The sequence below is a fragment of the Gymnoscopelus microlampas genome (genome assembly GCF_963454915.1).
Source record: "Gymnoscopelus microlampas genome assembly, chromosome: 2".
NCBI lineage: Eukaryota > Metazoa > Chordata > Actinopteri > Myctophiformes > Myctophidae > Gymnoscopelus > Gymnoscopelus microlampas.
In genome coordinates, this window is record NC_139939.1 from 7305437 (window position 1) to 7376817 (window position 71381).

General features: G+C 39.8%; 2 protein-coding genes across 8 annotated transcripts; both read right to left on the bottom strand.

Moving 5' to 3' along the window:
* Positions 1 to 18063: 18063 nt before the first annotated feature.
* LOC311063676 (chemerin-like receptor 1) lies at positions 18064 to 58264 on the bottom strand. 7 transcript variants are annotated; one of them, XM_084083212.1, is made up of 4 exons: positions 42752 to 42896; positions 41703 to 41757; positions 40586 to 41501; positions 18064 to 18181 (listed from the first exon to the last, which is right to left on the bottom strand). In XM_084083212.1, exons 3-4 carry the CDS (start codon positions 41496 to 41498, stop codon positions 18123 to 18125), a joined length of 972 nt encoding a protein of 323 aa, XP_083939338.1. In that variant the 5' UTR covers positions 41499 to 41501; positions 41703 to 41757; positions 42752 to 42896; the 3' UTR covers positions 18064 to 18122. The 7 variants fall into 7 exon arrangements, with proteins under 7 accessions (XP_083939338.1, XP_083939333.1, XP_083939332.1 ...); XM_084083207.1 differs by lacking the exons at positions 18064 to 18181; positions 42752 to 42896 and adding an exon at positions 49363 to 49448 and having other exon boundaries at positions 40167 to 41501; XM_084083206.1 differs by lacking the exon at positions 18064 to 18181 and having other exon boundaries at positions 40167 to 41501; positions 42752 to 42895.
* A 6230-nt stretch (positions 58265 to 64494) lies between these two features.
* Positions 64495 to 69135, bottom strand: LOC311053657 (chemerin-like receptor 1; the record flags this gene model as incomplete). Its single annotated transcript, XM_084069305.1, has 2 exons — positions 69119 to 69135; positions 64495 to 65454 (listed from the first exon to the last, which is right to left on the bottom strand). The coding sequence occupies exon 2, from the start codon at positions 65449 to 65451 to the stop codon at positions 64495 to 64497; it is 957 nt and encodes a 318-aa protein (XP_083925431.1). The 5' UTR covers positions 65452 to 65454; positions 69119 to 69135.
* Positions 69136 to 71381: the final 2246 nt, after the last annotated feature.

Genomic DNA, 71381 nt, shown 5'->3' on the forward strand with positions numbered 1-71381 from the left:
TTTTTTATGTTCACACCTGTTGGTAGAGCATTCCACATTCTGGCAGGAGTGGCAGCATAGCAGCAGAACGAATTTGACCTCATTTTTGTGCCGAAACTGGTTTCAATGAGATCAGTGGGGCTCCTTCTGGTGTTATGCCTGTGTGTCTGTTTTTTACGCTATTGAAGTAGTCTGAGGTACATGGGTATCCCAGTATTCTCGCCTATCTTGAAGACCAGGCCCATTGCAAGTTAAATCTGTCCTCTACCTTGAGCCATCCCACCCTAGCATAATGAGCAGGGGTTAGGTGAGTTCTGGGTGTAAGCCTTACACCCAGAACTCACCTAACCTAACTCACCAAAGCCTTTGAGGTGCTAACGTACCACGAGGTGCATGCATAGTCGAAATGACATTGGATGAGTGCTAGTGTCCTCAGTGTGTTCCTACTGACCACCGAGGAGAACCTCAATCTAAAACGTGTTCTTTGGTTGACTTTTCTGATTACTTTTGTTGCCATTTTTTTCACTTGAGACGTGATTACAACCCAGGTAGGTAATGTCATCTTTCCTTGTGATGACATTGTCGCCCTCTTTGACCGTGAAGTCTTTGGCCTTTCAGAGGTTTAATCTGGACCGAAAAAGAATGGATTCAGTTCTGCCTAGGTGTAGTGATAGTTTGTCATCAGTGAGCCAGGTGCAGATCCTCCCGAGTTCAGAGCTAAATAAGGGCTTCCTCAACCTGCAATCTGTCCTTGCCCGAGACCAGGAGTGCCGGTCATCCGCGAACAAGAACAGATTGCCATCAGTCACATGCTGATGGCATGTTGTTTACATTCACCACGAACAGTTATGTAAACTATGTAAACTTGGCATGTTTCCCAAACTGCGTCAGTAATGATGTTATTTGTGAATCGGTGGTTCTCAAAGTGGGGTCCTTGGTGGGGTTCCAGGGGGTCCCCAGCTAAATTTGTTAATACAGCATTACAATAATTATAACCACATTATGTTGCGAGAGAGAGAGAGAGAGAGAGCGGGAGAGAGAGAGAGAGAGAGAGAGAGAGAGAGAGAGAGAGAGAGAGAGAGAGAGAGAGAGAGAGAGAGATTCGGAAGCTGAACCAAAAAGACCCCACATACAGTGACAACTTATGGGACCCAATAACGGGCTCCAGAAGGCTAATTCAAGAGGCCAGAAGGTCTATGGGATTTTCTGTGCAGGGTCCCAACAGTTTCAAGAGGCTCACAAAAGGCCAAATATTTCGTTTTGCTGTCCTTTCTGGTTGCCCACAGCTCCTGCGTTGCACTAATACAGGGTTTACATATTATTATAAAATACTAACTCAAATAATACAAACCCAGCATAAGTCATCAGTTTAATATGAATAATAAAGGCAAGAGACATTATGGAAGAAAAAAAGTGTTATGCACATTACACAATAATGCAAAAGTGATTAGTGGGACTTTTTGTTTAAAATACTAATGACAGCACCTGATCAAGTTTCAAGGGGCACATGATTGAGATTTCAGTTCCTTTCTTAATTTTCTCAGTTCCCTGTCAGCTAGAAAAGTTTAGTCGAAAGTTTTGAGGTTTGTCTGAAAGAGTCTTTCCAAGTTCCCGTCACGAGCACTGTGCAGTTTTTGCTGATGAGCAAAATGCATACTTAATATAGTGATCTGCACAGTGGCTGCTCACTGCTGTTACATAGTTAGGGATCAAATGCATATGACACATTTCCCCAAATGGGAAGAGTGTGAAAAAAACTGACAGTGATTACAGCTTTTAATTGTGTTTCATGTACAGTACACTAATACATTGCTGAGATTTCAGTTCCTCATTTTTCTCGGCTGGAGAAGTCATGTCAAATGATTTGTCATAAAGTGTCTTTCCAAGTTCCCTTTCTTCACTATCGCTGCTTAGTTATTACTGACGAGACAAATAAATGTCCCATTACACACAGTACACAAAAATGTATATTATTTGTCCCATGCGTCTGTTCCTAAACTCATCTACTGATGATGCCTTGTCTCATTAACCTGACACCGTCAAATGGAAGAAGCTTGCAATACACTTTCGTTTCACAGCGTACTTCCATCTGAGACTCCGTAGGCAGAATCGATGACAGACGTTTTTTTTCAAGCTACTAGGCAGGTGATTGGATGATCCCGCCCCTAGCTGCCGGTGATTGGTTCGGAAACGCAGCGACCGGGGCAGCTCAACTCCCTGTGCAATCCCAGACGTAATCTGCCGAGGGCTAAAAGTGCGATGCGATTTTGCAAAGGCAGATTCGTCTGGAACCAGGCTATTGTCTCATTAGCTGTGGTTGAAAAGTAGTAGCAGCCTTGTTGTCCTAAACAGGTAACACACCTGGACCATTGATATGATATTTTATTTGATTGTTTCACCTGTAATAGGCTACCTTCTAAAAGCTTACATAGCTTCTCTGGAGGGGAGAGAGAGAGAGAGAGAGAGGGGGAAAGAGAGGGAAAGAGAGAGAGTGACTGACTGACCGACCAACTGACTGACTGACTGACCGACCGACCAACTGACGGACTGACTGATGCAACATGTTAGATCAGATCTAAATGGTTTTACTTTGGTACTATGTAAATATATATTTTATGACAATACTTTTATGATCAGTTCCTCATTTTTCTCGGCTGGAGAAGTCATGGCAAATGATTTGTCATAAAGTGTCTTTCCAAGTTCCCTTTCTTCACTATCGCTGCTTAGTTATTACTGACGAGACAAATAAATGTCCCATTACACACACAGTACACAAAAATGTATATTGTTTGTCCCATGGCGTCTGTTCCTAAACTCATCTACTGATGATGCCTTGTCTCATTAGCTGTGGTTGAAAAGTAGTAGCAGCCTTGTTGTCCTAAACAGGTAACACACCTGGACCATTGATATGATATTTTATTTTATTTGATTGTTTCACCTGTAATAGGCTACCTTCTAAAAGCTTACATAGCTTCTCTAGAGAGAGAGAGAGAGAGAGAGAAGAGAGAGAGAGAGAGAGAGAGAGAGAGAGAGAGAGAGAGAGAGAGAGAGAGAGAGAGAGAGAGAGAGAGAGAGAAAGAGAGAGAGAGACCGACTGATGCAACATGTTAGATCAGATATAAATGGTTTTACTTTGGTACTATGTAAATATATATTTTATGACAATACTTAGGCCTATGTCGGTCTACTTTTACTCATTGACATGGGTAAAGGTTTTGAAAGCAGGCATTTTACGTGTAAGTATTTATATATTATGGTATTGCTACTTTTACTTAGTAAAAACATCGGAGTACTTCCTCCACTCTGCATTAAACATACTTTCATTCAAACAGCAGGGTGGTGGACTTTATAGATTCCTTTAAAAGTATGTAAAACGAAAAACAAGTTACTTTTTTCACTGCGCACGCACAACCCTACTGTTTGTATTTACAGAAATGCATTTTGAAATTGTTTTGTATTGTTTTGTATTGTATATATATTTAAAAAATTAACTAACTTATAAGGATTAGCCACACACATTGTACATTAGCAGTTGTTATTCTTACCTTGGCTGTGTTTTCCAGCAGAATAAATGACAACTGTAAAGGTCCAGAGAGGAGAAATGCAGCTCATGTGCAGACACCCAGTCAGCTCATGCACTTCTGTGAAGACGCTGTATCTAAACAACACTTACAGGAAGAAGGGACTTGGATTTCCTCCAATTAGAGAGCGATTCAAGATAGTGGTTCTCAAACATTCTCATTATCACCTTTATTCAAACTTGGAGTACAGTTGAGGGGCAAGCCCTCATTTTCAATGTAGCTGAGGTTACAATTATAGACAGTCCAAATCCATTACAGATTGACAAGGAATGTGAATCAGAGTACAATTACAAAATAAAATAACTTAAACAGTACCTAAAACAAGTCAACTAAAACAAAATTAATGAATTAAAATATGTAGATAAGAGGTTTTTGCTAACAGCAAAAATGTGTGGTCAGACAATGAGGATTAAAGTCAATGTTAGGCTATGCGAGTGACCTCAGTGACAACTGATGCAGGAGGGCTGCTAGCTGTCGGAGTGAGATTTGGTGGTGTATGCTGCAAACCTGTGTATACACCCATTCAGAGACCAAACCACCACACACCATACATGTATTCTTATTTATTGTTTGTTTGAAAGTTGTATTTTATGTGTTATATTGGCCACTTACAGATTTTACAATCGGTACATTGAGTGGGCTGTAATCTTTACATTATTATATTATGTTAAAGTCATTTTGGAGGGTCAAAGAAAGTTATATTTTATATACTTTCTTTAACCCTCCAAAATTACATCAAGTCATTTTAAAGCAAAGAAATGCAGTCACCAGTTTGAAGCTTTAATAATACATTTTTGGCAGGTTTTAAACAGCATGTTATGGTTGTAGGCCTGCTGCCACTTTAAATATATTTAACTTGACTGGTTATAGTCTGTGGTAGAGCACAGGGCCGGACTGGGACAGTGATTCGGGTCAGGAGTCATAGTACAATATTTGCCTCTGAGATGTAGTGGAGTACAAGTATTGAAAAATGGAAATACTCTTAAGTAAAAGTACCTCAAAATTGTACTCAAGTACAGTACCTGAGTAAATATTTGTAGTTACTTTCCACCACTGGATTTTAATAGCGTATATTGTAGAAACTATTGTGTCATCTGGTTTTTAATATTGTATAAACTGAGTGAACGCAGGAGTTATTGACGATTTCCACTTGTATTTATTCATTTTGTCCACATGAGGGCAACAAAGACTGTTTAATAAAAACAGATCAACAGAGTCAGATCTTTGCAAGTGCTTTCACACTATTAGATTTATCACACTCACTGTATTAGTTCAATTCAATGGATTTAGATGAATGTTGTGTTTTTGCCCCTAGCAGTCAGTCAGTCAGTCAGTCAGTCAGTCAGTCAGTCAGTCAGTCAGTCACTCACTCACTCACTATGAGAATTATTCCGCCTAGATGGTAAATTTGGGGTCTTAGCTTACGGCTACATGAACTGGGGGTGGAACCTGCATGATAGCCTATTCGATTTGTCCCACTCAAAAAAATAATGAATTAGTGATTCTGCAAGCCATAGAGGTGCTTTGTATGAACTGTTGTGAAAAAAGCACCTGCTGCAAAGGTGATATTCATGTATGTAATGGTACAATAAAAGTTATCCTATGCATTACACACACACACACACACACACACACACACACACACACACACACACACACACACACACACACACACACACACACACACACACACACACACACACACACACACACAATTGTATTAGTTGAATTCCATAATACATTTCCTTAGAAGCTGTGTATGTAAACATGGTATTAATATTTAGGTTATTTACATACATATCACAATAACGTTGCTGTAAATAACCTAATCTTTAGGTTATTTACATAATATCACAAACACGTTGCTGTCTTACAAATATAAATTGTCAGAAAGACTACCCAACTATACCCCCAACCCCCACTGTGTGGAGGACCGTAGCAATTTAGGCAACAGTTAAGTTAAACAATATAGGCCCAGTCTAGTAAAAGTGTACATACTTCATATAGTAATTACAAATATGAATGATAATGATTCATAGATAAGCCCTAATAATTGTGAGAGTTTAACCTGTTAAAGGTTTCATGACGTTCAGTTTTACCACACATTAAAAGTCTTTGTCATGGTCCTTCAAACGTGTATAGAAAGTTTTAACAAAAAAATCCACTCCATTGATCCATGGCAGGTGTTTTTCTCTCACATTTCTAAAGCCTTTTCAACTGCAATGAAAAAATAAATCTTTGCCTGCGGGTGTCGCTGGTGAGGGATTTTGCCTGTCAATCATCGCCTCTGCTCCGCCGCCCCCCCCCGCCCCCCGCCCCCGCCCCCCCAAAGGAAAGGATAGGGGAGGGGAGGGGCGAGGAGGAGAGTGGGCGGGTCACTGTCGAAGGGCCAAGCTCAGATTACTTAAGCAGTTTCTTCTACTGTCTGTACTATACATGTGCCAAAGCTGCAGCTTGGTCCTGGTTTGGTTCTGTTTCTTGTGTCTCTTTTTGTTCTTGTCTTTTGTGCTGTTGTTTATTGTGTTGTCTTGTATGTGAGAGGAAGTACCAAGACAATTTCCTATCAAACTTGTTTTGAAATGGCAAATAAATACTTGAACTTGAACTTGAACTTTTCAGCCTAATTATTCAGGAAACCCCAGACCACAGAAAATCCACTGAATGTTCAAAGTTCAGATTTTTTGGGTGTAATTGAGGTCATAAAACCCCCCAAAAAACATAAAAAATAAAAAAAGTGAAAATGAATGTCATAGAACCTTTAAGAAAGCCTGTCAACAGAACCTACTGTAGCAAATTTACACTTTTGAGTGTTACTTGCATAATGTCCTATAATGTAAACCACACTTCACACCCATATGTCTGAGAAATGTTTATATTTCCTTCTTCTGCTGCGTATTTATAAAAGTGTGCTGACAACATAATTTGCTATTTCCGTGCCTTCACTATTTTCATGCCTTTCAAACATGGAAACTGCCATGCTCAACTAAAACGTTTTCAGACTTATCGGGATGAGAAAACAAAGTGACCTAACCTACAGACATTGTATTGAATGAGAGCAGGGTGGAGAGCAACTGTGGTTCAGCATGACCGATATTTAAATAAGAGAAGGGCAATTTCTCCTATGAAAGCAAACAGGCAGGTGCTCGAGCACTGGTTGGCTCCCATGTGTGCACCTGATGGAGGCACTGCATGCCACACAGGTCACAGGTTAAAGTGCATGCTACACAGGTAACAGGTTAAACTGCATGCTACTCAGGTTTACAGGTTAAACTGCATGCAACTCAGGGAGTCACTTGTTGCCAAAGACATTAGTGCTGACTTCTCTACGTCACCATTCGGAGGTTCGATGGGTTTCACACGGAACAGTGTTGTCACGTACGTTGAAGTTATGTGTAGTCAGGAGTTTTTACTTATCCAAAACTGCACAGAGCTGGCTGACAATTTCAATGACGATGTCTGGGTTGTGAGCTGAACAGAATTTAAAAGTTCTATGCAAGGCCACAATGCACGCACACGCCATTCACGTTTCTGTATGACAGAAAGGAAAGCGTTCTAAAACATAAGAATATACAGCATGGGGTCCCTGCTTCATCTGTCTTGTCAGCTAAGGGGTCCTTGGCCCGAAAAACGTAGTTGAAGACCCCTGATCTGCATAAAAGCGGAAATATGTCATCCAGGCACGCAAACCTATCCATATCATATCACCACTTTTTTAAGTTCTTGTTTCAAGTCAAAACAAAACACGGTAATGGCGGCAGCAGGAGAAGAACACACTGAGTCTGATCAGCAGCTTAAATAGCCTGATAAACCTCCAAGAACATCAGGGAAAGAGGGGAAGTCCACACACCGTTTAGCTCCCAGTAGATTTTTTTTTATTAAATAGTTAGGCAACATTTCGACCGTATTATGGTCTTCATCAGACCTGATTTTTTTTCTCTCTCTGATTTTTTTGTGTGAGGGCTGAAAGGTCAGAAGGCGGGTCCTACACTTAAAGATGTATGACACCTCTCCATAAGTCACTCAGAGTCTGAGTGACAGCTTGATAACTTCCTTAACCTCCCCCAGGCAACAATAACATCCTCCCACATTTCTCCCTTCGCAGAAGTTTGTGCTGCGAAACTCTGACAGAAAGTCAGTGCCTAAGTATTTTAACTTCCCTCGTTACAACTTTTTCCACAGGCCTATGTCGACCTTATTTAATTCAACAATCTATGATGTAGTAAGTTAAAAATATGTTATTTATTGTAGGCATAACCATCCAACGGGTATGCCTACAATACTTTGCCAGCCTGCAGCATGTCGTTGCATATTATGTAGCTACCAGGACAATATTGTGATGTGCTGCCATTATTTTAGCGTTGTGTGTTGCAACTATTATCATTGAGTCAATTAAAAGTTCTGCTTAGCGGACTATAGGCTCTCTCTCTCTCTCTCTAAGTCGTCCTCAGGCGAGCCCTCCATTGTCGGTTCCAGTCATCCCGGTTCTCCATACATCTGGCCAGTTCGTTGGTACTTTGTGCTCCTGCATCATTCTTAATGCAAAGGTGCCTAACTTTGATCAAAGGTGAGGAGGAGGTCTGATGGTGAGACTGTGGATCAAGGGTTTCCATGGATTATGATTGTGGAGTGTTATCAAGGTCATTATTGGTATTATTGAACACTTTGAAACGCTTTCTCTCAACTGACATAAATCAACTTTACTTTTTGACATTTTGTTGTCCTCATATATATGCAATCATGTCCCGTACATAATTGCATCGCAACATACATTACCGCAAATCTCCTGCAACAATTGTATTAGTTTTTTATTTTATTTTAGAGACAGTACAGTGTAACAGATGATACAAAAAAACACCACCAAATTAAAAACAAAACATTACAATAACATAAAGAAAGACGCCAAAAACACATTGCTAGGTTTTACGGAAGCTTCCTTTCTAACACCTTCTAGGGTCTTGTTCTCACATCAGTCCAGAGAATATGTAAGGAGTCCATATTTTATCATAAATGTCCAACTTTCCCTTACTTTTGTAATGCAAGTAATGCAGAGGTACATAACTTGATATTTCTGTCTGCCATTGGGACAGTGTTGGGCAGGAAGGGGCTTTCCAATTTATAGCAATATATTTGTTGGCAGCGTTGAATGCAAGGTTGAAAAAAAAGTACTCCCCCAGTGCCAGCAATTTTCTTGATCAGAATAGGGTCAGTTTTCTAGATACATGGATCACACAAAAAGATGACACACTTTACACTGATTTCTACACTATACCATACGGACCGTAATAGCCTGTCACAGCCAACACCATCTCCCTCTTAAGAATAGCCTGCCTTGCAGCCAGTTTTGCAGACTTAAATGCATCTGCAAAATTCCAAATGATTTCAACAAGCATCATCAGAGAACGGGCTTACACAGATCATCATCTCAATACTGCCGTCAAGAGAATTGGCAATAGAGCTGATCTTTTTAAAGCTAGTGCCAAATATAGCAAATCAATACCCCTGTTACCAAATATTCATGACCTCCCGAATTGATCAAGCCAGTCCTGCACAAATAGTGGCACATTTTGAAAACGGATCCCAGTTAAGCAACTTTTTTTAATGACACTCCTAGAGTTGTTTTTAAGAGAGGCAGAAATTTGAGAGGTGCTTTAGTTCAATCAGATATCCCCCTACTTGTCACTGCACCACAGCTCACGTTAACCCCTATTCCACAAGGGATTTACAAATGTGAAGCTCCAGTGCAACAGCCAATCAAATGTACATTCTTCAAACATCCTCACTTGGGTAAAAAAAAATCTCCATCAAGGGTATTGTCACGTGCACAACCTGAAATTCAGTTTTTTTATTCAATAACCTCTTTGGTTTTCCACCACAAGCAAAGGCACTCACAGTGTCACATCCTGTAAATGCGTGTAGCACAACCAGACTCTCACAGATATTTTCTCCCAAAGCAATGCCTAGCTTGTGTATGTCGGTCGGTCGGTCGGTCGAACAGACAGACAGACAGACAGACAGACAGACCCAGTACTAAAGGAAGTCCATATTCGTGTCTGATCTTGCGTCAGCTTCCCTTTTTCTCTTCAAGAGACAGATGAGTGGACAGATACAGCTGTTGAACACAGACAACACTGTGCAGACTGGCAAACCATACGAAAGGACATCGTTGCCTGTGACTTGAACAACCGAGAGCAACAATACAGGAGTCCAGCAAATGAAATGGCTGATGGTCACAGGCCATAAAACTGGAGTCTCTGGTCTACTGCTTTTGATGACGCGGCTTATACAAATAATAATGATGGGAAACAGTCCAAGTCCAAAAAGGATACGGGAAACCATCACAGCTTTCATCACAGCCAGTGGAGATGGGCTTGTCTGTTTGATGAAATCGTAATTCTCTATACAAACGGTTCCATTCGTCCCGTCGTTTTTCTGCAGCTCCCTGGACAGTAAGGAAGGCACGGCTAAAACAGCTCCCAGGAACCAGCTGAGAAGGACCGTACTGCCGGACACATCGGGGAGGCAGCACTTAGGGACACACCAGCGCACGTTCCAGAAGGTTATGATGAGCGTGGTGGAGAACATGTTGAAAAACGTGACGTAGGAGCCCAGCTTGCACATGGAGCTTCCGAACTCCCAGGAGAAGGAATTGAAAGCGCTGATCAGATACAGAGGAAGGAAGAGGCAGCGGACGAGATGGGTGATCGCTAAACCGAGGATCTGTGTCCATCGGGCCAGTTTCGGCTTGTATTTGAAAAGGGCCACGATCACAGCCAGGTTGAGCGGCAGCCCGAGTAGAGCGAAAGAGTACGCCGACACGTATAGGAGTCTGAGCGACTTGACCAGTTGATCATTTGATTTGATCGCTTGATTTGGATCGATGGTCTCCTCCACGCTCCAAGTGATCTCAGGGGGAAGGGTATAGTCATAATCTATAGTCGAGTACTTGTCCGCCATGTAATCCATGACCTTGAGAAAGGAAGAACATATACAGTATAAATGTTATATGGTGCTACGCATTTATGGACTCATACAAAGCCACAATTCACTGTCACATGTAAAATAATATATACTGGTCATACCGATGTTATTCATGACAGGAATATAGCTTATAAAGTTCATTCAGAAATGGAAACACACTGGCCACTGTGGCCAGGAGTTCAGAGGCACTATATCAGAAGAAAAACAAGTGGGTGTTGTAGATCTGCTATTCGTGAAATAGAATAACCTAAAACTAAATAAAATCAGTGGGTCTCCTTCTGGTGTAATGCCTGTGTGTGTCTTTTACGCTATTGAAGTAGTCTGACAGGTACTGTATATGGGTATCCCTGTATTGTCGCCTATCTTGAAGACCAGGCCCATTGCAAGTTAAATCTGTCCAATACCCTGAGCCATCCCATACTATAGCATAATGAGCATGGGTTATGTGAGTTCTGGGTGTAAGGCCTAGTAAGCTAGTAACCTGCCCAGTTTGTTTTGAGAGGTCTGCAGTTTTGTTTTTAAGGCCTTTGAGGTGCTAATGTACCACGACGTGCATGCATAGTCGAAATGACATTGGATGAGTGCTCCTGCTAATTTCCTCAGTGTGTTCCTACTGACCACCAAGGAGATCCTGAATAGAAAACGTGTTCTTTGGTTGACTTTTCTGACTACTTTTGTTGCCATTTTTTCACTTGAGACATTGGCCTCTAAGACACAACCCAGGTAATGTCATCTTTCCTTGTGATGACATTGTTGCCCACTTTGACCACTAAATGTGTTAATACAGCATTACAATAATTATAACCACATTATCCATTTTTACGTTGGCCATAAACAAATTGCAGATGTACAAGTGCGCAGTGTGTCACGAAGTGAAGAAAGCTTTGTAGATTAACCAATTAAGCCCTATTTTATACTTCGTCCATTTGATAAAAGCTGATCTGCATGCTCACAACGCATCACGGTGCAACATGTTAGAACAGATATAAATGTTTCTTGTTTATTTTTATTTTTATTTACTTTGGACTACAGTATGTAATATATTTTTATGTCAATACTTAAGCCTATGTAGGTCTACTTTTACTCATTGACATTGAATACAGGCATTTTACGTGTAAGTATTTATGTGTTATGGTATTGCTACTTTTACTTCAAAAAAACATCTGAGTAAGCTACGTCCTCCACTCTGCATGAAACAGACTTTAGTGCAAACAGCAGGGTGCTGGACATTATAGTTTTCTTTAAAACTATAATGTTTTGGCCACACACATTGTACATTCCGGTTGTTATTCTTACCTTGGCTGTTTTCTAGCAGAATAAATGACAACTGTAAAGGTCCAGAGAGGAAAAATGCAGCTCATGTGCAGACACTCAGTCAGCTCATACACTTCTGTGAAGACGCTGTATCTAAAAAACACTTACAGGAAGGAGGGACTTGGAATTCCTCCAATTAGAGAGTGATTCAAGACTGGTAATTCAAACATTCTCATCGTCACCTTTATTAAACTCGGAGTACAAGCCCTCATTTTCAATGTAGCCGAGGTTACAATTATAGACAGTCCAAATCCATTACAGATTGACAAGGAATGTGAATCAGAGTACAATTACAAAATAAAATAACTTAAACAGTACCTAAAACAAGTCAACTAAAACAAAATGAATGAATTTAAAATATGTAGATAAGAGGTTTGTGCCAACAGCAAAAACATGTGGTCAGACAATAAGAAATAAAGTCAATGGTAGGCGAGTATGCGAGTGACCTCAGTGACAACTGATGCAGGAGGGCTGCAAGCTGTCGGAGTGAGATTTAGTGGTGTATCCTGCAAACCTGTTTATACACCCATTCAGAGACTAAACCACCACACACCAAATAAATATATTCTTATTTATTGTTTATAAGTAAAAGACAAAATTATTATTTACATCCATTTCCCCAGTTTCTTAATTTTCGAATCCTTACCCCAACCAGGTATTACAACTGGTATGTTGGGTGGATTATAATTTTTCAAATATAACCCTGAAGAATGCAGTCATATTGGCCACTTACAGATATTTCAATCGGTACATTGAGTGGGCTGTAATCTTTACATTATTATAGATATGTTAAAGTCATTTTGGAGGGTTAAAGAAAGTTATATTTTATATACTTTCTTTAACCCTCCAAAACAAGTCATTTTAAAGCAAACATTGAAGTTTGAAGCTTTAATAATACATTTTTGGCAGGTTTTAAACAGCATGTTATGGTAGTAGGCCTTCTGCCACTTTAAATATATTTAACTTGACTGGTTATAGTCTGTGGCAGAGCACAGGGCTGGACTGGGACAGTGATTCGGGTCAGGAGTCATACACCCTCAACCTTCCAGGCCATCCTACCCACACACTGTCTATGCACAGCGGTGGAAAAAGTACTCACATGTTTTATACTTAAGTAAAAGTATCAATACCGCAATGTACACTCTGTTACATGTGAAAGTCTGTTATTCAAAATATACCTGAGTAAAATATACATATAAAGTACCAAAAGTAAATGTATCTAATTATATAAACGGCAAGTTACTTCCGCGCGCCGCTGACGCTATAGCCACAGCTCTGTAATCGAGTAAACACAACGGCCAGACACCACATCTCGCCAACACAGTAGCCACGGCAAACGCGCATATTTTCCGGGTGGCGTAGGGCACCTATCATTGCTCACTTCACAGTTTCCACGTCGCAACAGAATTTATTCCACTCACGACATTACGGACAAAACGGAAGGTGAATCACTTTCGTACCGTTTACCGTGCACACCACCGACACCGAACGGCGACGGCTTGAGCCGAAACAACACGAGCGGCCGCCATTGAACTCTGCCCATCTCCTCCACAACAACACACAAGCCGCTCCTTTGCTTCAACCCCCCCTTCTTACGTACCTCCTTTGTTCCACCCAGGCCGTTACTTTCACTTCACTCATGTCTCGATCACAATATATCCGTCCTTCACGTGCCATGCACATCCCAAACACAAAAACAAACGGCGACGGCCACAGCACAGCACGTTGCCCTGCTAAATCTGGTAAACAAACAAGCCTAGGTTCATGACACCAAAGGACTCGACAGTGATGTCATCATTATGCAACCCGGAAGTACAAATACAAAGGATACGTCAGTGATGTCAGTTGGGATGCCAGGTTTATGGCAGGTTTTCTAAAAACAAGCACCAGAAACAAGCAACCACCTTCATGAAAAAAAAAAAAACACCGAAGGGGTCCGTCATCTTCCACGGGGGTCCCCGCGCATCCCGACACTCCACAGGGGGTCCGTGGACCAGCAGGGGGTCCGCGGACCCCCTGAAACATCAAAAATATAATTTCTTCTAATTTTTTTTTTCTTTTTTTTTACTTTTCCCCAGTTTTACTCCGGCGATTTGGGTACCCCAATATACACGTGCCCACGCTGGGCCCCGTGCGCGGCTGGGGTTGAGGGGGGTTTAGCCCCCCGAAACTCTAGTAATGTATAAATGTCTAAAAGCTTTTGAAAATAGCTGATCTACAAGCTCAACACGCACCGCAATGCATTGTGAGCTTGTACATTGGCTATTTTCAAATAGCCAAAGTATAGGGCTGAAGAGGTTAATGTATGTTTTGTAATAATAATAAAATCAACAAAGTAACTTGTACATTGGCTATTTTCAAATAGCCGAAGTATAGGTATAAGGCTGAAGTAGTTAATGTATGTTTTGTAATGATAATAATAAAATCAACAAAGTAACTACTAACTCTGCTGCGTATTTAAAAAAGTGTGCTAACATAATTTGCTATTTCCGTGCCTTCACTATTTTCGTGCCTTTCAAACAAGCAGGCAAACCTATCCATATCACCACTTTTTTAAGAACTTGTTTCAAGTCAAAACAAAACAAAACAAAACATGGTAATGGCGGCAGCAGGAGAAGAACACACTGAGTCTTATCAGCAGCTTAACTTGAGTCAATTAAAAGTTCTACTTAGCGGACTAGGCTCTCAACTACGACACGTCTCTCTCTCTCTCTCTCTCTCTCTCTCTCTCTCTCTCTCTCTCTCTCTCTCTCTCTCTCTCTCTCTCTCTCTCTCTCAGTCGTCCTCAGGCGAGCCCTCCATTGTCGCTTCCAGTAATCCATACATCTGGCCAGTTCGTTGGTACTTTGTGCTCCTGCATCGTTCTTAATGCAAAGGTGCCTAACTTTGATCAGAGGTGAGGAGGAGGTCTGATGGTGAGGCTGTGGATGAAGGGTTGGATTATGATTGTGGAGTAAATGGTAAATGGTGCATTTATACAGTATAGCGCTTATAGAGCCAACTTTCCCTTAATTTTGTAATGCAAGTAATGCAGAGGTACATAACTTGATATTACGTCTGCCATTGGGACAGTGTTGGGCAAGAAGGGGCTTTCCAATTTACAGCAATACATTTGTTGGCAGCGACGAATGCAAGGTTGCTCAATTTTCTTTGATAACGGTCACCATGTTTGAAATTAGTGATCAGACAGAGACGAGGGGAGGGTATCAGCATAAGGTATCCTCCCAAAACGGGACAAGTCTATGGCAGGACCAACTAACATAGTAAGAAAGACCCTTTTCCCCCCTTACATCCCCAACACAAAAAGGACATTTCTGGGTGCATATAGCTTTCAATTTCACTGGAGTATAATATGCTCTGTGTAGGATCTTAAATTGCAAAGTTTATGTGTCCAATGATATGATTCAGAATGTATGCTTGACCATATCTTTACCCACTCCTCTCTCAAATCTGTCTCCCATTTTGCTTTTGTAGACAAAGTATTAGCTGGAAAAGCCTCCATCAGACCATGGTACAATTTAGACAATAATGTTGCTGTTTTTTCTGTTTGTCTCAGGATCCTCTCCATTGTAGAGGGTTCTGGTTTGTCAAGTGTATCCTGTGTGGACTGAATAAAACTTATTAGTTGTAAAAAATAAAAATAAAAAGTGAGTTAGATATATCAAATCTTTCTTGAATCTGTCTAAAAGAAAGCAAAATTCTGTTTTTATATACATTTATGGAAGTTGAAATACCTTTGTCCACCAATTGTTTAGATATACTACTATATGGAAATAAAAGGTAATGTGGGGTTTTTCCAAATGGGAGAGTAGGGTGATAGAGGTCTTCTCCAGTTCAGAAACTTATGAACAGAATCCCGTATTTTCACAGACTGGAGTATACACAGGTTATTTGTTAATTTCTTTAGATTCTTCATTCCACAGTACAAAGCATGATTTAAATCCAGCGGTGACATATCGTAATTTTCTACTCTGACCCATGCACATGGTTCACCAAACCATTGTTTTAATGAGTTTAGTTGTGCTGCCAAATAATACAATTTCATATTTGGAACCCCGAGCTAACCCAACTCCAAAGGGAGGTACAGTACATTTAAGCGAACTCTACAAACTTTACCACTCCAAATAAAAGACAAAATAAAGATTGGATTTTTTTAAAGGAGACACACCATGAATTTAAAAAAAAAGAAATTCATGGTGTATCTCCTTTAAACACATATTCTGGGACCATTATGGGAAGCATTTGAAATAAATATAATAGTCTATAAGACATTCATTTTTAGAGAATTTACACGGCCTAAAATAGATATTGGAAGCGTCAGTCATCGTTTCAGTTCTGCCTCTATGGATTCAAGTATTGGGACATCATTTATCTTGAACGATTCCTCCAAATTATCTATAAACCTAACCCCCAAATACTTTCCTGCAACATTTTTAAGATTCAATTGTGTATTTTAGAATACGTTGTTACATTATAATGAAAAAGTACAGGCGATATATATAGTTTTTTAAAGAAATATAAAAAAATAGGTAAGACCTGGTGTTATTACTTAATTTAAGACGTGACCAATATGCTATTATGGGCGCACTGCACCAAGGCACTATACGGTAAAACTGCCCTGAATTAGTCATGGGTGTGTTTGTCGCATTACTTTAATCAATCCAATCAGAGTACCCGCTGCCATTCCCTTTAAGATCAGCCTGGTGCTATTGTCCGTGTGTTAAGCGGTGAGAGCAAAAGAGAAAGACACCTTGCATTGAAAGACATGTCCAACTGAAGACATCTCTCCCTTCTATCTCAGCGCAACAAGTGGACACATCGGTATGTTTCACACATTTGCTCAATCCTGCTGCTGCTGCCCAAAATATCTGATCTCCAAGCAGTGGCATAATTTGCCTAGGGTTGCTGGGTTATGAGAACCCATACACGGGACTTCCACACAAGGGGGCCATCCGGGAGGGTTTCATTAATTAATTTAAGTTTATTAATTTACATTTTTAATAAATAAAAATAGGTTTGAGAGAGAAGGCTTTTGCAATCGCAAAAAGTAACTTTTATACATAAACGAGAAACAAATATTCAAATCATTTTTATTAACATAAGACATTTGAATTACGCACACATTTTAGTTTGTCTTAAGAATAGTACCACTTTAACTTTGGTATCCCAATTTTGGGCATGGAATAAAAATAAAAAAAAGTTTTGAAAATTGCTGATCTACAAGGTTTTTAATAATTTTGATTTGTTTGTGGTTAAATGGCTCAGTGTGGCTTTTTTGAAATAATCTAGATTTTTTTGTGATTAAATGGCTCTGTGGTTGTTACGACCCCCTGTCTAGGGTAGGGGAGGTGACATAATAATGGAGGACAAAGTCGCTTTCAAAAATGAATTGATTTTATTTTCCTTTTTTTGTGCAGAGATTTCAAGCTCTTTTTATCCTTTTTTCATACAGTAAGTGCCAGAAACTTCAGGGTGTCGGTTTACATTTGCAAAATGTCTACCTAATAAAGAAAATTACCCCCTAACCTAAACCTAACCAAAGAAAAATATACAATTACTAAACTTACTTTCCTAACTAATAAACAGAAACAAATAACAAAGTGGTTAAACCAAATAAAAAATACCAAACACCCCTAGAAGGCGAGTGGACAGATTAATACAATAATTAATGAAATAGGCAAATATATACAAACTAACTAACTCAATAATACGGGTCAGAAAGCAACAGGTTTAACTATAAGATAACTAAAGGTCAAACAAAGTAACTGAAGGACAAAGGAACAAACAAACAGGCTACATGGGTTCGGGGAGACAGAGGGATTGAATTTCTGCTTGCTCTTTCAAATGAGAGCGACCAGTCCCCATGGCTGTCAGGACAGAATGAGCTTTTGTAGGTGAGCTCCAGAAAACAGCCAACCCTGGCTTGGGCGAAGACAAAGGGGCGATGAATAAGAGCAGGGGAACAGGGCCAGAGACTGAACCTCGCTCTCATTCTGGACAACCTGAATGTAATCAGCCACTTCACACTCACACCAGCAATCAGCGCCACACCCAGTCGCACAGCATTCACACCAGTCTCCACCTTATAAGGATACAGTAAAGCAACAATATAACACAGGCCACAAATAATACCACAATATTCCAAAACATCATAATTATACCAAGATAAACCAGATAATACATTCAAATACGGCTGGCCGTAACAGTGGTTAATGCAGAAATACTTTTCTGCTTATTCAGGGTATTGTTGATCCGTAATTTTGCCGTTAATCATCTGAGCATGTTAAGTTCACTATGCACGTTGATCAGAATAGGGTCAGTTTTCTTTTCTAGATACATGGATCACAGAAAAAGATGACACACTTTACACTGATTTCTACACTATACCATACGGACCGTAATAGCCTGTCACAGCCAACCATCTCCCTCTTAAGAATAGCCTCTCTTGCAGCCAGTTTTGCAGACTTAAACGCATCTGCAAAATTCCAAATGATTTCAATAAGCATCATCAGAGAACGGGCTTACACAGATCATCAACTCAATACTGCCATCAAGAGAATTGGCAATAGAGCTGATCTTTTTAAAGCTAGTGCCAAACATAACAAATCAATACCCCTGTTACCAAATATTCATGAGCTCCCGAATTGATCAAGCCAGTCCTGCACAAATATTGGCACATTTTGAAAACAGATCCCAGTTAAGCAACTTTTTTAATGACTCTCCTATAGTTGTTTTTAAGCGAGGCAGAAATTTGAGAGGTGCCTTAGTTCAAGATATTCATATATCAGATATTCCCCTACTTGTCACTGCACCACAGCTCACGTTAACCCCTATTCCACAAGGGAATTACAAATATGAAGCTCCAGTGCAACAGCCAATCAAATGTACATTCTTCAAACATCCTCACTCGGGTAAAAAAAAATCTGTACTACTTGTGTAACCTTCATTCGTGTCTGAACTTGTGTCAGCTTCCTCCTTTCCCTTCCAGAGACAGATGAGTGGACAGATACAGCTGTTGCACACAGACAACACTGTGCAGACTGGAAAACCATATGGAGGGATATTGATGCCTGCGACTTGAGCAACGGAGAGCAACAATACAGGAGCCCAGCAAATGAAGTGCCAGAAGGTCACAGGCCATAAAACTAGTGACTCTCTCTCTGGAGTCTCTGGTCTACGTGGAGTCTCTGGTCTACGGTTGATGACGCGGCTTACAAAAATTATAAATATGGGTAACACAAGTCCAAAAAAGAAGCGGGAAACCATCATTGTTTTCATCACAACCAGTGAAGATAGGCTTTTCTGTGAGATGAAATCGTAATTCTCGATACAAAGGGTTCCATTCGTCCCGTCGTTTTTCTGCATCTCCATGGTAAATAAGGAAGGCACGGCTAAACCAGCTCCCAGGAACCAGCTGAGAAGGACCATACTGCCACCCCTCTTGGGGAGGACGCACGTAGGGACACACCAGCGCACGTTCCAGAGGATTATGATGAGCGTGGTGGAGAACATGTTGATAAACGTGACGTAGGAGCCCAGCTGGCACATGGCGTTTCCAAACTCCCAGGAGAAGGAATTGGAAGCTCTGATCAGAGACAGAGGAAGGAAGAGGCAGCGGATGAGATGTGTGATCGCCAAGCCGAGGATCTGTGTCCATCGGGCCAGTTTCGGCTTGTATTTGAAAAGGGCCACGATCACAGCCAGGTTGAGCGGCAGCCCGAGTAGAGCGAAAGAGTACGCCGACACGTACAGGAGTCTGAGCGACTTGACCAGTTGCTCATCAATCGGTTTGATCTCTTTATTTGTATGATCGAGGGTCCCCTCCAAGCTCCAATCAGGAGGATCGGTATAGTCATAATCTATAGTAGAGTAGTTGTCCGCCATGTAATCCATGACCTTGAGAAAGGAAGAACAAAAATATAAATACTGGTCAAACCGATGTTATTCGTGACAGGAATATAACTTCACAAGGAAAACAGTTAATTCAGAAATGCACACACACTGGCCACTAGGAGTTCAGAGGTACTATTATCAGAAGAAAAACAAGTGGGTGCTATTTGTGAAATAGAACAACCTAAAACTAAATAAAAGCTTTGAAAATGCCTATAATAACATGAATGTAAGGTTAAAGAGGTGGTGCCATGTTTTTGCACTTTTTCTGTTTTTCATGGGTCTATGAGGTTGATAGAACTTCATTAAGGCCCCCGCCAGGGCCGGACTGGGACCAAAATTCAGCCCTGGGCCAGCCCAGCCCTGCACATGAACTCTGCGGCCGCACTGAGGCGCCTGCTGGAAAGCATCCCAGCCCAAACATTAACGTAACTAATAATTGGGCCGCGCGACTCGGATATGACCGTAATAACCCTAAAACATTTTTTTAAATATATTAAAAAAAAAATAAAAAATAAAACATTTTTTTTTTTTTTTTTGCCCAGTGGCCCACTGGCCCAGCGGCCCACCGGGCACGCTAAATGGCCAGTCCGCCGCTGGCCCCCGCTGGTGGTTTTATGGTGTTTCATGTCTTCTCTGACTATTTGGAGTTTTTTCCTGGAGGCTGAAATCTTGAGGGTCAAACGTGCCAATAGAGAAACAGCCCTTTAGTGACATCACAGAGCCCCCAAAAAACATACCCTCCCCCTCATTATCATAACACAACAGGTGTGGGCATGAGGAGGAGGAGGGACTAGGACAGGTGGGTGGTGCTAAGGTGGTGGAGGAGGTGCTAAGGTGAGAACCAGGTATACTTAATGAACTGGAGGCGTATCCACATAAACATTTTTTTTTAAACAATTTCTGTACACTTTATTTTTTTGAAAAAAATCCTTACATAATAATAATACCTTATGATCAGGTTTTAGGGTTGAAAAATATCATGGCACTCCATCTTTAACAAAAATATATACATAGGCTACAGAGTGTGGATTGTGCAATCGGCGTGCTGATTTAAAATCGGATTAATCTGCAAAAAGAGAAAGAAACAAATATCCATAAAAGAAGTGAACTCTAGGAGTAGGAGGTGGCCGTTGCCATCGCCTGCGTCCCCAAATGACATCCCTGAAGGAGTTGTCATTTCCTCTTAACAGTTTGCAAAAACAAGGCACGTGGCACAAATTTATACAAAACTAGAAAGTACTGTTCCTGAAGAAACAGTGTGGGATCGCTAAGAATGTTGCAGGTATTGAGTATTGATAGTGTTAGTAGTGTTATAGGTTTGAAAAGTTTGAAAGGTTTGAAAGGTTTGAAGGGTTTGAAGGGTTTGAAAAGTTTGAAAGGTTTGAAAGGTTTGAAATGTTTGAAAGGTTTGAAAATTTGAAAGGTTCAAAAGGTTTGAAAGGTTTGAAAGATTTGAAAGGTTCTAAAGGTTTGAAAGGTTTGAAAGGTTTGAAAGGTTTGAAAGGTTTGAAAGGTTTGAAAGGTTCTAAAGGTTTGAAAGGTTTGAAAGGTTCTAAAGGTTCTAAAGGTTTGAAAGGTTTGAAAGGTTCTAAAGGTTTGAAAGGTTTGAAAGGTTTGAAAGGTTTGAAAGGTTTGAAAAGTTTGAAAGGTTTGAAAGGTTTGAAAGGTTTGAAATGTTCTAAAGGTTTGAAAGGTTCTAAAGGTTTGAATGGTTTGAAAGGTTCTAAAGGTTCTAAAGGTTTGAAAGGTTCTAAAGGTTCTAAAAGTTCTAAAGGTTTGAAAGGTTCTAAAGGTTTGAAAGGTTTGAAAGGTGTGAAAGGTTTGAAAGGTGTTAAAGTATTAGTGTTAAAAGTGTTTATAGTGTTGGCAGTGTTGAATAGTTTAAAATGTATTTTTTTAGGGTAAAACAGTGATAGCTAGGTTCTAATAGGCGGTTGCTAGGGTCTAATAGGCGGTTGCTAGGGTCTAATAGGTGGTTGCTAGGGTAAAACAGGTGGTTGCTAGGGTAAAACAGGTGGTTGCTAGGGCCTAATAAGCGGTTGCTAGGGTCTAATAGGTGGTTGCTAGGGTCTAATTGGTGGTTGCTAGGGTAAAACAGGTGGTTGCTGGGGTAAAACGGGTGGTTGCTAGGGTAAACAGGTGGTTGCTAGGGTGTAATACGTGGTTGCTAGGGTCTAATAGGGGGTTGCTAAGGTTTAATATGCAGTTTATATGGTCTAATATGCGGTTGCTAGGGTACAAAAGGTGGTTGCTAGGGTAAAACGGTGGTTGCTAGGGTGTAATAGGTGGTTGCTAGGGTATAATAGGTGGTTGCTAGGCTCTAATATGGTGTTGTTAGGGTATAATAAGCAGTTGCTAGGCTCCACTGTGGCTAAATAGCATTTCTCCATTGAAATGAATGGGATTGTTTTAGCAGTAAAAAGTGCAATATCTCTAAAAGTACAAATTATTTCAAAAATTTGAATGTAAGCCGACATGTCCTGAGTAGGCCGAACGTTGAAGAGTTGGAACGGAGTTTGTAGCTAAAAGTATGAAGGACTAGTTAGGTGCCAAAAAACAGGGGTGACATAAATAAATATTGACAATAACAGTAGTGTGATCGCTTTAGCGATCCCACAATAATTCAAAAAGGATAACCCGAAAAGCCCTCATCGCTTGTTTCCATTAAGGTCCTGTGTATTCAATTCATCGAGACATTTAAAGACAAACAATATGCAAAAAAAAAACATCATATTAGTAGTAATAAGAAAGAAAGATATGTACACTTAACAGTTGAGGGGTCATTCTTGGTGTTAAGCTTAGACGTTTAACTTTTTACAGGGGCCACCTGTAGGTGCTCTTTTAGAGCGGTTTTGAAGGAGGGTAATGATTCACACTTTTTTATGCCTGTTGATAGGGCATTCCACATTCTGGCAGCATAGCAGCAGAACAAATTTGACCACATTTTTGTGCCGAAAACTTGCTCAGTGAGATCAGTGGGGCTCCTTCTGGTGTTGTGCCTGTGTGTGTCTTTTACGCTATTGAAGTAGTCTAACAGGTAGATGGGTATCCCTGTATTCTCGCCTATCTGGAAGACGAGGCCCATTGCCCATTGCATTGCCTGACCAGTTTATTTTTGAGAGGTCTGCAGTTTTGATTGTAATGCATTTGAGGTGCTAACGTACCATGAAGTGCATGCATAGTCGAAATGACATTGATGGCATGTTGTTTACGTTCACCAGGAACAGTTATGTAAACTATGTTAACAATCATGTAAACTTGGCAAGCTTCCCAGACTGCGTCAGTAATGATGTTGATATTTGCCAGTGGTGTAAAGTAACCGAGTACATTTACTCAAGTACTGTACTTAAGTGCAATTTTGAGGTATTTTTACTTACTGGAGTATTTCCAATTGTCCATGCTTTTACTTGTACTCCACTACATCTCAGAGGCAAATATTGTACCTTTACTCCACTACAATTATTTGAAAACTTTAGTTACTAGTTACTTTGCAGATATAAATTGTTACATTGTAAATAATACATTAACCACTTTAGCCTATTTTATACCTAGGCTATTTGAAAATAGCCGATCTACAAGCTCACAAGATGCGACGCGTTGTGAGCTTGTAGTTGCATCGGTCACAATGCAACAAGATATAAATGATTTTACTTTGGTACTATGTAAATATATATTTTATGTCAATACTTTGAAGAACTTGAAGATACTTTATGTAGGTCTACTTTTACTCATTGACATGGGTAAAGATTTTGAATGCAGGCATTTTACGTGTAAGTATTTATGTATTATAGTATACCTACTTTTACTTTGTAAAAACAGCTGAGTACTTCCTCCACTCTGCATTAAACAGACTGTAGTGCAAACAGCAGGGTGCTGGACATTATAGTTTTAAAAACAAGTAAAACAAAAAACAAGTCACCTTTTGCACGGCAACACGCACAACCCTGCTGTCTGTATTTACACTCAGAAATGCATTTGTATTCACTTACAAGGATTATCCACACACATTGTACATTAGCAGTTGTTGTTCTTACCTTGGCTGTGTTTTCTAGCAGAATAAATGACAACTGCAAAGGTCCAGAGAGGAGAAATGCAGCTCATGTGCAGACACCCAGTCAGCTCATGCACTTCTGTGTATGAGTATCTAAACAACACTTACAGGAAGAAGGGTGAAATAATGTCTATAGGTGTATTGTTCAGGTGAGAGTGACTGACAGGGGTGAGCAGGTAATGGCCACTTGTCAGGCTGACCATATAAGGAGAATGGAATGAGGAGGCAGAGGCATGAGAGCTCGATTTAACCCCGGTGGGGTATATTTACTGAAGAGATTTGTGTGTGTGGTACACAGTAGATTCTTGGACGCACACGGTTAGTTGAGGGCTGCAGATGGTGGTTCAGGAGGTTTTGGTTTGGGAGGCGACAGGCAGCCATGGTTTGACTTGGTGATCTGGCCATGAGGAAGTGAGTACCTACCTAAGTAACCTCCCACACCTGTGCGTGGCCAGTGCACAACCTGCCATTCACTCAGGTGTCAGTGACTCTTCATGAGCCTTTTGACAAAGGGACTTGGATTTCCTCACAGCCATTTCATGAGTGATTCATGAAAGTGGTTCACAACCTTTCTCTTCATCATCCTATCCTATCCTATCCCATCCTATCCTATCCTATCCTATCGTACTACTATAATTGAAATGCACGTCCGGGGTTGGTCAGCACACAATCACTCTACTTGCCTCCAAATTTGCCACAGACTATTGATCAGTGCTCTGGCTAATACTTAGGCTTCTTTCCCCAGTGATCAGCCTCTCAGCTTGAGAGAGGAGAGGAGAGGAGGGGAGGGGAGGAGGGGCAGGGCTCCTCCTCCCCTTCCATGGCAGGGCGTCGCATAACGTTTATGCCAGACTTCCTATGACGTGTGTGCAGAGGAGAGGAGAGGAGAGGAGAGGAGAGGAGAGGAGGGGAGGGGAGGGGAGAGGGGAGGGGAGGGGAGGGGAGAGGAGAGGGCCTGGATGTGAGGGCCGCGAAGCGACACAAACTGATTTTCGTTGGTTCCACCAAGCTAACATTGGTCAAGCTTCACGTGACACGTGACAATATGTTGAAAGGGTGTGCTTTGATTGGCTAGCGAGACGCATGACGAAATACATACCTATAAATAGGTTAATCACTTCGAAACATTGCAGTGCATGTTTCGAAGTGACATCAATGCCATCAGCCAAGCTAACATTTAGTCAGGAGATATTAGCAGAAAAAGTTCCAATCTTGGATTACCAAAAATCCTGCTGCTGGCGGACACTTGTGCTCAGGAACAGTCAGGAACAGCACTTTCCAGTACAAACTGAGATTACAGCTGAGATCACAGCTGAGATCACACAATGCAACTAACTCATTACGCAAACTGAAGAAGCAGGAAATTATCGTCTGAAACCTCATGAAGAAGCAAAGGCGCAATGCCGACAGCAGAAAGCCAAAGCTAAGAAATAGAGACAAAGACCACTTGAATCCCTAAATGACAAAAAACAAAGACGAGCCACAAATGCTGACAGCATGACACAGCAAAGATTGCTACATTCTCTGGAAGAAAAAGTCTGTAAAGAACATCGAAAGGAAAAGAAGGCACTGGTCACAGTATTCAATAGATGAAAACAATATCAACTAGAAAAAGTGCTCCTCGGAGCACAACTCTCCGCCAGAAGACTTGTGTTGGTTCGAAGGTCGCGAAGGTCGCTATCCCTCTTGTATATGTAAGTGTCCTATCCATCCTGTCTGGGTAAGTGTCCTCTTCCGTTCATTCTGTGTAAGTGTCCTATCCCTCCTGTCCTATCCGTCCTGTCTATGTAAGTGTCATATCCCTCCTGTCTATATAAGTGTCCTATCTGTCCTATCTGTCCAATAAGACAGATAGGAACAATTGGACCGCGACTACTTGACTACTTCCGGTTCGAAGGTCTGGGAGTGAGCTAGTGGCCGGATTTTCGGTATTGGAATCTGGCTTATCACAGTGACACATGTATTTATAGGTCGCTATCCCTCTTGTATATGTAAGTGTCCTATCCAACCTGTCTGGGTAAGTGTCCTCTTCCGTTCTGTCTGTGTGAGTGTCCTATCCCTCCTGTCTGTATAAGTGTCCTATGTCATATCCCTCCTGTCTATATAAATGTCCTATCTGTCCTATCTGCCAATTATGTATCAGCCATGCAGCCATTTCATGGTTCCCGTCTTACCTCACTCTGACAGTGACAGAGACACTGTCAGATGCCATGTATATATAGGCCCGGTGGCGTCACTAGCCAATCAGATCACAGTATTTCACGTGTCACGTGAGGCTTGACCAATCGGTGTGTCATGTTTAGAAAGTGAAAACGCAGTGATAACAATACTCTCCTGGCGGAGAGTAACGAGCAGATTACACCAATAAGAGGAGATGCTACAGATCACCTAAAGAACAAGAAGACGTTCAAGCTGATGAAGCTTGTGCCGCATGCATCTTGGTGCCGCATGCATCTTGGAATAAATTCCAATATTTGCTGGCGGAGACTTGTGGCGCTGTGATTGGCTAAGAGGCATGTCGGTGTCTCCCAAATATAGAAACACAATTCAGAGCAAAAGCCTACCATAAACTGTAACCTAGCAACGACCATCATCAACTTTTTTTTTCATGTTTTTTTTCTGTGTCTGGCATTCCCAAATATGGTGTCTAGGCCAGTCTATGAGGCGTGATTATGGATCCCACCAACGCTCCAGTATATAGACCTGCCTTACCTGTCTGATTGGCTCCCTGGCAGGCATAGTTTTAATGAGGTTAGGGTTAGGGTTAAGGATAGGTCTAGGTATAGTTGCAAAAACGAGAACTGTCAATCACAGCGACTACTGACCAATCCCAGCGGGGTTTGCCAAGAGCTGGCGTGGGATCCATAATAACGCGTCTATGAGATCATCTTGATAACATCAGGGAGATCTGCTGATCCGTCGACTTCCAGCAGCATGTTCTACCTAAGTAAAAGTATCAAGTAAAAGTCTGGTCTTCAAAATGTACTTGAGTAAGAGTACAAAATATACAGTAAAAAATACTCATTATGCAGTATGTCCCATTTCACAAGTTCGTCATGCGTAAAAATCTTTTATAAAATAGCAGATAAAAGCTCACAAAGCGTCACAAAGTGGCACGTTCTGAGCTTGTAGATCAGCTATTTTCAAATAGCCAAAGTATAAGGTTGAAATGGTTAATGTATGTTTTGTAATACAATTCAAACTCAAACAGTAAAGTAACTCAAGTTTTCAAATAATTGTAGTAGACTTTTTAGTACAATATTTGTCTCTGAGGTAACACAATAAGACCGGGAACGCATCTGTCATTTCAATTTTAACCATTATCTTATTCTTTGGCTATTAAAACATAGCAGATATACAAGCTCTTAGCGCGGCACCGAGAGCCTCGCCTTGAGCTTTTAGATCTGCTATTTTTGAAAAATAGTGAAAATTTGTGCAAATCTTTTAACGTATATTTTTTAAAGCGGATATTTGTAACTCAAATCTTTGCCTCTGGGGATTCTAAAGAACAGGGAAAACTGTTGCGCCCGTCTTTGTCCTTTGGTCAAGGTTGACTACAGGTGCGGTGGTCTCAAAAACATAAAGGTAAACTGGCAGAAAGAGACTCGCTCATAGCATAAAAAATAAGGAAAACTCCTTAAACAGCCTTCAGAAAATATACTTTATTTATTTTATATAATGCTCATCTTGTGCTCGGATGCTCTTAGTGATTTAAAAAAGCAAACGTTTCAGTCCTCCTAGGACCTTCGTCAGTGCTATGATAGCACCGATTTTTGAAAAACACATTTTTGGATATTACTCCTACAGATTGCCATGCAAGGCCTAAGAAGAAATGGCGCCCCTTTTCACATTGGCTTATTATATCGCCACCAGGAGGCCGCAATAACCTACCTGACCTGGCCGAGACCTTTGCTCCGAGGAGCACTTTTTCTAGTAATACACTACACGTACAGTACACGTTTGTTCTGTACACTACACGTACAGAACAAATACACTACACGTACAGAACATACAGAAACATGAACAGACAAGAAATAGCAATCTGTATTGCTAGTCCACCCCCTGACCCAAGTGTCATTTATAAGGGGGTTTGAGAAAACATAAGATAACAGATCTTCAGATCAGATCTAATCTATTCAGCTGTTCTGGTACAAGCAGCAAAACCTTTAACATAACTCTGGAACCAGCTAACTCCAAAAAAAATCAGGAACTGAAAATAAAATAAAAAACTGTGGGAGAAGTAGCGCGACAAAATAAAGTGTATCTAGAAGAATAAAGATGATCTATTACTATAGTCTGGTTGCCCTATTCTGGCAACCACACTAATAAAGTGGGAAGAGTACTACTGTGTAATTAGTGTGGTTGCCCTTTTAGGGCAACCACACTAATTACACACACATTTCAGTGTGTATTCAGAATATGTAACCACTTTAACTTTGGTATCCCAATTTTGGGCATGGAATTAAAAATAAAAAAAGTTTTGAAAATTGCTGATCTACAAGGTAACAACATTTTGCAGACTTAAACGCATCTGCAAAAATCTGAATGATTTCAACAAGCTTCATCAGAGAACGCGGTTACACGGGATCCACAACTCAATACTGCCGTCAAGAGAATTGGGAATTGTGTCTGATCTTGTGCCAGTGTCAGCTTCCCTTTTTCTCTTCCAGAGACAGATGAGTGGACAGATACAGCTGTTGAACACAGACAACACTGTGCAGACTGGCAAACCATATGGAGAGACATAGATGCCTGCGACTTGAGCAACCGAGAGAAACAATACAGGAGCCCAGCAAATGAAGTGCCAGAAGGTCACAGGCCATAAAACTAGTGACTCTCTCTCTGGAGTCTCTGGTCTACGTGGAGTCTCTGGTCTACGTGGAGTCTCTGGTCTACGGTTGATGACGCGGCTTACCGAAATAATCAATATGGGTAACACAAGTCCAAAAAAGAAGCGGGAAACCATCACTGTTTTCACCACAACCAGTGAAGATAGGCTTTTCTGTGAGATGATATCGTAATTCTCGATACAAAGGGTTCCATTCGTCCCGTCGTTTTTCTGCATCTCCATAGTAAATAAGGAAGGCACGGCTAAACCAGCTCCCAGGAACCAGCTGAGAAGGACCGTACTGCCACCCCTCTTGGGGAGGACGCACGTAGGGACACACCAGCGCACGTTCCAGAGGATTATGATGAGTGTGGTGGAGAACATGTTGACAAACGTGACGTAGGAGCCCAGCTTGCACATGGCGTTTCCAAACTCCCAGGAGAAGTAATTGAAAGCTCTGATCAGAGACAGAGGAAGAAAGAGGCAGCGGATGAGATGTGTGATCGCCAAGCCGAGGATCTGTGTCCATCGGGCCAGTTTTGGCTTGTATTTGAAAAGGGCCACGATCACAGCCAGGTTGAGCGGCAGCCCGAGTAGAGCGAAAGAGTACGCCGACACGTACAGGAGTCTGAGCGACTTGGCCAGTTGCTCATCAATCGGTTTGATCTTTTGATTTGGATGATCGATGGTCCCCTCCAAGCTCCAATCAGGAGGATCGGTATAGTCATAATCTATATTATAGTAGTTGTCCGCCATGTAATCCATGACCTTGAGAAAGGAAGAACAAAAATATATATACTGGTCAAACCGATGTTATTTGTGACAGGAATATAACTTCTATATAAGGAAAAAAGTTCAAAAAATTCAGAAATGCACACACACTGGCCACTGTGGCCAGGAGTTCAGAGGTACTATATCAGAAGAAAAACAAGTGGGTGTTGTAGATCTGCTATTTGTGAAATAGAACAACCTAAAACTAAATAAAATCTTTGAAAATGATTATAATAACATGAATGTAAGGTTGACAAAGATACATACATAGGCTACAGTGCGTGGGTTGAGATGCAATCGGCGTGCTGATTTAAAATCGGATTAATCTGCAAAAAGAGAAAGAAACAAATATCCATAAAAGAAGTGAACTTGAGGTTAATGTGAGCACTAGGAGTAGGAGGTGGCCGTTGCCATCGCCTGCATCCCCAAATGACATCCCTGAAGGAGTTGTCATTTCCTCTTAACAGTTTGCAAAAACAAGGCACGGTGGCACAAATGTATACAAAATAATTCTAAAAGGATAACCCGATAAGCCCTTCCATTAAGGTCCTGTATTCAATTCATCGAGACATTTAAAGACAAACAATAATACAATAATATGCACAAAAAAAAACATCATATTAGTAGTAATAAGAAAGAAAGATATTTACAGTAAACAGTTGAGGGGTCATTCTTGGTGTTAAGCTTAGACTTTTTACTTTTTACAGGGGCCAGTTACAATTTGCAGCCACCTGTAGGTGCTCTTTTAGAGTGGTTTTGAAGGAGGGTAATGAGTCACACTTTTTTTATGGCTGTTGGTAGGGCATTCCACATTCTGGCAGCATAGAAGCAGAACGAATTTGACCTCATTTTACTTATTTTACTTACATTTACTTACTGGAGTATTTCCAATTGTCCATACTTTTACTTCTACTCCACTACATCTCAGAGGCAAATATTGTACTTTTACTCCACTACAATTATTTGAAAACTTTAGTTACTAGTTACTTTGCAGATATGAATTGTTACATTGTAAATCATACATTAACCACTTTAGCCTATTTTATACCTAGGCTATATGAAAATAGCCGCTACAAGCTCACAACGTGTCGTATCGCGATGCGTTGTGAGCTTGTAGATCTGCTATTTTCAAACATTGCACTGCTTTTACTTTTGGTACTTTAAGTACATTTCAATACCAATACTTTTGTACTTTTACTGAAGTAAATTTTGAATTCCAGACTTGTACTTGTAAAAGAGTACTTCTACAGTACATTGCAGTATTGATACTTTTACTTAAATAAAACATTTGAGTACTTTTTCCACCACTGATATTTGTGAATCAGTGGTTCTCAAAGTGGGGTCCTTGGTGGGGTTCCAGAGGGTCCCCAGCTAAATTTGTTAATACAGCATTACATTAATTATAACCACATTATCCATTTTTACGTTGGCCATTAAAAAATAGCAGATTTACAATTGTGCACCGTGTGTGTGAGAGTGAGAGTGAGAGTGAGAGAGAGAGAGAGACTGACTGACTGACTGACTGACTGACTGACTGAATATTAATTTATCTGATCTGCATAATCACAACGCGTCACAATGAGACAAGATATAAATGTTTTTACTTTGGTACTATGTAAATATATATTTTATGTCAATACTTTGAAGAACTTGAAGATACTTTATGTAGGTCTACTTTTACTCATTGACATGGGTAAAGATTTTGAATACAGGCATTTTACGTGTAAGTATTCATGTATTGTAGTATTGCTACTTTTACTTTGTAAAAACAGCTGAGTATTTCCTCCACTCTGCATTAAACAGACTGTAGTGCAAACAGCAGGGTGCTGGACAACACGCACAACCCTGCTGTCTGTATTTACACTCAGAAATGCATTTTTATTCACTTACAAGGATTATCCACACACATTGTACATTAGCAGTTGTTGTTCTTACCTTGGCTGTGTTTTCTAGCAGAATAAATGACAACTGCAAAGGTCCAGAGAGGAGAAATGCAGCTCATGTGCAGACACCCAGTCAGCTCATGCACTTCTGTGTATGAGTATCTAAACAACACTTACAGGAAGAAGGGTGAAAGAATGTCTATGGGTGTATTGTTCAGGTGAGAGTGACTGACAGGGGTGAGCAGGTCATGGCCACTTGTCAGGCTGACTTGAAAAGGAAGGAAGCAAGCTCTCATGAGACGAGTTTTCGAAGTACAGGGTGCACGGTTCAGGAGGATAAAGTTCATAGAAAGGAATACCAGCACTCATAAGTCCTTTTAGGCTCTTATTTATTTAGGTCATAGCTCCCCAGCAGCAGCATCAAAACCGGACGTTTCGGCCCAGAGGCCTTCTTCAGCGTGTAATGACATCACACTGTTTTTGTGTCACTTATAAAGGGACCTTGGTGCCACGCACAGAGCGGTCCGGGTAACAACAAAATAAGACCGTCACTTTTTTAACAAGAGGGGTCCCCATAATACAGAAAATACATACATATATCGAAAAAGAAAATTACAAAAAATAACACAATTTTTTTAGCAATAAAGCACCATTTTTTTCAACCTTTGTCTGTGCGAGTCCCTCTGTACTCCTCCAGACAGACTCAGATTTCCTTCAAGACTTACACATTCATCAAAATTTGCAAATTTTTTAATTTTTTAAATACTGAAGTATACACAGTGTTAATCGAAAAAGAGGCATTAATCACTCATTGTCACATCATCAATTCATTGCTCTAAAAAATAAACTCATTTCACTCTCAAGTGGTATACTCTGTCTGTTTTACACACAATAAATACTATAAGAAGCATCCTAGTAAAAGTTCTTCATTTAGACCTTTAGGGTGTTCTGTTTGGAGGGAGTGTATCCACCATGCCTCTCGTTGCAATAGCAGTTTTTACACGATCACCACCTCTTTTTAAGGGCAGTACTGCCTCAATACCCTGAAACCTTAAAGCACAGACTTCATGTCCCACCGCATTAAAATGTCTAGCCACAGGAGATTTTTCATCCTTGTTTCTAATATTACTTTTATGTTCTGAAATTCTAACTTTAAGTTCTCTTCTGGTTTTACCCACATAACAAAGGCCACAAGGGCATTTTAGTAGATAGACCACAAACTTAGTTTTACAGGTGATGATGCTTTTAACATCAATCTTTTTTCCTGAATGTGGATGTAATACATGATTCCCTCTGATCATTGCATTGCAATGAACACAGTTGTAACACGGAAAGTTGCCCGTAGGCAAATCAGACATGAAATGTTGTGGTGGAACATGACAGTCTGCCCTCACTAGAGAGTCCCTCACATTTTTGGCACGTTTGTGTGCAAAGATGGGGGGCTCCTTGAAAACATGACCTACATTAGGATCCCTCGATAACACATACCAGTATTTTTTAACAGAATTCTTAATATCAATACACAAAGGGGAACAGGTTGTGGACAAAACTATCTTAGACTCCCCTGCACGAGCAGGTTTTGGAGTTAACAAGCTAGACCTCTCTTTCTCTCGAGCTCTCTGTACATTAACACTCAGCACTTTATCACATAACCTTTAGTTTTGAAACGATCGCACAAGTCCTTAGCTTGTCTTTCGAAAGCACCGTCAGTACTGTAAATTATTTTCATCCTCAATAGTTGACTGTAAGGTAAGCTTCTCTTTAACCCTGATGGGTGATAACTAGAAAAATTTAGGTAATTGTTTCTATCAGTTTGTTTTCTGTAGACACAAGTAGAAATCTTATCTACCTCTCTCTGTACTAATACATCCAAGAATGACACTGATTCTCTACTAAACTCTAAAGTGAAGGATATCGATGGCATTCTAGAATTAATATAAACCTTAAACTCCTCCAACTGTTCCACTGACCCAGAGAAAATGAAAAAAACGTCATCAATATATCTAAACCAAAATTTTAACCAAGGGGAAAAAGGATTGTTATTGTACACAAAGTCACACTCAAATTTTCCCATAAATAAATTGGCATAATTTGGGGAGCAAGGACTTCCCATGCTCACCCCTTGACACTGTAAATAATAAGAATTCTCAAATTTGAAATAATTTTTGTTTAACACAAGTCGAGTCAGGCTGACCATATAAGGAGAATGGAATGAGGAGGCAGAGGCATGAGAGCTCGATTTAACCCCGGTGGGGTATATTTACTGAAGAGATTTGTGTGTGTGGTACACAGTTGATTCTTGGACGCACACGGTTCGTTGAGGGCTGCAGAATGGTGGTGGTTCAGGAGGTTTTGGTTTGGGAGGTGACAGGCAGCCATGGTTTGGCTTGGTGATCTGGCCATGAGGAAGTGAGTACCTACCTACTGTAAGTAACCTCCCACACCTGTGCGTGGCAAGTGCACAACCTGCCATTCACTCAGGCTTGATTGGGTGTTCGTGAGGAGGGGAGGGGAGGGGAAAGGAGAGGAGAGGAGAGGAGAGGAGAGGAGAGGAGAGGAGAGGGCCTAGATGTGAGGGCCGCGAAGCGACACAAACCTCTAGTCACTTTTATTTAAACACTGAGTACAGTTGAACCCCTACTGATACTGACATGATACTGACTATGATAATGACCATGATACTGACATTATACTGACATGATACTGACCATGATACTGACATTATAGTGACATCCTACTGACATGATACTGACATTATAGTGATATCCTACTGACATGATACTGACAATATACTAACCATGATACTGACATTATACTGACCATGATACTGACATTATACTGACCATGATACTGACATTATACTGACCATGATACTGACATTATACTGACCATGATACTGACATTATACTGACCATGATACTGACATTATACTGACCATGATACTGACATTATACTGACCATGATACTGACATTATACTGACCATGATACTGACATGATAATGACCATGATACTGACATTATACTGACCATGATACTGACATGATAATGACCATGATACTGACATGATAATGACCATGATACTGACATGATAATGACCATGATACTGACATGATAATGACCATGATACTGACATTATACTGACCATGATACTGACATGATATTGACCATGATACTGACATGATAAAAAAAAGAAATCCACATTTATTCCACCTAAGCACAGAAATTCCTCTATAGACACGTATTGTAGATTGGTGGAACATGATGTTTCCCAGCTTCTTAGAAATAAGCAGAAGCACAAGGTGACTAACAACCTATCTAAACAACAGCGTGAAGCACTACTGGAACTTAAAGATGATTCATCTATTGTGGTACAATCTGCAGACAAAGGGGGCGCCATTGTACTCTTAGACAGGGACGCTTATGTTGGTGAAATACACGCTCAGCTTACCAATGAGGTTTTTTATAAGAAACTGAGTGTCAATCCGACTCCAGGGTTTAAAAAAACACATTCATGGCACTCTCAAACAGTTTTTTGATACAGGGGATATCAGCAAGAGTGAATATGAATATATGAGAGTTGACTGTCCAGTTACACCTGTCATTTATACTTTGCCCAAAATTCACAAAAAATCCACTACTGTTCCTCCTGGTAGACCCATTGTTTCAGGAATTCTCTCTCACAGAAAATATATCATCTTTTGTAGACTATTTTTTAAAGCCACATGTTCTCTCACTTCCTTCTTATGTGAGAGACTCGAGTGATTTCATTCAGGTTCTACAAACTATAGAAACTGTAGAAAACGACTCACTATTAGTTACACTCGATGTAGAGAGTCTATATACAAACATTCCTCACCAAGGTGACTTAGAGGCTATTGCATTTTTTTTTAACCAGAGGACGGAGTGCATACCGAGTACTACACGCATCAAAGAGCTCACTGAAGTAGTACTCACAACAAACTTTTTCTTGTTTAAGAATGAGTTTTATTTACAAAAATGTGGCACAGCCATGGGAAGTAAGATGGCCCCAAATTATGCCAACCTCTGTTGGGCTACTTGAAGCCAATCTCATTTTGAACCCGAATTGCAATCCGTTCCTGTCACATTATGGAAGCGCTACATTGATGATGTTTTTCTGATTTGGACTGGGTCCCCTACTGAGCTGACAGCTTTTCATGTTTTCCTTAATCACAACAGTCAGTTTTGACAGTCTGAACAGTATGAATTTCCTTGACATCCTGGTCATCAAAGAAAACAATACTTTAAATATGAATTTGTACAGAAAGCCCACTGATCGTAATGCCCTACTACATGGTGACAGTTATCATCCCACACCTCTAAAAAAAAAGGTATCCCCATGGTCCAATTCAAAAGAATCCGCAGGATTTGTAGTCAAGATGACTCTTTCCAGGTACATGCTGAAGACCTAGAGTGTCGTTTTAAACAGCGTGGCAATCCAGTCCAATGGATTCAACCTGCTGCAGATCAATTTAATAGATGTACTCAACTGGAATGTTTAAAACCCAAAGAGAGAACAGACAGAACTGAAAAACACATCAAGTGTTTGTTTTGTTCTCCTCTGGGTCACCATTTTGAAAAACTGATCAGGAGGCATTGGTACATTTTAAACTCAGACCCTCTTGGTAAGTCTTTTGCAGTCCCTCCCCGCATTGTGTATAAAAGACCACCAAATTTGAGGAACCTACTGGTTAGGTCACACTTACGTCAGGCAACTCCCACACATTTTCTTAGTAACATTCCAGATGGCAATTACAAATTACAAATGCGGCAGATGCGCTCAATGCAGTTTTACTTATAAATGTCACACTTTTAATCACCCTGTAACAGGTCAATGTTTTAAGATCAGAGGCGTCATCAGTTGCACCACACCCAATATCATCTACATGATCAAATGTGTATGTGGGCTTGCTTATATTGGCAAAACATTAAGACCCCTGAAAACGAGGATCTCAGAACGCAGGAGTGACATTAGAACTAAGGATTTTAGAAATCCTGTGGCAGCACATTTTCATCAAGCCCAACACCGCATCTCTTCACTGAAATATATAGGCATTGAGCGTGTCACATTATCATGACATTGATGCTTTACTCCTCAAAAGGGAAGCTTATTGGATTTCCACTTTGGACACAGTGAAAAGAGGTCTAAATGAATCTTTTGATATCAGGCCATTTCTGTAAACCCCCTTATTAGGCCTATTTATATTTTAGGTTCCCCTCTTTTGATTTTACTGGGTATTTACCCCTTACCTTTCAATGTTGAATTCTTTGCTATTGCCTAGAAGGCCTTATGATATTTGTAAGTGTATGTGGTGCAGTGACTTACTTTCTCCTTTCTCTTTTTGTGATCTTCCATAGGGTGCTGGTGACAGGATTTCCTTCCACCTGGTGCAGCAGTATAGGACGTTTCTCTTGAGCCTTGGCCTGCATTAGTTGTTCTCTTGTTCCCTTATACAATTGTTTAGCCTTTTACTTGTCTTCTGTCTATTAGTGTTTTCACACACCTTCAGAACACCTGTAATAGAGTACGCTCTTAGAGCTGACATTGTTTTGTTTATCTCCCTGAGATTATTATGATACTTATGTTGAGTGATTTAGTGGCGATCCCCCCTATTATTTAGACCCTGTTTAAACAATTACAATCTCATGTCCTATGCTGCAGCATGTCACTGTGTCCCCCTTTGTTTTTTTAGTACATTTTCTATATATTTATAACTAAATGTATTAATCTTGGGAAACTTTAAATGTATTTTTGTTTATTTCTATTCTTGGATCCTGGGATGGGTACACACTGTTTATCTCCAGATATTCTTTACTTTATGCATTAGCCAACCTCCTGATTGAGTTGGCAGTGACCTCACTTGCCCTATTGGGGTGAGCCTCTCATTGCATAGTAGTACCTATATAAACCTCTGTGTATGCCCTATTCCACTATATGTCCTGATGAAGGCCTAAACAGGCCGAAACGTTGACGAGCAATACATTCTGGAGCTTTTTTGCAACTACCAGTGTGCAGACTTTATTCTTTTTCATTATACTTTGTTTGTCTAAGCACCTGGACCAACGGATGTGCGTGCATTACCTTTTTCATACTGACATGATAATGACCATGGTACTGGCCATGATACTGATCATGATACTGAGCCTCATACTTGCCAGGAAACAACCATTTGAGGAGTTATTACATTATGAACTGTTATTACGTTATGAGCAGCTACGCAAGGTTCTTAATGTAAAACATTATTACGTTATTAGGTTATGCAAAAATCTGTTATTATGTTATGCACTCAGGATTGTATTACATTATGAGCTTTTATTACATTTAGTTTATTACATTATGAGCCGTTATTACATTATGAGCCGTTATTACATCATGAGTTGCTACAGGCCTAGTAGTAACCTGACCAGTTTGTTTTGAGAGGTCTGCAGTTTAGTTTTAAATGCCTTTGAGGAACGTACCACGAGGTGCATGCATAGTCGAAATGACATTGGATGAGTGCTCCTGCTAGTGTCCTCAGTGTGTACTGACCACCGAGGAGATCCTGAATCTAAAACGTGTTCTTTGGTTGACTTTTCTCATAACTTTTGTTGCCATTTTTTCACTTGAAACGTTGGCCTCTAAGATACAACCCAGGTAGGTAATTTCATCCTTCCTTGTGATGACATTGTTGCCCACTTTGACTGCTAAATTTGTTAATACAGCATTACAATAATTATAACCAAATTATTCATTTTTACGTTGGCCATAAAAAAAAGTAGCAGATGTACAAGTGCGCAGCGTGGCACGAAGTGAAGAAAACTTTGTAGATCAATATTACGAAACAAAGCCTACATGGGTATGGGTAAAGGTTTTGAGTACAGGCATATTACGTGTAAGTATTTATGTATTATTGTATTGCTACTTTTAGGGCGCGCTCCCACCACACTTTTATTTTACCTCTGGGGCGGAATCTGCCAATGCTTTGTCAATGCAAATGCGTGGATTCTTGGAAAAAATCCGCAAGACCGCGCATTTGCATTGACAAAGCATTGGCAGATTGCACCCCAGAGGAAAAATAAAAGTGCGGTGGGAGCGCTTCCTTACTTAAAACATCTGAGTACTTCCTCCACTCTGCATTAAACAGACTTTAGTTTAAACAGCAACAGGCACAACCCTGCGGTATGTATTTACACTCAGAAATGCATTTTTATTCACTTATAAGGATTAGCCACACACATTTTACATTAGCGGTTGTTGTTCTTACCTGTGTTTTCTAGCAGAATAAATGACGACTGTAAATGTCCGGAGAGGAGAAATGCAGCTCATGTACACACACCCAGTCAGCTCATGCACTTCCTCCAATAGAGACAGTGACAGTGAGTATCATGGTCAGTATATCATGTCAGTATCATGGTCAGTATCATGGTCAGTATCATGACAGTATCATGGTCAGTATCATGTCAGTATCATGGTCAGTATCATGGTCAGTATCATGGTCAGTATCATGGTCAGTATCATGGTCAGTATCATGTCAGTATCATGGTAAGTATCATGGTCAGTATCATGTCAGTATCATGGTCAGTATCATGTCAGTATCATGGTCAGTATCATGGTCAGTATCATGGTCAGTATCATGTCAGTATCGTGGTCAGTATTGCCATCTGTATTGGGGTACTCAGAAAATATATCTATTAACTTGTGTTGTCCTTGCTTACTGTAAATCACTCTGGATTAAGAGCGTGTGCTAAATGCCTAAATTGTAAATTGTTAAGGAAACAACAATGAGACAGACAACAACTCAGATCTTAAAGTATGAGAGATTTAAAAGTATTTGAATACTGGAACCAAACATGTTGCAACACTCTGCCAGCACTGCCGCCTCCTTAAATACACTACATACAGAACACAGAAACATGAATAGACAATAAATAACAATCTGTATTGTTAGTCCACCCCCTGACCCAAGCGTCATTTATAAGGGGGTTTGAGAAAACATAAGATAACAGATCTTCAGATCTAATCTATTCAGCTGTTCTGGTACAAGCAGCAATACCTTTAACATAACTCTGCTGTCCGGCAGGAACCAGCTAACTCCAAAATGTTCATTTTTCATGAAAAGAAAAAAAGAAAAGAAAAAAAAATGGAGTTAGGAAGTTTTGTTCATCATTGATAAGAACAGCTGAATGGACCTCCAAGCTCACAATGAGGTTGGAGGTCAAAAGGGGGTGGAGCCTGGAGTCAGGTAAACCAGCTAACTCCACCCCCCTTTGCTGGAGTTGGCTGGTTTAGCAGAAAGTTTGAGGATCAACGATAAGTACCATGCCCTCAAGACGAGATGTAAATCTCATCCAACTTTTCCACAACTGTTTATGGAGGGAGGGTTTATTTATTGTTTTAATATTTGAGTTAATTTAAATGTTCACATATCAGAATTCTTCGACAGTGTCATGGTCCGTATCATGTCCATCAGGCTATCATATCAGTGTCATGGTCAGTAGCAGGAACGGTAAGAAATACCAAGGTGCTGACCTTCAGGAACAATCTTAAAAAGGAGGAAAGAAGTTGCACACTCTGGCTCGATATGCACTTATGCAGTGATGTACTGTATTTGATTGATGTTTCGGCCTGTTGGCCTTCCTCAGAATCAACAACATGTATCAGTGTCAGTATCATTTTAGTATCATGGTCATTATCATGTCAAACAAGCTGAAAATGGGTTGATATGTGATGCATTGTTAGCTTGTAGATCTGTTCTTTCAGCAGTGTAGAAAGACACTCCATGCCATCTTACCTTTTCTATCTTTTATAAATATAACAATCGTTTCTGACCGCAATTCAGTCTGTCAGAAAATACCCTGCAGTGCAAACACTTGAAAAGTGAGGTGCGACACAATGTTGAAAAGGTTTTATTTTGTTTACACAAGACTAGGCCACATGAACCGGCCACAAGGATTGGATGGTGACATCACACACACTCCCTTAATCTATCCTTAGCAGTGAACACTGATCAAAAAAACTTTAGTTTTAGCTATTAATGACAATATCATAAAAGGCTGCCAAAAAAGCCTACTGTAATATTAATACTTGATTATAGAAATTTTAAAAAATGTCAGTCTCTCTCTCTCTCTCTCTCTCTCTCTCTCTCTCTCTCTCTCTCTCTCTCTCTCTCTCTCTCTCTCTCTCTCTCTCTCTCTCCAACACATACACGCACGCACACGCACGCGCACACGCACACGCACAAGTACTACAAGGAACTCTCATGCTTGTCCTGATTTGTGCTACTTGTGCAATCTTCCTTCGTGTCTGGACTTGTGTCAGCTTCCTCCTTTCCCTTCCAGAGACAGATGAGTGGACAGATACAGCTGTTGAACACATGCAACACTGTGCAGACTGGCAAACCATACGAAAAGACACCGTTGCCTGTGACTTGAACAACCGAGAGCAACAATACAGGAGCCCAGCAAATGAAGTGGCAGATGGTCACAGGCCATAAAACTAGTGACTCTCTCTCTAGAGTCTCTGGAGCAACGTTCTGTCTCTTACGCTTTCTGAAGCGGCTCATCACAATAACAAGAATGGGAAACACAAGTCCAAGAAGGAAGCGGGAAACCATCGCGGCTTTGATGACATTGTCATTCTCCTTACAATCGGTTCCATTGGTCCTGTCGTTTTTCTGCAGCTCCCTGGACAGTAAGGAAGGCACGGCTAAAACAGCTCCCAGGAACCAGCTGAGAAGGACCGTACTGCCGGACACATCAGGGAGGCATGTTTTAGGGACACACCAGCGCACGTTCCAGAAGGTTATGATGAGCGTGGTGGAGAACATGTTGACAAACGTGACATAGGAGCCCAGCTTGCACATGGAGCTTCCAAACTCCCAGGAGAAGGAATTGAAAGCGCTGATCAGATACAGAGGAAGGAAGAGGCAGCGGATGAGATGTGTGATCGCCAAGCCGAGGATCTGTGTCCATCCGGCCAGTTTCTGCTTGTATTTGAAAAGACCCACGATCACAGCCAGGTTGAGCAGCAGCCCGAGTAGAGCGAAAGAGTACGCCGAGACGTATAGGAGTCTGAGCGATTTGACCAGTTGATCGTTTGATTTGATCAGTCGACCATCAGTTGGTTTGATCACTTGATTTGGATCGATGGTCCCCCAAAAATTATCAGGAGAAAGGCTGTAGTCATAATCTGGAGAAGGGGAGGTGTCCACGATGTTATCCATGACCTTGAGAAAGAAAGAACATACATTTTACATTGGTGCTACAAATGTATGGACTCATACAAAGCACAGCCACAATTCACTGTCACATGTCAATTTGTAGATCTGCTATTCAGGAATTAGAACAACCTGAAATAAGACAACATCTTTGAAAATGCCTGTGATATCATGAATGTAAGGTTGACAAAAAAAATCATTCATACATACAGACAGAGCGTGGATTGAGATGCAATCAGAAGCGCTGATTTAAAATCTGATTAATCTGCAAAAAGAGAAAGAAAGAAATATCAATAAAAGAGTCAATTTGGGGTTAAATGTGAGCACTGGGAGTAGGAGGTGGTCGTTGCCATCGCCTGCATCCTCAAAATGAAACCCCTGAAGGAGTTGTCATTTCCTCTATTTAACCTTGCTACTGTAGTTGCGCTCCAGGAATAAACTTCCTCCTTACAGGAAAGCTTATCGTAGCGTGTTCCTTTTTCACTGCAGTTATGTAAACTTGGCATGTTTCCCAGATTGCGTCAGTGATATTTGCGTCAGCGATATTTGCGAATCGGTGGTTCTCAATGTGGGGTCCTTGAGGGGGTTCCAGGGGGTCCCCAGCAAACTGTGTTAATACTGTACAGCATTACTATCATTTTAACCACATTATACATTTATACATTGGCCATTAAAAAACAGCAGATGTACAGTACAAGCGTGCAGCGTGGCACAAAGTGGAGCAAACTTTGTAGATCATTATTACGAAACAGCCTTTTTTACACTTTGTCCATTTGATAATTGCCAATCTACATGCTCACAACGCGTCATGATGCAACATGTTGTGAGCTTTTAGATCAGATAATTTTGAAAAAGGTTTTTACAATTATAATTTTTTTAAACTTTATTTTGGTGCTATGTATGTTTATTTCAATACTTAGGCCTATGTAGGTCTACTTTTACTCATTGACATGAGTGAAAGTTTTGAATACAGGCATTATACGTGTAAGAATTTATGTATTATGGTATTGCTACTTTTACTTAAGTAAAAATATCTGAGTATTTCTTCTGCACGAAACAGATTTTAGTGCAAACTGCAGGGCGGTGGACAATATAGTTTTCTTTAAAACTATAAAACAAGACCGCCAGGTTTTACTTTAACTTTTTTTCAGTGCAACACACACAACCCTGCTGTCTGTATTTACACTCACAGAAATGCATTTTTATTGACTTATGAGGATTAGCCATACACATTTTATATTAGTGGTTGTTGTTCTTACCTTGGCTGTGTTTTCCAGCAGAATAAATGACGACTGTAAAGGTCCAGAGAGGAGAAATGCAGCTCATGTGCAGACACCCATCAGCTCATGCACTTCTGTGAAGACGCTGTCTAAACAACAGTTATACAGGAAGGAGGGACTTGGATTTCCTCCGATTAGAGAGTGATGCATAGAGTGGTTCTCAAACATTCTTATCATCATAAACTCTGATTGAGGGTATAGTTGAGGGGCAAGACACAGACAGCTGCCTTGCCCAGCTCTGTCTGAACATGAGGAACCTTGAGCATTAAAACATCAATGGAGCGGGACATTTTTCTGTGTCAGCATGGAACAAGTATAAGCAGGGAGCATTCCAGCAATTTTTCAGCCAAGGAACCTGAGAAGAGAAGATTTGTGTAAAAAATAATGTATAAAATGCACAATTTTTCTAAATTGTTCAAAAACAGCAGCTCTACAAGCTCACAATATGTTGCTTTACGACGTGTTTTTTTTTTTTTTTTTTTGTGGCTGATCTACAAGCCACAGGAATTTCTGCAGTAGCCTAGCCAATTAGTGTGGGAGTGAAGAGCTAAGAGGTAAGTATGTCCAAGTCAAAACAAGACAAAAATAACTATATAGTATTATACACTAATCATAACTGAGAATAGCCTACCATGAGAGGATGCATGAGTCACTGGTCTACAGAGTTGTGTGGTACAATAACATCATTAATTATTTGACGATATTAGGGCATTATAGCCAAGTGGTCCTCATTTTTCTTTATTCAAGATACCCTGTTTGTACACCTTGTAACTACAAGAGTGTCCATTTGTACACTCTTGTAGTACAGACCTTTTAGGGTCAATTTAGATCCAAACTATCAGTCATTTTGCTGGGGAGCCCCTTGAAGCCCTTCAAGGAGCCCTGGGGGTCCCCAGACCCCACTCTGAGTATCACTACTAGCCTATATGTAAGACTGGCACCTATTGTAAACTATTTACTAAATAATTACCCGGGCCAGATATCGTCGCTGGCGGGCCAGTTCTGGCCCACGGGCCGCCTGTTACCTAACACTGCTGTAGTATGATCAAATAGGGCATTCATTTACAAAAAAACACAAAAAGAATATGGAGACGTTTCTGCCCTGATATGAGGTGTGGTCAGACAATGAGAATAAAGTCAATGGCAGGCGAGGGACCTGAAAACTGAGACAGGAAAAGATAAAAAACAGTGAGGGCTGCCAACTTTTCAGAATACATTGGAGTGAGATGTGGTGGCGTATGCTGCAAACTTTTTTTGATTTATTGTTGTACTTAAGTAAAGATTTTTTATTTACATCCATTCCTGCAGTTTCTTAACTCCTTTCCCCAACCAGGTATTACAACTGGTATGTTAGGTGGACTATATTTATTTCAAATATAACCCTGAAGAATTAAATCAAGTCATGTTGAGGTAGGGGTGGGGTATTCTATGTGTTGTATTGGCCCCTTACAGATAATTCATTGAGTGAACATTATTATAGATATTTTAATGTTAAAAATATAACTTTCTTTAACCCTCCAAAATTAAATCAAGTCATTTCAAAGCATAAAACAATGCAGTCAGCAGTTCTAAGCTGTAATAATACATTTTTGGCAGGTTTTAAACAGCATTTTATGGTTGTCGGCCTGCTGCCACTTTAAATATATTTAAACTGGTAAAAAGGACTGGTTATAGTCTGTGACAGAGCACAGGGCCGGACTGGGACAGTGATTCAGGTCGGGAGTCATGCACCCTTACAGGCCATCCTACCCACACACTGCCTCTTAATAGCCTTTTTTCTTTCTTTTTTGATAAAATATTAACATTACAATTACAAATAGCAGGACAAAATGCACTTACTGGAAAAATAAAATAAGAATGTAATAAATAAGCTTGAGGTTAGACTTTAGGCCAGTGGTTTTCAACCCTTTTCATATCAAGGCCCATTATTTATTCGGCATTTGAGCCACGGACCACCATTTGATGAGATTTAGCCTCTCAGACCCAAACATTTGAATATTTGTTATCGTTCGATACGATTTCGTCCAGAATTCCATGCTGTATTGATGTGGTACCACATAGGAGAGAAAGCGCAGTATGCGAGTGTGGCGAGCCTGAGCAGACAGCCGAACATATAATCACCACCTGTCCTCTGTACAGACCTCCTTCAGAGGCTGGGCTCTTCCAAGTGGGACCAGAGACGGGAGCGTGGCTTTGTGACACTGAGCTGGACATATGACAACGATACACGAAAGAAGAAGATGTATGTAATGGTAAAATAAAAGTTATCCTATGCATTACTCACACAAAAATGTGTTAGTTGAATTTCATAATATATTTCCTTTGAATCTGTGTATGTAAATGGTATTAAATCTTTAGGTTATTTACAGTGGAAACCTTTGTGTAAAGGCCAGTCCACACCAATCATTCGCAACGCAACTTACAACTGCAATACTTGCAACCATTTCCCCAAAGGCACCGGTCTATAATTGGTCAGTCCAGACCACTGCAATTTCTTCAAGTTGCGACTAGTTGCATTGGTGTGGACTGGCCTCAACATCTTTCATGAAAAAAGAAGTTCATCTTGTGTAATGTATAGTCAATATAGGCTACATTGCCACTGCCAGTAATAGATGACATGTCTAGAGTTGCTAATTTTAACAACTTTTCTACAATACCCACCATTTTCCAAAGAGAGAGTGTCAATAATAAGAAAAACAAACATCAGTTTGTAGTGGAATGCCCCATTCGGTTCTATCTATAGTTTTGAAAAGTGTGTTTTGGTATGGGGTTATGAATGGAGTGATAAAACACAGAAAGCTACAGTACCACCGCTGCAATGCTATCACATATTTTCTAGCACTATAGGGTTGTATACCTTCTCAAAAATCACTGTGAGAATTATTCCCCTCAGGTGGTATACCCATGGCCCAAAATTTGGGGTCCTGGCTCACAGACTATAGTTTTCTTGTTCAAGAACAGAGAACATTAATTTAATTACATTAATTAGGATTTGCGTAAATGTGCCTCGATTGTGCGCAGTATCCAGATAACACAAAAAGCCCTAAGGACTTGTTTCCATTGTGGTCGTGTTAGTCATGGTCAGTATCATGGTCAGTATCATGTCAGTATCATGGTCAGTATCATGTCAGTATCATGTCAGTATCATGACAAATACGCAAAAAATGGGTTGCGATGTGATGCATTGGTTGCTTATAGATCTGTTCGTTCAGCAGTGTAGAAAGACTTGTTCTATCTTTTCTAAATATAACAATCGTTTGTGACCGCAATTTGGTCAAGAATATTCAAGAAGTTTTATTTTGTTTACACAAGACTAAGGCCACATGAACCGGTCAGAAGGATTAGACAGTGACATCACACACACTTCCTTAATCTATTCTTAGTAGTGAACACTGAACCAAAAAATGTAACGTTAGTTTTAGCTAATATCATAAAAGGGTGTCAAATATAGCCTACTGTAAAATTAATACTTGAATATCGAAAATTCACGCACGCGGGCGCACACACATACTACAAGGAAGACTCTTGTTTGTCCTTATATGTACTACTCGTGCAATCTTCCTTCGTGTCTGAACTTGTGTCAGCTTCCTCCTTTCCCTTCCAGAGACAGATGAGTGGACAGATACAGCTGTTGAACACAGACAACACTGTGCAGACTGGAAAACCATATGGAGAGACATTGATGCCTGCGACTTGAACAACCGAGAGCAACAATACAGGAGCCCAGCAAATGAAGTGGCTGATGGTCACAGGCCATAAAACTGGAGTCTCTCTTCTACTGATGACGCGGCTTACCAAAATAACAAATATGGGAAACACAAGTCCAAAAAAGAAGCGGGAAACCGTCACAGCTTTCTGTGTGTTGAAATCGTAATTCTCGATACAAATGGTTCTATTCATCCCGTAGTTTTTCTGCATCTCCATGGTAAATAAGGAAGGCCCGGCTAAAACAGCTCCCAGGAACCAGCTGAGAAGGACCGTACTGCCGGACACATCGGGGAGGCATTTGTTAGGGACACACCAGCGCACGTTCCAGAGGATTATGATGAGCGTGGTGGAGAACATGTTGACAAACGTGACGTAGGAGCCCAGCTTGCACATGGCGCTTCCAAACTCCCAGGAGAAGGAATTGAAAGCTCTGATCAGAGACAGAGGAAGGAAGAGGCAGCGGATGAGATGTGTGATCGCCAAGCCGAGGATCTGTGTCCATCGGGCCAGTTTCGGCTTGTATTTGAAAAGGGCCACGATCACAGCCAGGTTGAGCAGCAGCCCGAGTAGAGCGAAAGAGTACGCCGACACGTACAGGAGTCTGAGCGACTTGACCAGTTGATCATCAATCGGTTTGATCTCTTTATTTGTATGATCGAGGGTCCCCTCCAAGCTCCAATCAGGAGGATCGGTATAGTCATAATCTATAGTAGAGTAGTTGTCCGCCATGTAATCCATGACCTTGAGAAAGGAAGAACAAAAATATATATACTGGTCAAACCGATGTTATTCGTGACAGGAATATAACTTCACAAGGAAAAAAGTTAATTCAGAAATGCACACACACTGGCCACTGTGGCCAGGAGTTCAGAGGTACTATATCAGAAGAAAAACAAGTGGGTGTTGTAGATCTGCTATTTGTGAAATAGAACAACCTGAAACTAAATAAAATCTTTGAAAATGCCTTTAATAACATGAATGTAAGGTTGACAAAAATACATACATAGGCTACAGAGCGTGGATTGAGATGCAATCGGCGTGCTGATTTAAAATCGAATTAATCTGCAAAAAGAGAAAGAAACAAATATCCATAAAAGAAGTGAACTTGACGTTAAATGTGAGCACTAGGAGTAGGAGGTGGCCGTCGCCATCGCCTGCATCCCCAAATGACATCCCTGAAGGAGTTGTCATTTCCTCTTAACAGTTTGCAAAAGCAAGGCACGGTGGCACAAATTTATACAAAATAATTCTAAAAGGATAACCCGATAAGCCCTCAGCGCTTGTTTCCATTAAGGTCCTGTGCATTCAATTCACCGAGACATTTAAAGACAAACAATAATATACATTATGCCAAAAAAAACATCATATTAGTAGTAATAAGAAAGAAAGATATTTACAGTTAACAGTTGGGGGGTCATTCCCGGTGTTAAGCTTAGACGTTTTACTTTTTACAGGGGCCAGTTACAATTTGCAGCCACCTGTACTGTAGGTGCTCTTTTAGAGCGGTTTTGAAGGAGGGTAGGAGTCACACTTTTTTATGCATTAGGGCATTCCACATTCTGGCAGCATAGCAGCAGAACGAATTTGACCCCATTTTTGTGCCGAAACTGGGTTCAGTGAGATCAGTGGGGCTGATCTCTGGTGTTGTGCCTGTGTAAACTATGTAAACAATCATGTAAACTTGGCATGCTTCCCAAACTGCGTCAGTAATGATGTTGATATTTGCCAATGGTGTAAAGTAACTAAGTACATTAACTCAAGTACTGAGCTTAAGTGCAATTTTGAGGTATTTTTACTTACTGGAGTATTTCCAATTGTCCATACTTTTACTTCTACTCCACTACATCTCAGAGGCAAATATTGTACCTTTACTCCACTACAATTATTTGAAAACTTTAGTTACTAGTTACTTTGCAGATATAAATTGTTACATTGTAAATCATACATCAACCAATTTAGCCTATTTTATACCTAGGCTATTGTTAAATGTGAGCACTAGGAGTAGGAGGTGGCCGTTGCCATCGCCTGCATCCTCAAAATGAATCCCCTGAGGGAGTTGTCATTTCCTCTATTTAACCTTGCTACTGTAGTTGCGCTCCAGGAATAAACTTCCTTATCGTAGCGGGTTCCTTTTTCACAACAAGTATGTAAACTTGGCATGTTTCCCAGATTGCGTCAGTAATGTTGTTGATATTTGCGAATCGGTGGTTCTCAATGTGGGGTCCTTGAGGGGGTTCCAGGGGGTCCCCAGCAAAATGTGTTAATACTGTAGTGTACAGCATTACTATAATTTTAACCACATTATACATTTATACATTGGCCATTAAAAAATAGCAGATGTACAAGCGTGCAGCGTGGCACGAAGTGGAGAAAACTTTGTAGATCATTAAGAAACATAGGCTTTTTTACACTTTGTCCATTTGATAATTGCCGTCTACATGCTCACAAGGCGTCACGATGCAACATGTTGTGAACTTGCAGAGGAGATATTTTTTTTAAAGATTTTAACAAATATATATATTTTTTAACTTTCTTTGGTGCTATGTAAATATATTTGTATGTCACTTAGGCGGGCCTATGTAGGTCTACTTGTACTCATTGACATGAGTGAAAGTTTTGAATACGGGCATTTTACATACGTAAGTATTTATGTATTATGGTATTGCTACTTTTACTAAAGTAAAAAGATATGTGTACTTCTTCCAACTCTGCCCGAAACAGACTTTAGTGCAAACAGCAAGGTGGAGGACCTTATCATTTTCTTTAAAACTATAAAACACAAGACAGCCGAGTTTTACTTTAACCTTTTTCAGTGCAACACACACAACCCTGCTGTCTGTATTTACACTCACAGATATACATTTAGCGGTTGTTGTTCTTACCTTGGCTGTGTTTTCCAGCAGAATAAATAACAACTGTAAAGGTCCAGAGAGGAGAAATGCAGCTCATGTGCAGACTCCCAGTCAGCTCATGTACTTCTGTGAAGACGCTGTATCTAAACAACACTTACAGGAAGGAGGGACTTGGATTTCCTCCGATTAGAGAGTGATGCACAGAGTGGTTCTCAAACATTCTTATCATCATAAACTCTGATTGAGGGTACAGTTGAGGGGCAAGCCCTCATTTTCAATGTAGCCGAGGTAGACACAGTCCAAATCAATTACCAGTGGTGGAAAGTAACACATACATTTACTTAAGTACTGTACTTAAGTACAATTTTGAGGTATTTGTACCTTACTTGGTAACACTTTAGAATAACTATCCGTTATAAGTAGTTAATAGATCATTCATAAACTGTTAGTTAATGAGTTATTAATGCCTTGTTAAGCATTAGTTAATAGTCAGTTAAGGATTAATAACAATGCCTTATAACTACTTAATAGATAATTTATAAACCATTATTTAATGCGTTATTAATGTTTTGTTAAATATTTGTTAACAGCTAGTTAAGGACTTGTAACCATGCCTTATAGATAGTTAATAGACTACTCACAATCTATTAGTTAATGAGTTAACAATGATTTGTTAAATATGTTTTAGTAGTATGTTAAGAATTTATAAATATGCCTTGTAGATAGATAATATATCACTCACAAATGATTAGTTAACTAACTTAATAACTGTCTGCTAATGATGTATGACTGTCTTATCAATGCCTTATACATAGTTAATATATCATTTATAGACCATTTGTTAATGAGTTAATAATGTACTTGTTAAATATTTGTTAACAGTTAGTAAGGAGTTATAACTATTCCTTATAGATAAGGGATAGATTACTCACAAACTAACTACACCTTATATATGTTCAAAGGATTATGAGCAAGCTATTAGTAACTCACTTACTAATGGCTAGTTAAGTATTTGTTAATGGTTAATATATGTTATTGGGTAGTTATTCTAAAGTTGCAACTACTCCTCATTTACTAACATGAATTAAGTATTTGTTGATGGTTAATATGTGTTATTGGGTAGTTATTCTAAAGTTGCAACTACTCCTCATTTACTAACATGAATTAAGTTTTTGTTAATGGTTAATATATGTTATTGGGTAGTTATTCTAAAGTTGCAACAACTCCTCATTTACTAACATAAGTTAAGTATTTGTTAATAGTTAATATATGTTATTGGGTAGTTATTCTAAAGTTGCAGCTACTCCTCATTCACTAACATAAGTTAAGTATTTGTTAATAGTTAACATATGTTATTGGGTAGTTATTCTAAAGTTGCAACTACTCCTCATTTACTAACTATTAACAAATGCTTAACTTACCTTTTACAGATCAATTGTTAATCAGTGACACTTTGTACAACAGCAAATGGGTGGTACAGAAATTTGATGTGATACTGTGGACATATTTCACATTTTGGTACCTCAACCTTGTTCAATATTTTACAAAAGAAATATCACAAATGAAATAGTGAACACTTTATTTTTAATGAATAAAGAAAACAATACACAAATAATAAATGCATCCATCTAAAATAACAATAGCAAATAAAGAAATAGTCATATCAACAGTAATACAGTAATTAGAAATAACCAAAAGGAATACCTTCAAATCCCATCATAATCCAATTTACAGTCCAGATTACAAAGCTTTATCCAGTGGATATATATATAGCACACACATTAGCTTTAGCTTTATAGCAGGCCTTCTGCAGTAAAGCAGTATGGCCACAGCAACACCATGTGCTAAAATTGTAGCTATGCTAATATTGTAGCTAACAGGCTAAAAGTGTTCCCAAATTAAAAATCTTTTTCATCAAACAAACAAAAACGAAAAACAGTTCATACAGTTGTCATGGTTTTGCACTACATCACCTGAAATGCATAAAATAGAATACACAATGGCATCAGATACAGAACAATGGTTCCTTCTCTTGTGTCTTGTTCACAATGACTGAACAACATCCTGCTCCTTTCAAAATAAAAGGCAGTTGAGCTTCAGAACTCCATTGAGACACACTGCCATCTATTGACGCAAAGTGGTATTGGTACTATATTACAGACTAGTGTAGTTACATGAACTGACAATAAAATAAAAATACAATAAAACATGCAATGAGGTGTCAATATTAAACACTTAACATTAAGAACACAGCTATGGCATGTGGCCAAATATGTTTCATATCACCACATAGGCTACATACTGTAATTATGCCTTAGGCATTATTGATCATTGTGAGCATTACTTACTGTAGCTAAACAACAGAACACAATGAACAGTAAAATGGCAGTGTTTTTAACAGAGTATACTCGTAAACCTGGACTAAAGCTTAAAAACAAAAAGAACTGCCATCAATCTTAGTCTGCTCTCATTTCCTTCTACTACACCAGATGTCTTTGCTAGAAATAGCAGATCTTGCTCACAGCAAGACATGCTGTGAGCTTGTAGATCATGCCATTTCTAATCTGATATTTCTACTGAGTGAAGAAAAACTCAAGAGAAATGCCCCATTTCAATATTACAGGCCATGACCAGAAATGGACCCCTAGGTGTTTACTGGGCCTTTTTAGAAGCAATAACCCTCAATTTGAAATTTGTGAGGTTGCAATTATTTTCTTCCGTTTCTCTTCATTTGCCAGAAATATCCGGAATAGCAGATCTACAAGCTCACAACACGTTGAAATGCGTCTTGCTGTGAGCTTGTAGATCTGTCATTTCTTATCTGCCATTTATGGCGAATGTTCCATGTATGTTCCATTTATTTTTATTTTATTGTCCTATACAGTTCAGTTCATGTAACTACACTAGTCTGTAATATAGTACCAATACCACTTTGCGTCAGTAGATGGCAGTGTGTCTCAATGGATTTCTGAAGCTCAACTGCCTTTTATTTTGAAAGGAGCAGGATGTTGTTCCCAGAGCTGCTGAGAAATATTGAAGCTGCCACCCCAGTGGCCAAAGCTGGAACGGCAGGCGGGGAGAAATACATGCACGAGCAAAACATACCGAGATATATTTATATATATACATATAAATATGTAAACATATTATACATACATACATATGTATTTACATATAAATAGGCATCTCGAGTGTATTTAATAAATATCTCGCGTTCAATCCTTGACACACGGGCTGCCGTAGAACGCAAAAAGGACACTAGTGCGCATGCTCATAACTTTACGCTAACCCAAAATCGACTCAATAATTCTACTTCCGGCAGGCTTCCGGGTGCTTCAAAACGCCACTGAGCACATTCATTGAAATGATAGCTGGGGGCTACTTTACTGCAGAAGGCCTGCTATAAAGCTAAAGCTAATGTGTGTGCTATATATCCACTGGATAAAGCTATGTAATCTGGACTGTAAAGGTGGATTATGATGGGAGGGGATTCCTTTTGGTTATTTCTAATTACTGTTGATATGACTATCTCTTTATTTGCTATTGTTATTTTAGATGGATGCATTTATTATTTGTGTGTTATTTTCTTTAATAATTATAAATACATTGTTCACTATTTCATCTGTGCTATTTCTTTTGTAAAATATTGAACAAGGTTGAGGTACCAAAATGTGAAATATGTCCACAGTATCACATCAAATTTCTGTACCACCCATTTGCTGAGGTCTCTGGTATTACTAGATGGGAATCAAATCACTAACAATTGATCTGTAAAAGGTAATTTAAGTATTTGTTACTAGTTAGTAAATGAGGAGTAGTTGCAACTTTAGAATAACTACCCAATAACATAAATTAACCATTAACAAATACTTAACTCATGTTAGTAAATGAGGAGTAGTTCCAACTTTAGAATAACTACCCAATAACATAAATAAACCATTAACAAATACTTAACTCATGTTAGTAAATGAGGAATAGTTGCAACTTTAGAATAACTACCCAATAACATATATTAACCATTAACAAATACTTAACTAGCCATTAGTAAGTGAGTTACTAATAGCTTGCTCATAATCATTTGAACATATATAAGGTGTAGTTAGTTTGTGAGTAATCTATCCCTTATCTATAAGGAATAGTTATAACTCCTTACTAACTGTTAACAAATATTTAACAAGTACATTATTAACTCATTAACTAATGGTCTATAAATGATCTATTAACTAGTTATAAGGCATTGATAAGACAGTCATACATCATTAGCAGACAGTTAATAAGTCAGTTAACTAATCATTTGTGAGTGATCTATTATCTATCTAAGGCATATTTATAAATCCTTAACATACTACTAAAACATATTTAACAAATCATTGTTAACTCATTAACTAATAGTTTGTGAGTTGTTTATTAACTATCTATAAGGCATGGTTACAAGTCCTTTACTAGCTGTTAACAAATATTTAACAAAACATTAATAACTCATTAAATAATGGTTTATTAATGATCTATTAAGAAGTTATAAGGTATTGTTATTAATCCTTAACTGACTATTAACTAATGCTTAACAAGGCATTAATAACTCATTAACTAACAGTTTATGAATGCTCTATTAACTACTTATAACGGATAGTTATTCTAAAGTGTTACCCTTTACTTGATTATTTCCAATTTCCAATACTTTTACTCCACCACATCTCAGAGGCAAATGTTGTACTTTTACTCCACTACAATTATTTGAAAACTTTAGTTTAGATTATTATTACAAAGCATACATCTTCAGCCCAATTCGGCCATTTGAAAATAGCCGATCCACAAGCTCACAATGCGCTGCGCCACGATGCGACACATTGTGAGCTTGTAGATCTGCTATTTTCAAAATAATTTTATACATTTGAAAACATGAAATGAGACATTCTGCATAATGAGTACTTTTATTTTTGATGCCAATGTAACAGGGTATTTTCTATATTGCAGTATTGATACTTTTACTTAAGTAAAACACGTGAGTATTTTTTCCACCACTGTCAATTACAGATTGACAAGGAATGTGAGTAAAATTACAAAATAAAATAACTTAAATAGTACCTAAAACTACTCAACTAAAACAAAGAACATTAATTCAAATTGCTCTGAACTGACCAAATGATGGCAAGGAGAGGAGTTTTAAAGGAGTAGCTCACCCAAAAAAGTACTTGATTGATTTTCTATCAATGACACCATTTTTGGGGTTTTGTTGCACTCCTAAGCCAATAATTTGATGACCGCAGGAGTTTCCAGTACAAGATTCACAGAGTGTCCTACTGAGTCTCATATTGACCGATGACCCGGTCGTCAAATTATTGGCATAAGAATGCGACAAAAGCAGACAAAATCGCCATGAATTCAAGGCTTCATGGGGTGTGTAATTGATGGAAAATAAGTCCTTTTTTGGGTGAACTACTCCTTTAAAGACTTTTGAAGCTCATTCCAAGAAGTTGAGCCGCTGACAGAGAAAGCTGCCTTGCCCAGCTCTGTCTGAACATGAGGAACCTTGAGCATTAAAACATCACTGGAGCGGGACCCAATGGAAACAAGCCCGCAAGGACTTTTTTGGCCGGACCTTTTAGACAAAAGCATTATAAATGTAACTGTGTTGTTTTACATTCTTTTGCCTAATAAAAATTTCAATCAATCAAAAACATTTTTCTGTGTCAGCATGGAACAAGTATAAGCGGGGAACATTCCAGCAATTTTCCAGCCAGGGAACCTGAGAAGAGAAGATTTGTGTAAAAAATGATGTATAGAATGTACAATTTTTCAAAATTGTTCAAAAACAGCAGATCCACAAGCTCACAATATGTTGCTTTACAACATGTTTTTTTTTTTTGTGGCTGATCTACAAGCCACAGGAATTTCTGCAGTAGCCTAGCCAATTAGTGGGGGAGTGAAGAGCTAAGAGGTAATTATGTCAAAGTCAAAACAAGACAAAAATAACTATATAGTATTATACACTAATCATAACTGAGAATACCATGAGAGGATGCATGAGTCACTGGTTTACAGAGTTATGTGGTACAATAACATCACTAATTATTTGACTATTAGGGCATTATAGCCAAGTGGTCCTCATTTTTCTTTATTCAAGGTATCCTGTTTGATATGCAAATGTAGGTCATGGACCCCCATAACTGACTGTACAAATGTGTACACCTTGTAACTACAAGAGTGTCCATTTGTACACTTTTGTAGTACAGACCTTTTAGGGTCAATTTAGTTCCAAACTATCAGTCATTTTGCTGGGGAGCACCTTGAAGCCCTTCAAGGACCCCTGGGGGTACCCAGACCCCACTCTGAGTATCACTACTGGCCTATATGTAAGACTGGCACCTATTATTTATTAATTAATTATCCGGGCCAGATATCATCGCTGGCGGGCCAGTTCTGGCACTAGTCCATGAGCCAGGGCCCCAAAATTGAGCAATGATTATCGAAAGAGTGGGCAAAACCAAACCTATATTAAATTGTTCATAGGGTCAATACGAGTAAATAAATATATGATAACCTTTCCACAGGATTAGCTTTTTCAGGAGTATCTTTTTCATGGTTATCACACATTTTGGTATTTTCCCCATACGTACATGACAGGTGAAAAAATGACAAAATTTAAAAAATAGTTATCATAATGAAACTTCCTGAGTTGATTACTTACATGAAGACAATGATTTATCGTATTACAAGTTTTCTGATATTGTATATTTAAATATGCAAATTAGGCATTAGGAAAATATGCCCACATTTGCATAACTTTCCAGAATCAACATTGGAACATTGGACAAAGCCAGAGTCAACATACTTATTTCATTTTGTTAAGATGTTGGAGTCAAAGGTTTTTAACAAGGGAATATTCAATATCTGGCTCAATTTTGGGGCTCTGGCTCATGGACTAAATGCCTAATTTTCATATTTAAATATACAATTTCAGAAAACTTGTTATACGATAAATCATTGTCTTCATGTAAGTAATCAACTCAGGAAGTTTCATTATGATAACTCTTTTTTAAATTTTGTCATTTTTTTCACCCTTCATGTACGTATGGGGAAAATAACCAAATGTGTGATAACCATGAAAAAGCTACTCCTGTGGAAAGGTTATCATGTATTTATTTACTCGTATTGACCCTATGAACAATTTAATATAGGTATGGTTTTGCTCACTCTTTCGATAATGAAATCTTGTCTGGCTCATGGACTAAAAATTAAATCAAGTCATTTTAAAGCATAAAATGTAATAATACATTTTTGGCAGGTTTTCAACAGCATTTTATGGTTGTCGGCCTGCTGCCACTTTAAATATATTTAAACTGGTAAAAAGGACTGGTTATAGTCTGTGACAGAGCACAGGGCCGGACTGGGACAGTGATTCAGGTCGGGAGTCATGCACCCTTACAGGCCATCCTACCCACACACTGCCTCTTAATAGCCTTTTTTCTTTCTTTTTTGATAAAATATTAACATTACAATTACAAATAGCAGGACAAAATGCACTTACTGGAAAAATAAAATAAAGAAAAAAAGAATGTAATAAATAAGCTTGAGGTTATAGGCTTTAGGCCAGTGGTTTTCAACCCTTTTCATATCAAGGCCCATTATTTATTCGGCATTTGAGCCACGGACCACCATTTGATGAGATTTAGACTCTCAGACCCAAGACTTAGAATATTTATTATCGTTGGATATGATTTTGTCCAGAATTCCATGCTGTATTGATGTGGTACTGTACCACATAGGAGAGAAATAGATCAAAATATCAATTATTTAATTAAGTAACGCAGATGTTTAACAATAATTTAACTCTTGAGAGCGTAAAATGAAACCAAATAAGGTCCATTTGGTTACCAAGTTACTCTCCATCATTTAGCTGGGGACCACCTGGAACCCCCTCAAGAACCACTAGTGGTCCCCGGACCACTGGTTGAGAACCACTGCTTTACTCATCACTGATTCTTCTGGTTTTCATATAGCTTTAGTTTTTGTACAAAACTAGCAACATATTGCCTCATCTGTTTTTTTATGTTTCATAAACTGAGTTACAGGGGCGTCAATTGCGTATGGCAGGCTATTGCAGCTGCCATACCCTGGCTCCAGGGGAGAAAAGAAAAAAAGTACTTTTTTGATAATAAATCGGGAAAATCAGGCAAAAATAAGAATTAAATAACATAACCCTAACCTAACCCGAATCCTAACCCTAAAACCGAAATAAAGTAACCAAAAACTGGAAAAAAACGAACCCAACCCGCCAAGAACCGCACAAAAATTTCGCGCGCGCGCGGGGGTGACCTCGTGCATGCATGCTGCGCGCGCGTGCATGAGGTCCCGTGCATGCTGCCATACCCTAGCTTTTGCTGAACTGACGCCACTGCTGAGTTAACACTGGAGTTACTGACGATTTCCATTTATGACGCTGACGCCACTGCTGAGTTAACACTGGAGTTAGACGATTTCCATTTATTCACTGTATTGCCTATTTTAATGTTTTATGCTTTTGCTTTTATTTTATTTTATTTTTTGTTTGCTTTATTGTTAAATTGGTTGTAACTGTAACTGTATTCTTGCTCTGTAAAGCACTTTGCGCTGCATTTCATGTCATGAAAGGTGCTATACAAATAAAGTTTATTATTATTATTATTATTTTGTCCACATGAGGGCAACAAAGACTGTTTAATAAAAACAGATCAACGGAGTCAGATCTTTACAAGTACTTCACACCATTACATTTATTACACTCACTGTATTAGTTAAATTCAATGGATTTAGATGAACGTTGTGTTTTTGCCCCTAGCTGTCTGTCAGTCAGTAAGTCTGACAGTCAGTCAGGGATTATTATATTCTAATTACAGTATAATTACGTACTTACTTTTCTCCCGGAATGAAATGTAAAGTAACGTATTGGTGTTCCAGGTCTAAATGGGTTTAAACAAGGGTTCTCTCAGTCCAATAGAACACAGTGCTGATACTGTACTTTTAATTTCCTCCTTGAGGACAGGGTTTAACAAAACAATTTTACATGTCACACAAAAAATAATCAGATAAACTTAAATAATTAGAAACTAGGACAAAAATAGGGAAGACTCCAATACAATTAAACATGAATTCTGATGCTCTGATTCACTGTTCAGATGGATGTAGCACTATTAACCATGACAGCACAACTCACTCACATCAAGCAGTCTCTATAAGTTTCTCGTGTAGTATAGTCCGTGAGCTGGTGAGCCAGTAGGGTTGGTTGGTACCATCTGAGGGGAATACTGCTCATAGTGAGTTTTGGCCAGGTATACATTATTATTACATTATACCACTACCAGATGTTACATGATTTTATTTCCATGTTGGTGTTGTTATTTGCTGTCCTGTTTGAGATCAATTGTGCAGGCCTCTTCTGTTCTAACTGCTTTAATACCTTGTTTTGTTTTTAATCTCACTGTATGTAAAACCAGTTTGTGAGTTATCTCTGTGAGAAGTGCTATGTGAGAAGTGCTATACAAATAAAATGTACTTACTTACTTACCAGAAAATGAGACAGTTAAATTAAACGTTTACAAATTAAGGTTATCAATTTTGCCAGCCATCTCCTTTGACGGAGCCCATGCTCGAGGTGGCCCCTCAAGTGCTTGAGAACAGTGTGGGTTAAGCATTCTCTGTGCCTTTTCAGCTAACTAGAAGGGTTTCTTTGTATCACTGTTTATCCTTATCCTGTAAGCTGTAACAATCCTTTAATAAAGATTATGTTACAAAGAATAATCACCATGAGAATTATTCCCCCCATATGGTACCGGTGGTGGCCCAAATTTGGGGTCCTGGCTCACAACTGGGGCTGGAACCTGCAGGATAATCGATTCCAGCCTCTTTAATACTATTTACTCTGTCAAGAATGAATGAATAAACGAGTTCGAGATTTTGCAAGCCATAGAGGTTCTTCGCATGTGTAAAAAAAAAAAAAACTGCTGAAAAAAGCACCTGCTGCAATGGTGATATTCATGTATGTAATGTCAATCCGGGAAAGCATCAGACTTGTCATGTCATTTCAGACTTTGTTTTTTCAGAGAACTGTTAGGATTTAGAAGGCATTTGTAGAATTAATCACTTACACACTTACAATAGCAGGCTATATTTAGTTTATTGAATTTCATAATAATATATTTCCTTAGAATCTATGTATCATGGTATTACATCTTTAGATATTTACAGAGGAAACCTTGAAAACAGAAATACATCTTGTGTAATGTATAGTCACTATGTTGTCACTGCCAGTAATACAGAACATGGAGTCTGAGCTATGCCCACCGTTTTTCAAAAAGAGAGGATCAATAATAAGAGAGACTCATCAGTTTGAAGTAGAATGACTCAGTTCTATGTACAGGTATAGGCTAAATTTGAAATGTGCGTTTTGGTGGCATGGGGAATGGATTGATAACACACAGAAAGCTACCACTGCTGCAATATTATCACATATTTTCTAGCACAAGGGGTGTATTCCTTCCCAAAAATCCCTATGACAATTGTTCCCCCTACATGTAGATGGTAAATCTGGGGTCCTATCTTACGGACTACATGAACTGGGGGTGGAACCTGCCTGATATTCGATTTGTCCCACTTACTGTAGGTCAAAAAATGTATGAATGAATGAATTAGTGATTCTGCAAGCAATAACTTTCAGCAAGGTATCAAGTAAGTCCAACAGAGTCTTTCAATGGACAAGGTATTGTCTATAGTCAAGTCAGAGGGAAGTGGCAGTGTGAGGGCAGTGTAGTGGGAATTGTTACTTGAGGGGATAATCAAAGGCTGCTGGTCTTTGGCCTACTCCAGGTAGGACAAACTTCATTTATGGTTGGGTTCGGGTTAGTTGGCTCGCCATCATGATCCTTTCAATCAAGATAAATAAACCTGGCCTGGAGTCATAGAAAAGGCCAAATTAAAATACGAAACAAAAACAGCAGATCTACAAGATCACAGATTAACTAAAAAACAGCTTATCTACAAGCATTGCATAACTTTCAGCCGTCTCCCCATTCGTGTCGCCATTGGCTTAAAGGAGTGAAGGACAGCCAGGACAGCCAATGACACTTAGGTGTCACTCAGGTGTCGCTTGGGTGTCGGACTAGGTCTTAGTCTGTCTGTAGAGCTGCCAGCTTTCAGCAAGCGGCTAAAAACACCTGTGATATTCATGTATGTAATGGTAAAATAAAAGTTATCCTATGCATTACCCACACTAAATTGTGTTAATTGAATTTCATAATACGTTTCCTTAGAATCTGTGTATATAAACATGGTATTAAATCTTTAGGTTATTTACAGTGGAAACCTTTGTGTAAAGGCCAGTCCACACCAATGGTTTGCAACGTAACTTACAACTGCAATACTTGCAACCATTTCCCCAAAGGCACCGGTCTGCAACTGGTCAGTCCAGTTTCTTGCCGTCACCCTGTCTCTACTGCAGTCACCCTGTCTCTGCTGCATTGAGGCCTGTGAGCTGTTGACCCTTGCCCTTGAAGGGTCATGTCCTGATCTGCTCCTACACTAATTTTAACAACTTTTCTGAAAAACATATTGTCTGAGCAATACCCACCATTTTCCAAAGAGATAATGTCAATAATAAGAAAAAAATATAGCTGCAAGCAGCAATTAGCGGTTTCGAGAATAATGGCAGACTGGCAGACTGTGACAAGAGTGGCAGACTGGCAGACTGGCAGACTTTGACAGAGTGGCAGACTGGCAGACTGGCAGACTGGCAGACTTTGACAGAGTGGCAGACTGGCAGAGTGGCAGACTGTGACAGAGTGGCAGACTGGCAGACTGGCAGACTGGCAGACTGTGACAGACTGTGGCAGACTGGCAGACTGGCAGACAGACAGACTGTGGCAGACTGGCAGACTGGCAGACAGACAGACAGACAGTGACAGAGTGGCAGACTGGCAGACTGTGACAGACTGGCAGACTGGCAGACTGTGACAGAGTGGCAGACAGACAAACAGACAGACTGTGACAGAGTGGCAGACTGTGACAGAGTGGCAGACAGACAGACAGACAGTGACAGAGTGGCAGACTGGCAGACTGGCAGACAGACAGACTGTGGCAGACTGGCAGACAGACAGACAGTGACAGAGTGGCAGACTGGCAGACAGACAGACAGACTGTGACAGAGTGGCAGACTGGCAGACAGACAGACAGACAGTGACAGAGTGGCAGACTGGCAGACAGACAGACAGACAGTGACAGAGTGGCAGACAGGCAGACAGACAGACTGTGACAGAGTGACAGAGTGGCAGACTGGCAGACAGACAGACAGACAGACAGACAGACAGACAGACAGTGACAGAGTGGCAGACTGGCAGACAGACAGACAGACAGTGACAGAGTGGCAGACAGACAGACTGTGACAGAGAGAGAGAGAGAGAGAGAGAGAGAGAGAGAGAGAGAGAGAGAGAGAGAGAGAGAGAGAGAGAGAGAGAGAGAGAGAGCAAAGTGCACATGTCTGAATTAACAGGGTCATGTTTTGCATAATGCAATTTAAATGTAAACTGTGACAAGTGGGGTTTGAGCCGTGGACCTTTGGCACATGAGACTAACACTGTATTGATCAAGCTATTCAATCCACAGCCTTGGTCAGTGAGAAGGGAGAATCCAACAAAACAAAACAAAACAAAAGAGGGAATGAAGTACATCATACATTGAAAACAACTACTCTCAATAAGCGTTTCATTTAACAATTGCATGTTTATTCATTGATACAGTCATGTTGTGTGTAATGCAATTGAGTTGAGGTCTGCATGAGGTGAGATTTGAACCGGCGACGCTCTGGTATCAAGGCAGATGATTAAGCCATTGGGCCAACAGACCCGAACTGATGAAAAGGGAGTTCACACACATGACACACTTTCACGCAAATTGCTCAGAAATACTGGATTTAAATGTTTTTCAAACTGCTCAAAATTGCAGACAATCTAAGGGCGGAGTTTACTGGTTAACAATTGCACATGCATTCATTGATACAGTCATGTTGTGTGCAATGCAATTATAATGAATTCTACATGACGTGGGATTCGAACCAGGAACCCTGTGGTTTCAAGGCAGATGATTAAGCCATTGGGCCAACAGACCTGTACTAGTGAAAAGGGAGTTCACACACATGACACACTTTCACGCAAATTGCTCAGAAATCCTTGGTTTAAATGTTTTTCAAACTGCTCAATATATTTCGGAATGGAAACTAGTGGAAAATAGTCGATCTACAAGCTCACAACGCGTTGCTATCTAAAAAGGTGTGAGATTGTAGATCGGCTATTTTCACAAGAAAGTATGTCATACATAAAAAAAAACTACTCTCAAAAGCATTTCGTGTTATTGTCTAAACATTGCAATTGTCTGAATTAACACGGTCATGTTTTGTACAATGCAATTTAAATGTGAACTGTAATAAGTGGGATTCGAACCAGGGACCTTCGGCACATGAGACTCACACTCTACTGGTGGAGCTATCCAATACACAGCCTTAGACAGTGAAAAGGGAGAATCCAACAAAACAAAACAAAAGCGCGAATGAAGTACGTCATACATTGAAAATAACTACTTTCAAGTATGCATTTCTCGTCATCTTTAACAATTGCACATGTATTCATTGATATAGTCATGTTGTGTGCAATGCAATTATAATTAAGTCTACCTGAGGTGGGATTCGAACCGGCTACCCTATGGTTTCAAGGCAGATGATTAAGCGAACAAGCTATTGAACCAACACACCTGAACCTGTGAAAAAGGGCCTCAAACATGTATTTGACACAGTTTCATGCAAATGGCTCAGAAATCCTGGATTTAAATGTTTTTCAAACTGCTCAAAATTGCAGACAATCTAAGGGCAGAGCTTACTGGTCAAAGTGATACATGTGTTCCTCATGAGTCAAGGCACATGTGTAAGCAGGTTTAACGGCTGTCGGCCAAACGAGGCATGACTTTTGCCTGTTTAAAGTTTGCATTTTCAAAAAATTGCTATAGCGCCCCCCTTTGACCAATTGGAGTAAGATTGGTTTCAGTGATACTTGGAAGGACCCTCTACAATATTGCAAAGTGTCAAACAAATGTGAGTCTGCATGTATGTGTTAGGGGCAGATGAATAATTTAAAAAAAGCTGCAATTTTCATTGGCTTATAAAAGCTTAACGTTTTCACTTATGGAAAATCCGCTTGGTTACGTCTGTCGGCATTGGTCCAAAGTTCATGTGTATACAGTTTCGTACAGATTGCTCATAAATCCCAGGAGGAGTAGGCTTTTTACTGCTTTTTACTGCTTTTCATAGAATTCGAAATGGTGGGAGATCTAAAGGTCAGAGGTCAAAAGTCAAACAGTGAAAGTTGTTAGGCATGAGGAGACGCATGTGTGTATCAAAGTTTCATGGCTGTAGGTGAAACAGGGCATGAGCTGTACCTGTTCAAAGTTGGCATTTTCAATTGAGTGCTACAGCGCCACCCTTTGGCCAATGTTTGTGAGTTTCGGGTTTTCGCCGTTTGGCATAGCCCTCTACCATATTGCAGAATTTCATAAAAAGTGACCACGCGGTTAGGCCAGAACTGGCAAAACCGGCGGAAGATCATGAACTCTTACAGATGTAATAAGGCTTCGAGCCTATTGGCCTCGAAACCTTAAAAAACATCAGTTTGTAGTGGAATGCCCCATTCGGTTCTATCTATCATTTTGAAAAGTGTGTTTTGGTATGGGGTTATGAATGTAGTGATAACACACAGAAAGCTACCACTATGCTATCACATATTTTCTAGCACTAGGGTTGTATACCTTCTCAAAAATCATTGGGGCAAAGGGACATTATTGCAATCAAGAGTGGTTAACAAATCGAGACTGGCTTGTGTTTTGCAGTACTAAAAAACGACTGATATGTCACGTCAGTATCTGCGCTCGCGGTGGTCGCAAGGTGCGGGGGACTGGACTGTTTTTTTTCACACTCACTCAAACTATCTCTCTCTCTCTCTCTCCCTCTCTCTCTCTCTCTCTTGCACGCACGCACGCACGCACGCACGCACACACACACACACACACACACACACACACACACACACACACACACACACACACACACACACACACACACACACACACACACACACACACACACAAGTACTACAAGGAAGACTCATGCTTGTCCTTATTTGTACTACTTGTGCAATCTTCCTTTGTGTCTGAACTTCTGTCAGCTTCCTCCTTTCCCTTCCAGAGACAGATGAGTGGACAGATACAGCTGTTGAACACATGCAACACTGTGCAGACTGGCAAACCATACGAAAAGACACCGTTGCCTGTGACTTGAACAACCGAGAGCAACAATACAGGAGCCCAGCAAATGAAGTGGCAGATGGTCACAGGCCATAAAACTAGTGACTCTCTCTCTAGAGTCTCTGGTGCAACATTCTGTCTCTTACACTTTCTGAAGCGGCTCATCACAATAACAAGAATGGGAAACACAAGTCCAAAAAGGAAGCGGGAAACCATCACGGCTTTCATGACATCGTCATTCTCCTTACAACCGGATCCATTGGTCCTGTCGTTTTTCTGCAGCTCCCTGGACAGTAAGGAAGGCACGGCTAAAACAGCTCCCAGGATCCAGCTGAGAAGGACCGTACTGCCGGACACATCGGGGAGGCATTTCTTAGGGACACACCAGCGCACGTTCCAGAAGGTTATGATGAGCGTGGTGGAGAACATGTTGACAAACGTGACATAGGAGCCCAGCTTGCACATGGAGCTTCCAAACTCCCAGGAGAAGGAATTGAAAGCGCTGATCAGATACAGAGGAAGGAAGAGGCAGCGGATGAGATGTGTGATCGCCAAGCCGAGGATCTGTGTCCATCGGGCCAGTTTCTGCTTGTATTTGAAAAGGGCCACGATCACAGCCAGGTTGAGCAGCAGCCCGAGTAGAGCGAATGAGTAAGCCGACACGTATAGGAGTCTGAGCGATTTGACCAGTTGATCAACAGTTGGTTTGATCACTTTATTTGGAATGATGGTCCCCCAAAAGTTATCAGGAGCAAGGCTATAGTCATAATCTGGAGTAGGGGAGGTGTCCATAATGTTATCCATGACCTTGAGAAAGGAAGAACATAAACATTTTACATTGGGAATTAGAACAACCTAAAATAAATCTTTGAAAATGCCTGTAATATCATTAATGTAAGGTTGACAAAAAAATCATACATACAGATAGAGTGTGGATTGAGATTCAATCAGAAGCGCTAATTTAAAATCTGATTAAAGACGCACTGAAGTGACATTTTCGGGCATTTTATTTTGAAGGTTCAGCCTGAAACGTCGGCGCAACGACTCTAATCCAATCAGAAGGTCCCATCCCTTCAGGCTATGGGACGTTGGATCTCAATCACTTCAGCCGTGGGCAACACGGCTAGTGTTTGTTTACAAGTGAGAGAGAGACGGCCAGTGAAGCGCGTTTGCTACTACCTGGCTTATTTCTAACCTATAATGTTTTCAGATACATATTTTAGTGTGCAGATGAAGTTTAAAATGAGTAATACACTCATCTTCAATGAGATTCAAAACGGAGTATCTCTGTAATTAAAATCAGCTGTGTTTGAAGAACGTGCAGCTATGGGAATCAAACAGGTGCATGTAATCAAGATTCATTTATATTCACGAAGGTCGAGTTATGTCATCACGCAGCACGTTTTCGTTTACAGGAAGTAATTAAGATTGGCTTTTTAGGGACTTTAGATGTAAAAATACACAAAAATGTTTTTTTTTCATTTTTTTTGGCATCTATTGTTAGGTATGCCCATATGATGACCACGGATATGCTCTAAAAGTGTGAAAAACATATTTTTCATTTCACTACACCTTTAATCTGCAAAAAGAGAAAGAAACAAATATCCATAAAAGAGTGCATTTAGGGTTAAATGCGAGCACTAGTAGTAGGAGGTGGCCGTTGCCATCGACTGCATCCTCAAATGACACCCCTGAGGGAGTTGTCATTTCCTCTGTTTAACATTGTTACTGTAGTTGCGCTCAGGGGTCAGCACCATGCCAGCTTGTGGTGGACATTTTCTCAAATTGATTTTTGCCACGGACATATAAAATAAGTGGTCAATAATATTACCAGAAACCATAGGAAGAGAATGGGGAGGGCTAATAGTCTATTTGGATACAGGATAGGTGGGCACTAGGGACATCTGGGCACCTCCATGTAAAATTGGCTATTTTGTCCAAAAATCCATGTGACCATGCACGGTACATCATTATCAGACTTAATTTTATCCTTCAACTTATTGTTTATACCCCAAAATGACTAGATATACAGGTTGTGTAGCAATTTATAGCAATTGTAGAAAAACCTTTTGTCAAATGTTTAAGCATGTTTTAATCATATTTTAATTCACTTAAAAAACTTTTCCAAACATTTCCTCTTTTTTTTTTTACATTTTGTAAAAAATAGCAAATTTAACAACTAGGTGCCCACTCTTCCTTGGTTTCCACCTACCCTGTTACCGTCTATTTGACCAACTATTATAGGCTATTAGTTTTCTGGACCACATGGTCAACGTTATGATGTAGGCTAAATAACAGCAGTTAAATGCACTGACTGTAAACAATAATGCACAGCTAATGATGCACACTAAAGTTACCTGTTTGCCCTCTCCACCCCCCCTCTCTTCTCTCTTTGTCTATTTCTCTCTCTGTGTTCTCTCTCTCTCTCTCTCTCTCTCTCTCTCTCTCTCTCTCTCTCTCTCTCTCTCGACCACAAACAGCAAGCAAAGCAGTCGTGACTCGTGCTGACTACATTAAAAGTTGTAACGCTTGCTTGTACTCAGCCGATAATGAACTTGGGGTCAGCTAATTGTCCTAGTTTCATATCCATTTGACATTTAACTTTCCCACGACATTAAGAGGGACTTCATTCTCTTCACTTCCTCCAGTGACTACCAAAACGCTTGCCCCTCAGTAAACTATGCCTAAACTTAGTCATATTCCTAAACTTAACCTCAGTAAACTATTCATAAACCTAGCCTTGTTCCTAAATGTAACCTCAGTAAAACTATGCCAAACTCTAAACTTATTTCTAACCTTATCCTCAGTAAAACAAATACAACTAGAAAAAGTGCTCCTCGGAGCACAGGGCTCCGCCAGGTCAGGTAGGTTATTGTGGGCCAGCAATGGTCAGAATTTGCCAATCAGGATGGGAACGGAACCATATTGATCAATTGACTATAGAGATAATGTGTACCGATTTGCATACATTGCACTATTATAGTGCCACCAGGAGGTCGACTTTTGCAACACTTTTCTTTCACCGCAATCGGACGCTGCGTTCATGATTTGTGGCATTTTGTTCAAAACGGGCCACTCCTGCAAACTTTAGATGTAAATTTTAGCCAATCAGGATGGAATATGAAAAATCCAACAGATCCGTCTTCATCACATGATAGAGATCATGTGTACCGATTTGCGTGCAATTTGGATGAAATATCTGAAGGCTTAATATCAAGAAATGTGTTTTACATAAGTCGGCCTCCTGGTGGTGATGTATAAAAGCAACTGTGAAAAAAGCAGGGCAAAGGTTTTTCCTTGGCCTCTAGAGAGTTTGCATACAAAGTTTTACACAGATCGGTGCAGTTTTAGGTAAAAACACAAATCGGCCTGCTATAGCGCCACCATGAGGCTGATTTAAAAACATTCAAGTGCCAATTCTTCCACGGCCTGGTGGGAATGTGCATGCAAAATTGCATGGAAATTGCACGCTGTGTTCATGATTTGAGGCATTTTGTTCAAAGCGAAGCACTCCTGCAAACTTTGGAAGCCAATTTTAGGCAATCAGGATGGAATATGAAAAATGTGAAAGGCCCATTTTGTTTAATGACTATAGAGATACTGTGTACTGATTTGTGGGATTTTTGGACAAAATCTATAGGAGTACTGTAAAAAAATGTCTTTTGCACAAATCGGCCTCCTGGTGGCGCTATAAAAGTAGAGGCATTTTTTTTATTTGCCCCTCGGAAATGCAGGTTCCACACAGAGATTCCAGACTAATATCTACGCAGTGAGATATTAGTTCATTTTTTCACCGGGGGTCCCCAGCTAAATGTGTTAATACTGTACTGCATTACAATAATTTTAACCACATTATCCATTTAAACGTCGGCCATTCAAAAATAGCAGATGTACAAGCGTGCAGCGTGGCACGAAGTGAAGAAAACTTTGTAGATCATTATTATTACGAAACATAGCCTATTCTATTCTTTGTCCATTAGATAATTGCTGATCTACATGCTCACAACGCGTCACGATGCAACATGTTGTGAGCTTGTAGCTCAGATATGTTTGAAAAAGGTTTTTACAATTATATATTTTTTATAACGTACTTGGTGCTATGTAAATATTTTTTTATGTCAATACTTAGGCCTATGTATAGGTCTACTTTTACTCATTGACATGAGTGAATGTTTTGAATACAGGCATTTTACGTGTATGTATGTATGTATGGTATTGCTACTTAATACTTAAGTAAAAACAAACATCTGAGTACTTCTTCCGCCTCTGCATGAAACAGACTTTAATGCAAACAGCAGGGTGGTGGACTTTATAGTTTTCTTTAAAACTATAAAACATGACAGCTGACTTTCACTTTTTTTTCACTGCAACACGCACAACCCTGCTGTCTGTATTTACAGTCAGAAATGCATTTTTATTCACTTATAAGGATTAGCCACACACATTGTACATGAGCGGTTGTTGTTCTTACCTTGGCTGTGTTTTCTAGCCGAATAAATGACAACTGTAAAGGTCCAGAGAGGAGAAATGTAGGTCATGTGCAGACTCCCAGTCAGATATACTTCTGTGAAGACGCTGTATCTAAACAACACTTACAGGAAGGAGGGACTTAGATTTCCTCCAATTCCTCCAATCAAGAGAGTGATTCAAGACAGTGGTTCTCATCCAGGGCCGTGTTTATGCACAGGCAATGTAGGCACATGCCTATGTCTTGTCGGGGGGGGGGCCGAAAAATGCCCCCCAAAAAAAAAAAAAAAAATGTAAAAAGTTTTTTTTTTTTTTTTTTTTTTAATTAAATAACATAAGCCTAACCTAACCCTAACCCTAACCCTAAAACCGAAATAAAGTAACAAAGAAACGCTCAAAAACGGCCACAATCCGCGAAATAACCGCAAAATTACCGCATGGGTCGCGCACATGCACGCGCGCTGCGCGCGCGTGCATGTGCGCTGTGGGGGGGGGGCCCGAAAACTGTCCGTTGCCTAGTGCGCATTTTGACATTAACACGGCCCTGTTCTCATCATCATCATCATCTTTATTTAAACTCTGAGTACAGTTGAGGGGCAAGCCCTCATTTTCAATGTAGCCGAGGTTACAATAATAGACACAGTCCAAATCCATTACAGATTGACAAAATGAGTAAAATGACAAAATAAAATAACTTAAATAGTACCTGAAACAAATCAACTAAATGAATTAAAACAGGCGCAATAAGGACCATTCCTCTGAACTGACCAAAATGATGGCAAGGAGCTGATTTTTAAAGGAGTAGTTCACCCACAAATTACTTCAATTACACACTCCATGAGGCCTTGAGTTCATGGAGATCTTTGGAGGGTTTTGTTGCAATCCTAAGCCAATAATTTGATGACCGGTGTCCAGTAGAAGACTCACAGAGTCACCTACTGAGTCTCATATTGACCGATGACCGACAAATTACTGGCTTAGGAATGTGACAAAAACAAAAACAAAATCCATGAATTCAAGGCTCTATGGGGTGTGCAATTGCTGGAAAATAAGTCATTTTTTTGGGTGAACTACTCCTTTAAAGACTTTTCAAGAAGCTCATTCCAAGAAGTCCGGCCGCTGACAGGGAAAGTTGCCTTTCCCAGCTCTGTCTGAACATGAGGAACCTTGAGCATTAAAACATCACTGGACATTGTACTGACATTGTTCTGTGTCAGCATGGAACAAATAGAAGCAGGGAACATTCCAGCAATTTTCCAGCCAGGGAACCTGAGAACAGAAGATTTGTGTAAAAAATATTGTTCAAAAACAGCAGATCTACAAAATCACGATTATGTTGCTTTGCGACGTGTTGTGAGCTTGTAGATTAGATTAGATTAGGCAAACAGGAATTTATCCAGTAGCCTATAGTGTGGGAGTGAAGAGGTAAGAGGTAATTAAGTCAAGTCAAGACAAGACAAGACAAAAATAACTTTATAGTATTATACACCAATCATAACTGAGAATACTATGAGAGGATGCATGAGTCACTGTTTTTTTTTGTGGTACAATAACATAATTTATTTTTTGTCGTTATTAGGGCATCTTTTTAACATTTAAGTATAATTCATTTTTTTCATTATAAAGTAATATCCTATTTTATCCAAAAGCATATGACAGTGCGCAAATAGGAAAATAATTCAATGCAAAATGACTAACATGCCAAAACTTGAAAAGTAAGCTCATCCCCACCAGAGCGGGTTACCTGGGCTGTGTCAGTCATGGGGTACAGCCAGCCGTTTAGCGTGTGTGTGTGTGGGTGTACACACCATACAAAGGGGATTTGTAGGGATTTTAAGTTCATTAAAACGTTCAAAAAGAACATCTGGAGAAGACAGACTCCCTTTCGAATGGAGATAAACAAGCTCTTTCATAGTTCAGGAGCTCAAGGTCTCTTAGATATGAGAAAACAAAACTTTATTGCTAAATATTTGTCAACCAGTAATCTAGAGTAGTTAGCAAAACAGAGGCTTGGTTCATAACGGACTGGAAAACCTATAGATATCAACAGACACCATCAGGGAGGCTATATTTCTAGCTCAATAAGAAGAGAGGCAGCCTGTGAATCCATAGGTCGCTGGTTTGATCCCTGTCCCCAACAATGCATTGAGGTGATCATCATTTGGAATTCTTGCTTTGTTACAAACATACTCCTGGTAGCCTGTCTGTCTGTCTGCCTCTCTTTCTGTCTGTCTGCCTCTCTCTCACTCTGTCACTGTCTGTCTGTC

Excerpts from the sequence above, each read along its gene's own strand:
- LOC311063676 (XM_084083211.1), bottom strand. The coding sequence starts at position 41,498 with ATGGATAACATCGTGGACACCTCCCCTTCTCCAGATTATGACTACAGC.